This window comes from Coturnix japonica, unplaced genomic scaffold (genome assembly GCF_054131305.1).
Source record: "Coturnix japonica strain WE unplaced genomic scaffold, WE-NBRP24 Scf045, whole genome shotgun sequence".
Taxonomy (NCBI): domain Eukaryota; kingdom Metazoa; phylum Chordata; class Aves; order Galliformes; family Phasianidae; genus Coturnix; species Coturnix japonica.
Window position 1 is genome coordinate 3,335,900 of NW_028188948.1, and position 70,399 is coordinate 3,406,298.

General features: G+C 42.9%; 4 protein-coding genes across 8 annotated transcripts; all 4 read left to right on the forward strand.

The window, feature by feature from the left end:
- Nucleotides 1-19,836: 19,836 nt before the first annotated feature.
- LOC146752497 (obscurin-like) lies at nucleotides 19,837-24,271 on the forward strand. The gene is made up of 7 exons (XM_085531888.1): nucleotides 19,837-19,841; nucleotides 20,592-20,611; nucleotides 20,650-20,916; nucleotides 21,127-21,391; nucleotides 22,376-22,642; nucleotides 23,278-23,547; nucleotides 24,184-24,271. Exons 1-5 carry the CDS (start codon nucleotides 19,837-19,839, stop codon nucleotides 22,407-22,409), a joined length of 591 nt encoding a protein of 196 aa, XP_085388014.1. The 3' UTR covers nucleotides 22,410-22,642; nucleotides 23,278-23,547; nucleotides 24,184-24,271.
- A 4,628-nt stretch (nucleotides 24,272-28,899) lies between these two features.
- On the forward strand, nucleotides 28,900-32,791 carry LOC146752498 (kinesin-like protein KIF20B). Its single transcript, XM_085531867.1, has 2 exons — nucleotides 28,900-29,142; nucleotides 31,584-32,791. The coding sequence occupies exon 2, from the start codon at nucleotides 31,640-31,642 to the stop codon at nucleotides 32,789-32,791; it is 1,152 nt and encodes a 383-aa protein (XP_085387993.1). The 5' UTR covers nucleotides 28,900-29,142; nucleotides 31,584-31,639.
- Nucleotides 32,792-33,168: 377 nt separating this feature from the next.
- On the forward strand, nucleotides 33,169-43,106 carry LOC146752499 (kinesin-like protein KIF20B). 5 transcript variants are annotated; one of them, XM_085531796.1, is made up of 13 exons: nucleotides 33,169-33,366; nucleotides 33,788-33,910; nucleotides 34,305-34,365; nucleotides 34,607-34,732; nucleotides 34,996-35,135; nucleotides 36,329-36,484; nucleotides 37,413-37,603; nucleotides 38,044-38,182; nucleotides 38,912-39,034; nucleotides 39,432-39,492; nucleotides 39,732-39,857; nucleotides 40,121-40,260; nucleotides 41,459-43,106. In XM_085531796.1, exons 1-13 carry the CDS (start codon nucleotides 33,184-33,186, stop codon nucleotides 41,597-41,599), a joined length of 1,710 nt encoding a protein of 569 aa, XP_085387922.1. In that variant the 5' UTR covers nucleotides 33,169-33,183; the 3' UTR covers nucleotides 41,600-43,106. The 5 variants fall into 5 exon arrangements, with proteins under 5 accessions (XP_085387922.1, XP_085387924.1, XP_085387923.1 ...); XM_085531798.1 differs by lacking the exon at nucleotides 39,732-39,857; XM_085531797.1 differs by lacking the exon at nucleotides 34,607-34,732.
- Nucleotides 43,107-54,841: 11,735 nt separating this feature from the next.
- LOC146752500 (uncharacterized) lies at nucleotides 54,842-58,616 on the forward strand. Its single transcript, XM_085531889.1, has 6 exons — nucleotides 54,842-54,899; nucleotides 55,761-55,832; nucleotides 55,924-56,025; nucleotides 56,734-56,877; nucleotides 57,594-57,735; nucleotides 57,921-58,616. The coding sequence occupies exons 1-6, from the start codon at nucleotides 54,842-54,844 to the stop codon at nucleotides 58,015-58,017; spliced, it is 615 nt and encodes a 204-aa protein (XP_085388015.1). The 3' UTR covers nucleotides 58,018-58,616.
- The last annotated feature ends 11,783 nt before the right edge of the window (nucleotides 58,617-70,399 follow it).

Genomic DNA, 70,399 nt, shown 5'->3' on the forward strand with positions numbered 1-70,399 from the left:
TCCACCCTAGGATGGAGGATCCCAGGTCTCAGGCTCACGAGTTGACCAGTTCTCAACAATCATTCAGCTGTTCTCACAACCCTGGGTAACACTGTCCAGGTTCACTGAGTCTCTTCTCCCTCTATTAGGGAGAACAGATACACGCAAGTACTCGTATGCTATCATGAGGAATCCAGTAGGATACATTTAATTTAGAAGCATGATGCAATCAAAAGCTCACTTAAATAAAAGCATACCCTTTTCTTTCACTCAACGTAATAGCCCAGAAAAAAATAAAAACAAAACAAAACCCTCATCATAATTGTTAAATAAATTATCTACTAGATCTCAATGGAGAGTGGAGACACATGCTAGTTTTAGGAACACAGCGCTTATCTCATTATCTGAATGCATCTCAAGGCATGCTCCTTGTGAAACTGTGAGAACTTCTATCATTAACAGACGTGTACCGTGCCCTGATATATGGTTAAACCGCTTGCAGTACACTGTCAGATGTACAGGCTGGCAGCTGTATGTGCTGTGACCAAATAAACCCCACACTGAAACCTTTCAGAATTTTAGGACCTACAAGTATTGCATTCATATTTAAAGTAAAAAATTCCTAAGCTACACATGTTCTAGGCTTCCATTTGTTAGATACAACATACCTTTGGAAGTAGGTGCCTGAAAGGATATGCCTTCTACTTGCTTCTCTGTCTGGCTCTTCGAAAAGAAGGCCTTTGGAGCAGGAAATGCAAAGGGCAGCTCATTTCTTAACACTGACTCTGCATCAACATTCTCTGTGTTTGCACGCTTCTTAGATGCCACTTTTCTTGTCACTGGAGTTGACAGTGTGAATTCCATATCACCCAGTTGAGTATCATGCCTCGAATGGTGCCAGAGACGGAACAAAAGGTTTTCTGATCACAGCCGGAGAAGTTACTGTCAAAGAAATTCTAACAGCTGAGAAGGTCAGACACAATGCTTATAAAAATATCATACATTATTTGGCTATTGAACAAAACAGTTGAAAACTCTGATTCTCTCCTAGAATAAGTTCGTTTCTTATAGACTGTCAAACGCCATTTTTTGATTTGTTCATCTCAATTCTCCATTGAGGATTAACCCTCACCAGCTTATCTAAACATAAATATGAATTATCACTTGGTTTAGTTAAAAATTTGAATAATATCACAGTGGATTTTTTTGTCCAACACAGTAAGATTGAATTTCTTTCGGTACCTTTCAACCTCTGCCTACCTCCAGCCTAATTCCAGAATCTTATTAACTGTGCCTTATCGCTTCCCATTGTGTTTTAAAATCCTCACTGACTCCTTTACTTGTTCCCTTGCTTGCTGTTTCTGTGCAAACCAAACACTGGAGTTAGGGATCACGTCAAACCAACCATGGCCTACAGGTAGAAGGCAACAAAATTTATGCTTAACATACTTCTTTGCTCTATCTTTATCTTCCTTTGGTCAAGGTCCACTAAATACTTAAATATGGAGTAAGCACTAGATACAATGAGAAGCAGATTTCTAGATTAAGAGCTGTATTTTTTCTGTAAGAAACTAGCTGTACATCTTCACACACCTGCTTTGTTTTCTGAGTATTTAGATCGAGTGGAGATTCTTCAAACACTGAAGCTACATCAGAAAATTCCATGGATCCAAACGCATCTGGCACATGGCTGCAGTCTGGCACATCCTCATATGCCAGAGCCTTTCCAGACAGAAATGTTCCATCGAGATTCTTTTGCAGAATTAGAAGGAAGATTTCATCAGAAGATTTCACCACTAAAGTCTAAATAAGATTGCTTTGCAAGTTCCAAACTATGGCTAACAGCTAATGGAAGTCCACAGGCCAGCAGCAACAACTTTTATATTATGTTCTTAATATTCTAATTGTTGATATGACGTTCATATCAAGAGCAGAAGGGAAATTACTCTTAGAGCTCAAGTCATCTTTCACAGCCTGTGTCAACAAGAGCAGCACCTCATAGCCTTTGGTTTCAAGACCCGGACCACAAGCTAGCTAATGATTTTACACAGAATTCCAGAGTTCAAGTCATTGTTTATGTTAGGGCTGCAATTCTACTGAAAGCCTTCCAGTTCATCACACTTCATTATCAATGGCACCACAGATACCTCACAAAGAAGCATTATGACACCACAAAGGGGCATTATGACGTCAGAAAGGGCATTATGACATCACAAAGGGCATTAGGAATCACAAAGGAGCATTATGACATCGCAAAGGAGCATTACGACGTCTCAAAGGGTATTATGACGTCACAAAGGGCATTATGACATCACAAAGTAGCACTATGACATCACAAAGAAGCATTATGACATCACAAAGGGGAATTATGACGTCAAAAAGTGTCATTATGACGTCTGAAAGGGGCATTATGACGTGGCAAAGGGGTGTTATGACATCACAAAGGGGTATCGTGACATCACAAAAGAGCATTAAGACATCACAAAGGGGCATTAAGACGTCACAAAGGGCATTATGACGTCACAAAGAGGCATTATCACGTCACAAAGGGGCATTATGACATCACAAAGGAGCCTTATGACGTCTCAAATGGCATTATGACATCACAAAGGGCATTATGACGTCACAAAGGGGCATTAAGACATCACAATGGGTCATTATGACGTCAGAAAGGGGCATTATGACATCAGAAAGGTGCATTATGATGTCACAAAGGGGTGTTATGATGTCACAAAGGGGCATTATGATGTCACAAAGGGGCGCTGGGAAAAGATCTCTGTGTGGAGATTGCTTCTACTAGAGGTAGTTCTATAAGACTGTTATATAGAGCTGTGCAGGGGCTGTAAATCTGTCTGCAGAGGGTGATGATCAGTTCCAAGTGTCTGCAGTCAATGCTCATGGACAGAGCCCATCCAACCTGGCCTTGAATGCCTGCAGGCCTTGAATGGGGCATCCACAGCCTCCTTGGGCAACCTGTTCCAGTGCGTCACCACCCTCTGAGCAAAAAACATCTACCTAAGATCCAACCTATACCTCCCCAGTCTCAGTTTTAAACCATTCCCCCTTGTCCTATCATTATCCACCCTCATAAACAGCCATTCCCCCTCCTGTTTATACGCTTCCTTCAAGTACTCAAAGGCCACAATGAGGTCTCCCCACAGCCTTCCATTCTCCAGGCTAAACAAGCCCAGATCCCTCCACCTTTCCTCATAGGAGAGCTGCTCCAGCCCTCTGATCATCACAGTGGCCCTCCTCTGGACCCCCCCCAACAGCTCCACATCCTTCCCAGGCCTGGACACAGTGCTGCAAATATGGCCTCACAAGAGCTGAGCAGGAGGGGACAATCACCTCCCTCTCCTGCTGGCCACCCCTTTTTCAGTGCAGCCCTGAACACACATGGATCTATCTTTTCCATACGGATATTCCCATCTGTGTACATATATATACCACACCTACACCCCCACAATCTGCTACAACTCCATAGAATTTTCAAGGTTGGAAAAGACCTGGATGATCTTATGATCTTATGATCTCAGATCTTATGATCTGGATGATCTTATGATCATCCAGTCCAACCATCACCAATACTTCCCAGTTAAATCACATCCCTCAACACAACACCCAAACTTTTTGTGAACTTCCCAGGGTTGGTGACTCTACATGAGAGAAAACGGCACTCAGATAAGGGATTCTGCATTTGCTATTAGCAGAGGTGGGATGAGACCGAGCACTGCCCCAGCTCCTGGGATAATGCAGAAGGGCTGAGACCTTCCAGCTGCTTCCACCCAGGGTCACACAGCAAAGCCGACCCTGCAGGAGTCTGCATCATTCTTTGCATGGCATTGCTAAGAGGAAGATCCCCCCCCTACCCTTGGCTCTACACTCCAGCTGCTGTCTGCCATCTGTAAAGCCACCACAGCTCTCCTACTGGAGTTCCCATCTGCACAGTGACAGCTTGGTTTCTTCTTACTGTCAAAGCAGCCACAGCCTCAGTGCTTCTCAAATCTCCCCTTTTCAGCTGATTTCCTCTTTCTAGTGGCTGGGCAATTCCTCCCTCTCACAGTCATCCCTCTGCCCCACTCTGTGCCCACAGACCCACAGAGGGCACACAGAGCCAGCCCTGTCCCAGCTGCTGCTGCTTCACATCTGACAGTCTCAGGAGCTGAGATCCAGGCCGAGACAGCACTGCCCAGACATGGTTTGTAGGACGTTTGTGATAGGAAATAGGGAGGTTTGTGATTAAATCTGCCCCCTAAGGAGGAAGGCAATGCTGCCTGCAGCCCCAGCAGGCATTACAAAACATCCCCATTTACAGGAGGGTTTTAAATAGCACAATTCAGGAACTACAACTGCACAAATTCCCGCATGCCCTGGAATAAGTTTGGGAATGGACAAGGTTCTACCACCTGTGCAATGCCATAGAAAGAACAACCATCCACCTGTAAACCTCCATCCTCTCCCCTGCTGCACAAAGGGAAGCTCAACAGCAGTGCACAAATGTCCCAGCAATGTCTGAGCACTGCTCTGTGCATCCCAACCTGCTCATCCCATCCACTCCTGGCTGGGCAGCAGGATTGGGGTGGCACATTGCAATGGGCACAGAGGAACATGGAAGCCCCACACATGTGAGGAAGGGGCTGGCTGTGCTCCACACTCACGTTATCAGACGTGATTTGCCCTTCTGTGGGGAGCCTCTGCTCTTTCCCAGCTCATCCTCCAGCGTCTGGGACTCCAGGATCTCATTCAGGCTGTTGTTGGCTGCGGGGCAGCTCCATGAAGAGCCGCCCCTCCACCGACCGGCACACAACAGCCGCTCCCGCGCACTGCGGCTCAGCCAATCGGAGCCGGCGGAGCTGCCGCTGCCCGATGGGACCCCCCCCCCCACATATTGACCCCCCAGACGAGGAAGAGGAGGAGGAGAGCGACGAGGAGCTGCCGCAGGAGCTGACGTTGGGGCGGGGGGGCAACGCGGGGGGCGGTCGGCAGTGGGGGGTGGGGGAGGGGGTGGGGCAGCATTACCCCCGGACCCCGTGGACCCCCCTCCCCCCCAGCCAAAGTGCTGCTCTCCGACCCCCGCGGGCTCTTTGTGCAGCCGCTGCCCTCCAGTTAAAGACCACGCCCCAATTTGTGACCCCCCCCCCCTATATTGCGCTTTGCCCACCCCCTCCCCCAACCCCGCAACCCCCCCCCCCCACATCGCACCCCTCCCCCCCCCCGAGTGGGGTTATGGGGGGTTGGGGGGGGGTGTCGACGATGTGCCTTAAGCCGCGCCGGGGTGGTGTGCCAACCCCCCCCTCACCCCCCCATAAAGATGAATGGGGCGCTGCGGGGGGGGGGGCGCTCAGCCGTGAGGATAAAGGGGGGGGGTTAGTGGGGGGGGGGGGGGCAGCGCTGTAGGGAACGCAACTGATCTAAACCCCCCCCCCCACATTAACACCCCATTGTGTGTGTGGGGGGTGGGGGTGGGGCACCCAATAACCCCCCCCAGTGCCAAACAGCCCCAACCCCCCCCTCAAAGCCGCTGCCTTACGCTGTGCCCCCCCCGCATGAAGGGCCCCCCCCATCGATACAGCCCCCCCCATCCCATCTATAGTTGAGAGCTGTGCTTTTTATAACCCCCCCCTTTGAAAGCCCCCCCCCCCCAATGTTGTGCACGTTGTGCTGCCCCCCATGAGCCCCTGACTCCCCCCCTTAAAAGATGGGTTGTGGGGGGGTGGTCTCGGACCCCCCCTCCTTTAAACGATGGGGTGGGGGGGGGATTGTCACTGCCCCTCCCCCACCAAAATGGACACCCCCCCTTTTAAAGGATGGGGTGGGGATGGGGGGGGGGGGGTGAAGGTGGTCTCGGCCCCCCCCCCATTAAAACGGACCCCCCACCCCTTTAAAGGATGGGTGGGGGTCGGTTACGGGCCCCCCCCGGCGCTGTGTGTGTATGTGGCCCCCTCCCCGTTTTGCCCCCCCCCCGTGTTTGAGTGTGCTGGGAAAGGATCTCTGTGTGGAGATTGCTTCTACTAGAGGTAGTTCTATAAGACTGTTATATAGAGCTGTGCAGGGGCTGTAAATCTGTATGCAGAGGCTGATGATCAGTTCCAAGTGTCTGCAGTAAATGCGCATGGACAGAGCCCGTCTCTGGAATTCCCATGGAGCGTGCACCTTGGTAAGCACAAAAACCCCATGAGCAGCTGTGTTAGTTCCCTAAAGATGTTTCCTTTGACTTTAAGGATAGTAGTGCATTAACACACCAAAGGCTTTCCTTTATTCCTAGTTCTCCTATCTCCTATCAACCTCCAGCTACCACTGAAGTGATACAAGTTCTGTTTCTGTGACAGAGACATGAATATCCTTATCTTTTGATATCTCACATGTGCAAGAGGCAGAACTTTCTGTAACAGATCTTAAGCATAGAAGTGCTTCTTCCAGCACTCATGCAGAGGGAGAAGTAGAAATGTACCTATGATTTAATATTCCATTTCTAATTGAGATACCAGACTTGCATCTCAAGAGCATTAAGACATCTATGTTGTTCTTCCTCAGAAACAATCCTGGCTGTGAAATCCCCCTAAAAACTGGTGAAGCTGTACCTAACTACTCACAGCCTAATCATAAAGAACGTCACCAAGAACGATGATGGAGCAGAAGTGAAATTTGTTGCCAAAAATGTTGATGTCAGCACCAAGATGGGAGTGAGAGGTATTTGCTTTGATCCTTCTCCTTTCCTCTTACAGTCAAGGCAGAGTTGCTGTGATCTGATGATTAGAACTGGGGCTGCAGGCATTCACTGACTGTACCAAATACCTGAAATTGCATCCCATGGACTGACGTGAGTCCTGGTAATGACCTAAACATGATAGCACTGAGTGTAGGGTAAGCCAATCTACCCAGCTGCTTGGTATCTGAACCAGATTGCTCCATGCCAGCTGATGAATGTCTGCAGTTCACAGCTATTGGCCAGTGCATTCAGTCAGCAGGTTTACCACTGCATCACCATAGAGCAGTACTTTCAGCTCCAGGTTCAGACAGCCTTTCTGATTGCACTGGAATAGTTTAGAAGTAGGGGAGCAATCATTCCAATAATATCTCTATCAATCAGCTTTGCATGAGAAATAGAACAAATAAAGATTCATTATGGGAGGACCTGTTTGTCATTGGGTGGAAACCTCCGCAGAAGCATGTTTAGAGCATTCTTAATCAGTAGAAGGAGATGTTTGGTTGATTTTTACTTAGTAAATCCGGCAAGAAGACTAAATGAAATATCTTGAATTGCTCAGCATTGACCCAATTATGAGTGCAGGAACAGAAGGTGATACTTTTTCAGAGATCTTGCGGTAAATATTGACCACGTTAGCCTGATATAAATTGAAATAACGAGGCCTTTGCTCCTGACGGGTGCTGCAGTGAGATTTACCAATAAGAGCAAAGATGTAGAAAAGATCTGCGCTCGGCTGCGTGAGGAAGCCAAACTGCAGGCTGAGCTTTCAGACACAGGTGCTACTGTGGAGTGGATGAAGGATGGGAAGGAGCTCAAGGCCAGTGAAAAATATGAACTGCAAATTGTGGGGAAGAAACACACCCTGAAAATTCACAACGACTCAATGGATGATGCTGGAAGTTATCAGTGCATCTGTGAGGGGGATAAAATGCTCTATCAGCTTTCAGTGAAAGGTATGTGACAGTCTGGGCTGTCCTCTTCCTGCCCAGGGCCAGCAGACTGCATTCACCTGACTCCCCAACAGTCCAGCTGTTGTCAGACAGCATCTGGGGTGTTTTCAGTGGCTGTTTTGACTTGATCTGGCCAATCTGCTTTGTAGAGCCATTTGATTTCTGTGTTCTGTGCTGTGATTTGTCCCTAAGATATAGAGGAAATCAAGGGAAAGATAGGAAAAAGAGCATCCCAGCCTTCCTGCTCTTCTGTCAGGGTGGCCACGGGAGATGATGTCAACAGCTCTTTTTGTAGCAGTGATCCAAAATGTAGAAAACACCTGTGAAGAGTCACAGGGCCTAAATTGATGGAGAGCAGAACTTCCTGCCAAGGCTTGTCAGCTAGTCTTAATTTTGCTTTTCTTCTCTCTCTTTGTCATGTTAGCATAATATTTCATACTGGCAGGTCTGCCCACAGAATTAACTGGCACAGGCTGCCCAGGGAGGTGGTGGGATCCCTGGAGGTGTTCAGGAGCTGTCGAGATGTGGCCCTGATGGATGTTATCAGGGGGCATGGTGGGGTGGGTTGGGGTTGGAATCAAAGGAGGACCCCCATGTATTTCAGCAGGAAGCACTACTGGTAATAAGACCTTTGGAGCAAATCCTGGTAGGGCCACGCTCAGCTGGTCCAGTCCGGAGGCTGTTCCTCCTTACTGCAGTATCTGCAGTGAAAACCAGCAGCTGCTTTTGTGTGGTTGGGCTCACATCCAGCAGTGGTGACGGGACTACAATGATAAGAGACAGTTCCTGAAAAAATGAATGAAATTTGACTGTATGATAGGATGGAGTTAAATGTATTGACAGGATCTCAGTCATCCCCGTGTCCATCAGCTGGCTCTCGAGCTCCTAAATACAGGCATTCTGTAGAACGTTGTTGAATTTGTAATATACATGCGTGTTCTTGGAACTGCAGAACAAATGCATGCATAATCCAGACTTTGATTTTAGCAGCTCTGACTGCACTGTCTCAACAGACCCAACTCAGTTGTGTGCGCTGTTTTGAAATGATATGTTAACAAGACATTGGAAAACAAACTCCATTACCCGGAGTAAAATAGGACCGTGGCCTTAGGCTTAAACTTTTGGCTAAGACAGTGGTGAGATTTTGAATCTTTGAAGTCAATTATTCCACTGTGTGTTAATAGGGGCCAGTTTCATCATCTAACTTTTGCACTCCAATTAATTTCCATAAAGGAATTCTGTTTTTCTTTTCAGTCCTAAGTGATATCTCCATCTTTTAGGCTCGATTTGTTTGCCAGGGGGTTACAGTGCAGTAATAGAACACCCTCCATTGATTTCCTTCTAGTTTGCTTGTTCCAATTCTTTCCTCATTTTTTCTATTTTAGACATTTTCTTGAAGCCTTGGGCTTCTTCCTTTGGCTCTGTCCCCTGTACAGTGTATGTCCTTCAACTTGTGGAGATAAGGTAATCTGGTACGTGGTTTATAAAAGCTGCCAATTTGCCAGCTTCTGAATTAGAATCTAGCAATTAGAACTAGGATTAAACGTGCACGTTTGATCTTATGATAAATGAATGCCTCATGGTCACCAATGTCCCTGCAGTTCTTTACCATCATATGTATTTTGTGTCTTCATATTTTGTTTCAGCACTGGCAAACTTTGTAATCAAAGAGACAACTGGAGGAGTTATCAGGGCCATTGCTGGAAAACAAGCTGAATTTGTTTCTGAGACCTCTGAAGCCAATGTCATGGTGAAGTGGTACAAAAATGGCAAAGAAATCACAACCAGTAAGAAATTCACAATGGAAGGTAAAGGGAAACTGCATAAGCTTGTGGCTTCAGCTGTAACGAAAGAAGACGAGGGAACATACATCTACACAATTGGAGATGACACTCTGATTTTTGATTGGAAAGTCTCAGGTAAGTTTGTGAGGCAAACATAGGTTCACAATCCATGTAAAGCACTTCAGACTTAATTCATTTTATTTGTCCAACGCTGTGGGTTTCCAGTATTTAGGACAAAGATTGCATAGCTCTATTGAAGCAATTCTGACCTTCCTGTTGTCCCTATGCAAATCCACAGTATGAGCAAATAATGTAACTGTGTTGTGATGAATTCAAGACAGCCTTAGCTCCAGCTGGGGCTGGAGTCACGACTTGAGCCCTGACATCTGGGCTTCATTCGTCTAGTTCATGTATTGCATCAGCACTTACATCATCTTTAAACCTATGACTGAAAGGGTCCTATGTTATTAGCATGGGAATCCTGTCTCCTCTTTGGACAAATTAAACTCCACATTTGGAGAGTTGAGTGTCTCCTGCTGTACCCGAAGGACACTGTGATCTCTGAGGTGTCTCCCTGAGGTGCTGTAAGTACAGCCATTAGCTCATAGTGCAAGTAAAGCACTGTCAGGTCAAGCCTGGAGGAGTAATGCTTGTCACTGACATGTTCCTGTTCAGGGTGGAGCTGGAGGGTAAAATAACACAAGAAATTGTCATTGAAATTCAATATCTGTGAAATTCAGCTGGCTGCATTCACAGAACCTGGCGTTAAGATCTGTTTTCTGTTTTATATCTTGAGCCTATTTTCCATAACCCAGTCCTCATTTATGAACTGAAGCTCTACTGAAAGCCTTTCGCTGTGTATGCTCATGCTGCAGCGCAGCGCTTGTGACCTTTAACAGCACATTCACGTTCCTCTGATCACAGGATCTTTAAGGTTGATTAAGACCCTCTAGTCCGACTGCTCACCCATCACCACCATGATGCTCACCATCAGCTAGCTAAAAACTCAGCAGAGATGATAGATCAAGCACAACACTGGATTTGGGATGGCTAGAGATTCCTAAGATATTGAAGGATTCTTGCAGGTGGTGTTGGCTCAGGTATTCACCCTGCATCCCACCTCCTGTTCTGTTTGGTTGAGAATCATGCATTCTGCAATTTCACTTTGTAATTCAAAGACCCTGGCTTTATCTGTTGAAAAACTGATCTAAAACAAGCCAAGAAGACTCCGTTGGAACTGGTTGATGCAGAACAAAGGCATCCCCAAAGGACAAGTTGCACTGTTTGATGAACATTATTGGATGAGAGCTAAGCTAAGATTTAAAAAGTTCTGGGGCTGTCTCTGAGCATCAAATACAGAGGAAGCCTGCATGATTCCCTGAGAATGGATACCTCCTACTTTGGTGTAGGGTGAAGGGAACACTAGCAGTAACTCCTATCACAAAATGTCACATGGCTCAGACAAAATGCCATCAAGAGGGCTTAATTAGGAGCACCAAATGGTCACAAGATGGTCTTAGGGCAGGGAAGTAATCAATCTACGTGATATTGATTGGTGCTGTTAGTTCTTTAAAGCTTGACTCTAGAAGGACTGTTGTTCTTTGGTCACCTAGTTTTAAAAGAATAGATGGCTCCTGTCTATTACAATTTTTAACGAATTATTTGTTCACTGATGCCATAAATGTGCCTGTCATAGCAATTGGCCTTGGTATATTCAGTGACTGAAAGCAACAGTTGTTGCTCTAAGAAATGCAAGACTAAGCTAGGTCTGCCTGTAGCTGGCAGCCATCAGCTTGCTCCTCAGGCAGGTTCTGTGTGGATGGAATGAAGGGCATGAAATACTGATGTGCTCATCAAACGCTGCTTGTTAGCTTAGAGACAAGGTGTTGAATAGGTTTGTTCATGTATTGCAAACAGGTTACTTAGCTGCCTTCATTTTAGCTTTAGAAGAACATGTGCAGAATACAGAATTGATTAAAGGAAATAAGAACTGTCTGCATAGAACTTACTCTTTCCTTACACAGGAGAATCAAGCACACGTTTGTATGTGAGTACCTCCAGAGGTGAAGCTCGATCCCCCAGATGTAATGAGCAGAGACATTATAATCAGTTCCAACTGTATCTTCATGCTGTGCTGAATAAGCCTGAGTCAGGATGTAAACCACTTCCTCTTTTTTTCTTCAGATGAAGCCATTAATTTTGTCAGCAAGTCCAAAACGACTCCAGAAATATCAGTCAGTCCTTCTGAAGACCTGGAGCTGGTGTGTGAGGTGTCAGCTGCAAGCAGAGCTGTCGTATGGAAGAAAGATCAAACAGAGGTGAAGCAGGACCAGAGGACAACCATCATCTCCCAGGGGACGCACCGCAAGCTCATGGTCAAAAATGTGACCCTGAAAGACCAAGGGAGCTACAGCTGTGAAACAAAAGATGACAAAGCAACATTCCAAGTGAAAGTCAGAGGTGAGAAAATGCTTGGAATCCCAGAGATAAAGGAACGCTTCATTTGGTGTGTCTTGCATTTGGAGGATCAACTGACAGCCTCTCTGGTGCAAAACATTTTGGCTATAGGACTTTCTTTGTCATCTAGTGTCATAGCAACACTTTTCTACATGTGCTTTTCCATCCAGGAATGAATTACTGCAACAAACAATAGGCAAGGAGGGTAACTTGTGCAGCTCTTGTAGTCAGCTGGTGTCTGCAGGGTTACAGTGCAAGAGCACACCAGGCATGCAAGGAGTGAGAAAAGGGGAGGTGTTTGAAGAGATCTGGTTACAAAATTTTAATGACACAATTAGGTGGAAAATGCCACTAATCAGACTCATAAATGGCCTGGGTTGCAAAGCCCCACAGTGCTCATCCAGTTCCAACCCCCTTCTTCCTATGTGCAGGGTTGCCAAGCAGCAGCCCAGGCTGCCCAGAACCACATCCAGCCTGGCCTTGAATGCCTGCAGGGATGGAGCATCCACAGTCTCCTTGGGCAACCTGTTCTAGAGGGCCATTCCCTTCTGATTTACTGGAAATGTAGAGAGACATCAGAAGAAAAAAAGAGAAGGGAGGAGGTTCAGCAGTGCATGCAGGTGTTCTAAATCTCATGTCCAAATCTGCTATCAGACTGCGAAATGTTTAGATTTATGATATGATATGATATGATATGATATGATATGATATGATATGATATGATATGATATGATATGATATGATATGATATGATATGATACGCCTATCATTTCCCAAGGCAAAATAGAGGGGAATGCATTTTCCTGTCTTAATGAGGCATCACGATGCTCCCTGTGAAGGGCAAGTATAGTGAAAATGGTGAACTGGAGTAATCTCTGCAGCAGACTACAGCAAAACGGTGTGACTGTTGTGATGTCCCTGCAGAGAAAGAAGATGTGTTTACAAACAAGGACAAGGTACAAAAGGAGGTGAAGGCTGTATTGACTCAAAATGCCACGCTGAGCTGCGAGGTGGCCCAGGAGAAGACGGAGGTGAAGTGGTACAAGGAGGGGAAACTGATCACCTCGAGCAAGAAGTTCAAGGTGGAGTCAGAGGGCAAACAGCATCGGCTGGTGGTGAGCCAGGTGGAGAAGAAAGTATGCAGGGGAGTACAGCTGCGAGGCTGCCGGCCAGAAACTCACCTTCAAGATTCATGTCACAGGTGAGAGAAATGTATTCGACTGTATTGAAGCCCCCAACAAAGAAGGAAGGGAAAGTTAAGTGGTTTAACACATTCAACCCCAGCATTCAGTGATGTAGACGGTGCTTAAATTCTGTTTAATTCGTGTACTTTCTGTTTCCTTCTGAAGCTATGAACGCAAAGGACTTGGGTAGCCTCAGCTTAAGACAGGCTGGAAATAATTGGGGAATTTCCCTGGGGATCTCAAGTAGATGCAATGATAGCAAAATGAGAAGTCAATAATTACAGGGGAAATTAAAGAATATTAAAGATATCTTCAGGGCACAAGCACACCCCTGCAAATGCTTCTTCCTAAATAGTCTCAGAGACAGCATTTGGTCACAGTGCTAGAAGGCGGCATTGGTGGTTTCTATTAAATTAAAGAAACCTGCAACTAAAAAGGTTTTCCCGTATTTTCGTTTGTTTTCTTCCCTATAGCAGGTACAAAAGAAATGCTTAAAAATAGAAAGGCTTCAAGCTGGTGCTTTTCTTTCCAGAAATTGGGGGAAGACAGGCGTTCTATTTATTAGGAGAGTCTGATAAGAAAGTGGAAAAAGGCTTTTTACCAGGGTCTGTAGCAACATAACAAAGGGCAATGGTTTCAAAAGTGAAGAGGGTAGACTCAGTTTGGACATGAGAAAAGTTCTTTATGATGAGGGTGGTGATACACTGGAACAGATTGTCCAGTGAAGGTTGTGGGTGACTCATCACTGGAGTGTCCAAGGCCAGGCTGGATGGGGACCCTGGCCAGCCTCATTTAGTGAATGATGTCTCTGACCACGGCAAGAGGTTGGACTGGATGATCTTTAAAGCTTCCTTCTATACCCAAACCGTTCTATGATTCCATAGGGGAAACCATTTTATTACTGCCTCTGAAAACTCAGGAGATATTAGAACTTTTTTCAGAAATAAGTAGGTGAGAAAAATACATTTCCTCACTATGACTTAATCACAAACAGAATTTAACCTTGACCCTCACCTGGCTTTTGCTGGCAAAGCAACTTACAGCTGTCAGCTTGTTTGGACAATGTAATGCCTGTCCCCGTGTATGAAACAGACTTTTCAATGACTGCGTATGCTGGTGTGCTGCTGGACAGTGGGGAAAGGGGTGTTTTTTAATTTTTGAAGATTTTGGAACATGATACTGGTGGAAATGAAAACAAGTTTAGGGCTATCTAAGCTGTTTTGGTCTGGCAGGGAGGAAGTTCTTCACTGGCAATTGATATAGTTCAGATGTTGGCATTCAGTTCATAGCACTGTCAGGAAATGTGAGTGGGAAAGCTGTCCTCAACGGTACAGTCCAAAGACTAATTTGGGCATTTGGGGAAGGCTGTGTAGAAAAGATTCATGTCTTAAATGTGCCTGTTTGCCTTAAATTCCAGAAGCAGTGGATGCTTTTATCAACAAGGAGAAGGTGCAGAAGGAGGTGAAGGCTGCACCAACAGAAAATGCCACGCTGAGCTGCGAGGTGGCCCAGGAGAAGACGGAGGTGAAGTGGTACAAGGAGGGGAAACTGATCACCTGGAGCAAGAAGTTCAAGGCTGAGTCAGAGGGCAAACAGCGTCGGCTGGTGGTGAGCCAGGTGGAGAAGAAAGATGCAGGGGAGTACAGCTGCGAGGCTGCTGGCCAGAAACTCACCTTCAAGATTCATGTCACAAGTAAGAAAGGTGTTGTCTGAAATACAGCAGAGAACAGTAAAGTAAAATCTAGTTTCTATTATACAGTGATCCAGGTGCAGTAGTCTGTGCTGAGTTTTTTCCCTATACTTGACTGCCTGGGTTTGTAGCAAGTATTTGGATTTAGTATGGCACAAAGACCTGTTTCAGTCTGTCTGTAGAATAATAATTACTGATATATGTACAATGGAAGCAATATTCAAGATATTATTCAAATCTCTCCTGTGCCTGAGATCCCAAACTGTAATTCTTGTTCACCGAAACATTTGACTAAGATAAGTATGTGCAGTGAGGCTGGAGTGCATGTTGTACGTGCAGCCTTTCATGGCAGGAGAAGCAGGAACTTCTCCTAGTAGTACACTGCCTTTTTACTATGCCTTTATGTTGGAGGCTGCATCTGGATAGGTGAGTCTGCTACTCACAGTAAGAGACCTGGTAGAGCTGACTATTCCCAGAGCTCAAAGTAAGATAGATATCTGCAAATCACACACAAAGAACAAAGGACTGCGTTGGTGAGCATATTTCCTTTGTGCCTTTGACAGTCACAGTTGTGGCAATGGTAGAGGCCATGAGGAGTCTGTTCAGGAAGCCAGGAGTACTGTTCTGGGTCATGAAAAGGCAGCCAGTGGTTTGACTATCACATGTTTATGTGTTTTGATGTTTCACAGTGGGTCTTAAGTAAAAGGAACTCAGGTTTTGGTTGCCTGCAGGTCAGATGTTCTTTTGGGTTCAATATGTTTGCATAGTGACTTGCAACCATGGGACTGGTGTTCAAGGACTCTTGGTTACTTCAGTTCCTAGGTTCTTTCTTGCCTAGATTTGACACTTTGTTTCAACAGAAGAGCTGATATTCTCTAGTGAAGGCTATTAGTTTGGGCACAAGCGGTAACCTAAACCTGTTCCAACCTGTACATACAAACCAGCAAGTTGGTCTCATTTCAGTCCTTCTGTTTTTCTTTTCTTCCCTCAGAGCCAAAACCTGTGTTTATAAACCAGGAGAAGGTGCAGAAAGAGGTGAGTGCTGCCCTGGCAGCAAGTGCCTCCCTCAGCTGTGAAGTAGCACAGGATCCAACTGGAGTAAAATGGTTCAAGGATGGAAGACTGCTTGCCTCCTCCAGAAAGTTCAGAATGGAATCTGTGGGCAAAACACGGCGTCTGGTTGTGGAGCAGCTGGAGAAGAAAGATGCTGGAGAATACATCTGCGAGGCTGCTGGCCAGAAGATGACCTTCGAGCTGGAAACAACTGGTGAGCATTCAGAAATTCTCAGCCAGGATTTTGTAGCCTTGTTGTGAACTGGGTTTTAGGGTGAAATCTCAGTTTTCTTTGCACCTGACAGTGTGAGAATTTGCTCTGGCCCTTTGTGTACCTCCCCGGTGCTCAGCTGTTCCTTCCCTTACTTGAGGATAACGTCATTTATTCAAGGTGATGTCCAAACGGGCTTGTTAACAGTCCTCCGCAGTGCTTTAAGCTGTCATAGGTCAGCCAGAATTTATGCATGTTCTATAGCCATTCCTACATGTTGAAAACACTGCACTGTGCTTAAGCTTCAGCATATGTTCCAGTAAGTACAGTTCCATTAATTCTAGGGAATTGGGTGAATTAAGCATAGATCTGAAGGCTGCCTTTGCCCAGTGCAGAGATGGAAGGACTAATGTAGATTTGACTTGATATTTTCCCTTCTAGGATGGGAAGGAGCTCTGTCAAAGTAAAAAAGTGGACATTACTTCCCAGGGAAATAAGAGAAGTCTCATTATTCACAGGTGGTGAACTCTCATTTTCTCTCTCAGTCTGCAACCAGGCTGGGTTGCTGTTTCAGTACTGGCTGTTTTATGCAGGAACTCTGCTCCTGAGGTTAATCCAAGTTGTATCCAGGCCCTTCAGAAGGAAAGGGAAATAGCAGCACAGAAATATGGTCTGATTCTGACATAAAGAAGTGCAGACCTGGACAGTTAAAAAGGATTGTGTGATGTTCAAGGGACTTTGAAGCAAAGATGTCCCCTAGGTAAGATTTGTGGCTGACATTCCCCATACATTGTGGGTACACAAGCTAAGGAGAGACTAGTGATGAGCATGCAGAGAAGCCAATGATTCAGACAGGTTTGTAGTGACACGACATTATAGAGTTCTGTCTAGTTCTCCTTGGCATAGTTTGGAAAATGAAGATGAGGGGATTGGTGGTAACCAATATGGCTTCCTCAAATTCAAGCCATGCCTGACAAACTTGGTGGCCTTTCATGATGGAGTAACAGCATCAGTGGATAATGGGAGAGCAACTGACAACATCTACTTGGACTTGTGCAGAGCATTTGATCCCGTCCTGCATGACATCCTGGTCACCAAAGTGGAGAAAAATGGTTTTGATGGATGGACCAGTTGCAGGATAGGGAACTGTCTGGATGGTCACACTCAGAGAGCTGCAGTCAATAGCTCAGTGTCCAGGTGGAGGGTGGTGTTGGGACCAGTGTTATTTAACATTTTTGTAGGCAACATGGACAGTGGAATCAAATGCAGCCTCAGCAAGTTTGCAGATGACACCAAGCTGAGCGGTGCTGTTGATGTGCTAGAGGGAAGGGATGCTACCCAGAGGGACCTGGACAGGCTGGAGAGGTGGGCCCTTGGCAGCCTCATGAACTTGAGTGTGGCCAAGTCCAAGGCCCTGCACCTGGGTCAGGGCAATCCCAAGCACAGGCACAGGCTTAGAGGAGAATGATTTGAGAGAAGCCTTGACCCTGAGGAGGAGAGTTGGTCTGGAGGGAGGTGTCCCTGCCTATAGCAGGGGGACTGGAACTAAATGACCTTAAAGATTCAGTCAGTTCTATTGTTTTTCTACCCTTAATTTTGCTTGAAAGGTTTTAGAATAAATGAGATTCTGGTTTCCATGAAAACTGTTTGCAGGGAGCTCCACTGTAGCTAGTAAGTCTATCTTTACGTTCAAGGGCAATAATGCATTGACTGTGTTGAAGAGAGAAATGACTCAGGAATGGATGATGGTTTAGAATAAAACATAATCCTACTTATTTTCTATGCAAATATGTGTAAGGAAAAGATGCTGCACTCAGTTCTGGAAATATCCTGACAAATATATCTCTACTGTTTCACAGCTGGAGATATCAAGATTGTTAAACCACTGGAAGATGTGGAAGTGAATGAATATGGGAGTGCATCTTTTGTCTGTGAGATTTCACACGATGAGGTTCAGACCCAGTGGTACAAAGATGACAACAAGCTGAAGGCTGATGACAACATCAGAATGCGGCAAGATGGTAGGGTGTAAGAGGGGGATCTTTCTCCTGAGTGGGGGGTGGGTTGGAGATCAGGCATATAAGACATCTGAAATGAAGTGAAGAGGGTTCAGAAGGGAGTTCCCCTTTTGTTTTGGGACTGAGGTTAGGGTGGAACAAGTGACATGGTGGGATGCTTAGTGTGGGAAGTGTGATGCTATCCCACCATCCCACACTGCTGGGAGCAGGTAGGAAATGAGTGCAGTTATTTCCAACGTGGGGGTGAACACGGCAGTCAGTTCACCTCTCCAAAGAGGTTTTGTCTGACAGTGAGTGTGATCCTTCTGTATCAGGTACTTTGAAGGTGACGGCGGCCACATTTGGTCAGTCCTTGTAGAAGCCATGTTTAGATTACACTTTGGTGGGGATGTGGACATGGGGGAATGGGTGGTTTCATTGACATGAGAGAACAGGCAGTGATGCTGTGAAACCAGATGGATGATGCTCAGCCTGGCCATGTGCCTCAGAGCTCTTTGCTCAAGGAAGCCAAGTGTAGTTGTGGGTTTGCTCTCAAGAGCACAGTTTGGTAGGGATGAGCTGGCGGTTGGACTAGATGACCTTAGTGGTCTTTTCCAGCCTTAGTGACTCTGTGGTTCTTTGCTTCAGGAAAGAGCTACTCGCTGACTTACACACGTGTCCAAGTCAAGGATGCAGCAGAAATAAAATCTGTAGCAGAAAAGGCAGAATCTCGTGAATCTTGTGCCCATCTTACAGTTAAAGGTAATTATGCTTCTGATGACGATTTTGATTAAATTATCTTATGTTATAAACGAGCTAACATCCTTTGCTTTAATGTCAAGGAAGTTAAACACCACTAGGACCTTTCACAGAAATAAAAACTCCTACCTACCTACCTTTCTGCCCACAAAATATCCAGCTTCTCTTTTGGAATTTACTTTTGCTAAGTAAAACAGATTATTTTCTTAGGAGGTTGATTTTCTACGTTTAGACTTCAGATTTGTGTTTGAACATTGAGGGATAAAAAACATAGCTTGACCTTTTCTTCATTTTCTCTTGCTGTTTGAAAAGAGCACAGGGTTGTTTTTGTTTTTTTTTTAAATATATACAATGTTAGGGTATATATATGATGTTAAGTGTGATAAAGAAAAGGGAGACATTTGAGTTAGCACACTACTCAAGAGTTCAGTCCCCAGCTTTGCCACTGTTACCATTATTAGGGCAAGAACATCCTGGAAAATGAATTTCTCCTAAGTAGAGTCATTACATTTGAGCTACAGAGACCTTTACTAGGAGAAAACTTGTTGTTCAGAGCTAAGTTGCTGTATTTAACCAAAGTAGTTATCAATGTCCGTGTTTCAATGAACCTCTTTTCCATTTCGTAATGCGAGGAGTTTGATATTGGGATGGGAAGGTCATGGTTTGATTTAGATGTTGGACTGGGAATCAGAAGATCTGGGCTCTTTTCAGGTTGTCAGTCTTATTGTCTGACTTCTTAACAACATTCCTTTCTTTCTATTATTTTTTAATGATGTTTTAAGGCATTCTGAGCTGATAGGTGTAGTGTTCATGTGCAGTAATGCTGACGTGAGTAAGTAGGGTGATAATGTAAGGGTTATTTACATTCCTTCTAAATCTCTGCTTTCTCTTGTTCCATCCTTCTTAAAGAGCAATCCATTAATCTAGTAAAGGAGCTGTGTGATGAGGATGTGACTGAGCCTGAAGAAGCCAAATTTGAATGCGAGATATCCATTCCTTCTGTGAAACCTCCCAAGTGGTATTCCTACGTGGGGAAGTCTAACAGGCTGACAGAAACTTGATTATGCAGCAAGAAGGCACCATCCACCGGCTGACCATACCGAAAACCACCACTGATATGACAAGCACCATTCAGTTCTCAATTGGCAAATCAAAATCCACAGCCAATCTGCTTGTCAGAGGTAACATATCCTGGCTTGGTTTACATCATAAAGATGAAGAATTAATTAACGTACAGTCTTCCTTCACTGGGGTCTTTGAAATATTGTGTGTGTGTCTGGAGTGTCTGCTCCATTTCCAGTTCAAAGTCGTTGGACACTAAATGAGACAGCTGCATCTCAATAAAAGATCTGTTTGAATAGTTGTGATGTGCTTACTATTCAGATCTAAAGAGCTGTGGTTTTGTCCTTGGCTATACCAAAGAAGTCAGATCAGGTGAAATTAATTGTATTTCTGAACTAGACAAGTTTAAGTTTGGTAGCACCTAAATTTGATGCAGTTTGTCATTGATTTCATCTGAAAGAAACTTCCAGGCTTTTTATCTGCTGTTGTCCCCAGCGTAAGAGTCTCCATTCACATCCTATAGTACTTGTTATATTTTCAACTCACTCTTATTTGAATAAAAGCCTCAACAATTGGGAGCAATTTAATAAGCACAGAACAAGAGCTGGACCTTTCATTTGGTAGATAATATACAGTATTACTTTATAGAAATGTAGTCAATGGCATTCCCTATAGACAATCGTTTGTTTTATCTTTAGAGTGGTTCAAAGAACCATTGTGAACTTGACATTAATTGGAATGGAATACACGCAAGAGACTTTCCTCTTCTTCCAATTGTCCTCATCCTTTCTTCTCTTCCACCCCTGCTTTGCAGATTACCATATAGAAATCACCAGGAAGTTGGAGGACAAGACAGCTTTGGAACGTCATTCTGTCATCCTGTCCTGTGACTTCAGGCCTTCTCCAAAAATTGTGAAATGGTTCAAGGGTCACACACTCATCAAGCCCTCTGAGAAGTACAAGATCAAGAGGGATAAGCATTCAGCAGAGCTCAAGATTCTGAAGCTGAAGCCCGATGATGCTGGTGTGTACAAGTGCAAGGCAGGAATTGCAGAGACTGAGGCCACGCTGACAGCTGAAGGTATGAGCAGGGAGGGTGGCCTCTTCCATGTCCTATTTCACCTCAGATTTCTCTTCTTGGGGTTGATTTCTGCCATTCTCTCCTGCTAACTTTATAAACGTGTAATGTTCACTGAGAAGATTACACAAAGATCATCTAGTCCTACCATTCTACCACATCCCAGTATGATTTATAGTAACAGTGGTAACAGTTCACCTTGTTTCCCCACAGCCTGCAATGTAGAAGTAACAAAGCACCTGCAGGATGTGGAAATTGAAGAAGAGAGCTCTGCTGTCTTCTCCTGCGAGCTGTCCCATGATGACGAGGACGTGGAATGGTTCCTGAATGGCAACCTCCTTTACACCAACAATTACAATGACATCAAGAACGTTGGCAATTGCTGCACACTGACAATGAAGCAGGTTAAGCCTGAGGATGCTGGCACAGTGACAGTGAAGTCAGACAAGGTGTCAGAAAGCGCACCTGAAGGTGAGAGGTGGGTCTGATCACACCCCTCCTGGATGTAAGAGATGCTAAGGAGCTCCAGTTCTTTCTATTGTGCAGCAATCCTGCTTCTAAAGCTCACCTCTCTGGGGTGACAAGTCATCAGAGGCTTTCTTCCAGTGGAAGGTTCCATTGCAGCAGATATCAACGAAGGAGGATGGTTTTGGTGTCCTGCCAAAGCATTCCGTTGCTTTTTATCATCATTTTATTTAGCACAAGGAGAGTTACAAGAGCAATTTCTTTTACTGCTTCAGTAACATGCCGTGTCAATGCTGTTGTCTCCAAGGATTTATGACTGCAGGGAGAGATCATTCAATGTGTGTTTTGCCTCTGGGATGACTAATGACCAGGCTGTGAGCAACCTGATCTAGCTGAGAATGTCCCTTTTTATTGCAGGGGAGCTGGGCTAGATGGCCTTTAAGGGTCTCCTCCAATTCTAAGGGTACTGTGATTCTAATCTGCTCTCCCCAGCAATTAAGCTCTTTTACTCTATGCGCTCAGAGTTTGAAGGATTTCCTCTTTCTCCTTTCTTTTGCATTTGGTGGAAGTTTTTTCCCCAGTATAAACATCTGATGTGTGAAATAGAAGATAGATAAAAGGAGTCAATAAAACAGGAAAAGCAAAAGTGTTCAGCAGCTTATCCTCTTAATCCTGTGGCCTGCTGTATGAGCTCTGCTCCATGTGAGGGCAATGCCAGCTCTCCAGCTTTAGAAGAGCTGCATCCCAATTACTTCATATGATATCAGTCCCACCCACAGCAATGCAGGCTGTCCCTCCTGTTCCCTGTATTCTCCTACTGATTAGTTCAGAATTCCATAAAGTGCATTCAGTCAACAGACATGAAACCACTTTAGGTTCTATATTGATGTCATCAGTACTGGTAAAGATTTATTTATCCCTCTTTAAAATTCTGAAAGCAACTGGAAATGTCTCAACTTCTGTATCACATTGTTCTGTTTTGCCTTTTTAATGGCAGAGAAGCCTGCTGTCTTCATGAAGTCCTTGGATGATGTTTTTGGTGAGGAGCGGGGTGTGATTAAATTGGAATGCAAAGTCTCTAAAGAGAAGGTCAAACCAGTGTGGAAGAAGGACGGTGTTCTGCTCACTTCTGGCAACAAGTATGAGCTGGTACAGTCTGGGAAGACCCTATGTCCCCTTATCCATGACCTGGAGATGTCAGATGCAGGTTTCTATACCTGTGATATTGGCAATGATGTTGCCAAATCAAAGGTCGGCTTTCAGGGTAAGTACTGTGGAAAGTAAAGGAGTGCTGAAAGCACATTCAGTGTGGTCACTATGTCTTACACCTATTCCCCCACGAGCCTTACTAGTTTCTACAATAGAAGTGTATTACTGCAATTTAGCACAGTGATGTCTGGAAAATTCCCATTGCTTTTGATGTAAATGTATCTCATTTTGCCATGAAAATCACCAAACACATGAAGAATGTCCTGGAAATATTTCGTTTCTAAACATCCCTAAAATGGAGAAATGGTGTAGGGGTAGGATGGTAACAAATTAGCTAATAGAAACATTTAATTTCTTGTCATAGGCAAAACCCTTTTTCTCACGCAGCATCCTAGTGTTGTCCTCTCTGTTAGGTTGTTCCCTCTGTAGCTCATTGAATCTTCATTCTGCTCCATGGACTGAGCTGCTCTAATTGTAGTTCTTCCAGAGCAAAGACAAGAGATTTACGTCTCTTTTTTTTTTATAGCTTTCTGGTAATTCTGAGTGGAGAATGTCTTAGAGAATACATCAGTAAGGAATGCAGCCATGTTCTGCAAATCCTGAGTTAAAACACCAGTACTGCTACTCATGTCAGTCACAAATGCCTTTTCTCCATATAAACCTCATACTAACCTATCTCTTACCTTCCAGAGCTGAATAGTGGCATTACCAAACGGCTGAAAAACACTGAAATCCAGGAGGGAGAAGATTGTACTTTTGAATGCATTCTGTCCCATGAAAGCATTGATGAGTTCAACTGGACACTGACTGGAAGCAGAGTGGAAAGTGGTGGGCGATTTAAAGCTTCTAACGTGAGTCGGAAATATACTCTCCTTATCAAAAGTGTGACTCCTACTGACACTGAGGAAGTCGATTTTACTGCCCGTGGTCTAACCTCCAAAGCCTCTCTGTCTGTGAAAGGTAATGAGATGGGAGATTCTGGGGTCTGATTCCTTCCACTGTCCTCTGATAAGATTGTCGTGAGAGCTAACTCATAATATGGTTAAAGTGAATAGCAACCTTCTACTTGAACCTCGAAGCACTGAGAATTTCTCTTAAAAATAAGTAAAAGGACAAAACATTTTACACAAATGTGAGAACTACCCAAAGCACTTGGGGTAGTGTTGGAAATGGGCATCTCACTACAGCTTGTTCCATTAACAGTAAATCAGGAATGATCTGTTGAGGGAACTGTGGGAGCAAATATCCTCTAAGTATAAGCTGAAGGGATGGCCTTCACACCATCTAGCTGTACAACAAATTCCTATCTAGAGCATGTGCATCTGAGAGCATCATCCGAGGCTCCCAGTGTGATGAGTGGAGAGAAGAGAGAGGCAGTTTTCAGACATGGTTCAGCATCCTCAATTGGGTAGATTTAAGAGAGAATTAATGGTGCCTGGAATTCTATTGTCTGTACTTTGCAGATTACTGCTGGCTGTAGGATGGCGTCTGTTGCAAGTGCCTCTCTAACTTATCTCCAGCATGTAGATGCATGTATTTTGAGAAAGGCATCCTATCCTAAGTGTATGTTACTCAAAAAGCAATGTTTTCTTCCAGGAAAACCTACTGAGGTTTCAAAACAGCTGGAGGATAAGACAGCAGCAGCAGGGCAGGACATCAGCCTGAGCTGTGAGCTGTCAAAACCGGATTTGAACATCAGGTGGTACAAGGATGGCAAAGCAATCAGAAAAAGCCAGAAGTACGACTTGCAGCAGGAGGGAACTGGGGCCATTCTGATCATCCATGACTCTACTGCCAAGGACAGTGGGGAGTACCCCTGTGAGACAGAGGACTCCATAACAAAAGCCAGGGTCACTGTGCAAGGTGAGTTGAAAAGCACACTGGGGATGGCATGTAGAGAAGTCGAGGTAAATATCTGCAGCCTGTGGGTGATGTTTTTCTCTTCTGTTTCCTTGAGCAGGATCAATTCTTAGTTTTCAGAAAATATGATGGATTAAAATCTTTTCCTTAAAATAATCTGGAAACTGAATGATTCTCCAGTGTGATGTGGATCTGGGCAGCCTGATCTGGTGGTTGGTGACCCCTTGGAGGGGGTTTGAAACTAGATGTTCTTTGAGGTCCTTTTCTACTCAGGCCACTCTATGATTCTGTGATCATTCTATGATTCTATGATCTTGGGTGTTAGTGAGCCAAGAAAAGATGGCAATCTGAATTAGTCTATATTGAATATGTGTAATCCAAACTATATGCAGTTTATCAGATGAGATCCTACCAGCGCATGTATAATGGTATTGAATTTTCCAGATATCTACTGGAATTATCAAACCTATGTAAATGGGTGGACTCTGTGGTCTTCTTAGACTCTTTGCATCTCTATGTGATATTCTGAAATGAAGGCAAAGGAGATTCAGGACACCTCTGTATGCTTGGGACTTGTTGGGGTAACAAATCCCTTTGTCCTACACCCTCATCCTTTTTTTTTTTTCCTTCCAGAAAAACCTAATTACTTTATCAAGGAACTTTCAGATCTGAAAATTGAAGAAAGTGGAAGTGCACTTTTTACATGTCAGAGCGAGAAAGCCGCATCCTTCGTCATATGGAGGAAAGGCATTGCTGAGCTCAGGGCTGGCAGGAAATACAAGAGGGCACAGAAAGGACGAGACCTGCAGCTGAGCATAAAAAATCTGGAGAAAAGTGACAGTGACGTGTACACCTGTGACATTGGTGATGCCCAGTCCAGAGCCAAGCTGGTTGTACAAGGTATGTGTGAGAGCCATATGACTGCGCATCCTGTTTCTCCACTACCAAGACAGAATTTGTACATTTATGGCAGGTCTTTGGGGCTGCAGCTGTCTGGCCTGAATAGCGGTTCACAAGCCATGCACAGAGCAAGCTGCACGGAAAGGGAAAGAACTACCGACTAGAGCAGTGCCATTGAGAACTTTATGTATCATTTAAAAACCAAAAATGCTGATGTACGGTGAGGCTGGTGACCCAGAAATCAGTGTGAACTTTCTATCTCTGACCTTTCTGAGTTACAAATAGTCCTCCAGAGTTCTAGGCAAAAATTCCCTTATGCTGCATTCTGGGTAGTTGTCACGGTTTAAACAAAAATCTACCTGTGTCCGTGACAGGGGGGCCACAGGCAAGCGAGGTGTTAGAAGGAGCTGAACCTCTGTCCCAACTACTTCAGAAGCAGCCCAAACCCCCTCGTACATGGCTAAGATCTCCTTCTCAGTTGGAGTGTAGCACTCCTCAGACCCTTTATATGCTCGACTCCAAAGTCCCGGGGGTTGGCCTTGGGTTTCTCCTAAAGCTCTTTGCCACAAACTCCAAGTGGGACCTTTCTCTCCAGCAGCAGTGTAGAGGATGTTCTTTACATCCTGTCCCGTCCGTACTGGCCCCAAGGCCACGGCACGGGCTATCTCTTGTTTTCTCTGCTCAAAAGCCTGCTGCTGCTCAGGACCCCATGAGAAATTATTCTTCTTCCGTGTTACCTGATAGAGGGGGCTCACTATGTGGCTGTAGTTTGGGACATGCATTCTCCAAAAGCCCACTACTCCCAGAAAAGATTGGGTCTCTGTCTTGTTGGTGGGAGGAGACATAGCAGTGATTTTTTCAATCACATCTGCTGGGATGTGTCGATGCCCATCTTGCCATTTTACACCTAAGAACTGGATTTCCTGGGCAGACCCCTTCACCTTGCTGCGCTTAATGGCAAAACCAGCTTGCAAAAGAATTTGGATTATCTGTTTTCTTTTCTTGAAAATCTCTGCTGCTGTATGGCCCCACACGACAATATCAACAATATACTGCAAGTGTTCGGGAGCAGTAAAATTATTCATGCTTTATATGACGTTATGATGTGGAATACTGATAGCAAAATTACAAAATTATTAAACCATGACACCCTGGTATTTTTCTTTTTTTTTTCTTAAATATTTTCCTTTTTTTTTTCTTAAATATTTTCCTTTTTACTATTTAAATGTTATGGGCACATCTTATAGAAACACAAGGCTGTTTACAAAGAAGTGCATGCTGTGTTGCTGTATGATGAGCAAGATACATCTATTCTTCATCTAGCAGGAATAGTTGCTGAGCCTTAAGAACAGTTTCAGAAAGCTTTGGGAATTTGGGCGTTTTCCTTGTTTCTGTAACACAAAATGAAAATTTACGCTGTATACAAAGAAAAGGGGAGTCCGAACTTGTACGTTAAATTTGAAGGAGATCAATCTGGGGTAATATTTAAAAAAACAAAAAAAAAAAAAGAAAAAAAAAAGGGAGTGTGGTCATCAAATACTATAAAATATATTAGCTGTTACTAGAATGCCACTTATCTTCCCCCCATACGAATCACTGTCATGTTGTATGTGAATTTCTGAGGTGGGTTTTGAAGCTGAAATTAAAAACTTCTTGTATGGCTGTCTTCATAGTGGCTATCCAGACTATCTGTAGAAATAACAGCTATTATGTAGTCAGCTATTCACCAGTTTTAACTGATTATAAATTACGTTTCAGGGTGGAGAACATAGCATAGTGCCTGACACCTGTGTTGATCCTGAGGGCATTCTTGATTCTGTGCATTATGATGTCATGGATATTAAAGAGCAAACTGAGGCAGCACATAGTTCCATTGTATCCCTGGAGGACCCGAAGGAAGATATTGGCTGGTTTGAAAAGCAGCTGGAGAAAACTAACTTTGAACTGATGGAGACCAAAGAAGAGCTAACAGAGAAAAACACCAAACTACTTAAAATTGAAGAAGAGCTGATGCAGAAGAACAAAGGTGAGTTATGCGATGTGAAAGGTAAAAGACAGAAATAGTTCATGAATCTAAAAGAGAAATAACCAGTTTGAGTAGGAATTAGAGGAGATGTTCTACCTTTGGAACCATAGCCTGTAGATAAGTGATAGTTTGTTCCTTGTGTATATTCAGGTTCAGCAATTCCACGGTTTTTGGTTATTTCTTTTCTTTTTCCCCCCCTCTCCTTTAAACTGCAACTAGCAGCTTTACGCTTTCGTAAGTATGGGGTTAAATGTCTATATCTTGATTTTTACTTTTATATTGTAATCTCTACTCTTCTTTATGTCTTGTTGATGCAATGTTTTCATTCCAAGAAATATAGAAAACTTTTGAATCACTCCCAATAAGTGAAGACCACATGCAAATTAATTAATCTGTTCAAAAGCTACCTAAACGTTAGAATATCTGGAAAAATTGATTACTTAATAAACTATCTATTGGCTACTTATGTAATACAACCTTTTCTGTGTGTTACAGACTTTGAAATGCAGATGATTAAATTGGATGAGTCTGTTGAGCAACTTAAAGAAGCAACTGAGGTAACTTTATCAAGAAGATGTTGTGTAAAATTGTTTTAATACCAACTTGTGGTAGCTTAAAATGCTATGAATGCTCAGGATATCTCCACGTTCTATGCAGTCCATAAAACTTTATCCTGACTAATGTACTGCGAGCTACTGAATATGTGAAGACTAGCTTAAGTATGTGTGCATACCACTTCTGGTGGTTTTTGTTCATTTTTTTGATGTTTAGTAGCCTGAAGTAGCTCTGAAAACATTTATAGTTAATTCTGTCACTCAGATCTCTAACCTTGTAAGCTTAGCAACTTGACCCTTCTTAGTCTTTGACTGTCTGCATCACTGCAACTTAGTATTTCCATGGTATTAAAGCTGACTGTGATGAGTAGTCATGTCCTCACCTATTACTTCTTCCAAGAACAAGGCTCCAACTCTATCTGTGAGATTGTGTGGCCTGAACACTTCTGAGGCTTTTCTTTTCATAAGTTACTAAAGATGAATAATCAGTCCTTGGCAGTGCCAGCATGGCTTAACAATCGTCATCTTGTAAGTAAGGAAGCTTCACTTGTGGTCAAGGACACAATCTAAAATATGCGTGACAGAGCTGACTAAGCTTTAAGGTTGGATTATATCTGTCACGATGAAAGTGATTTTAGCAGCTTAGCAGAAGTGTGATGTGATGAACTTGTATGAGAGCTGACCATTTGCTCTTTGACCATGTTTGTAATTTTGTTGACTTCTTGGAAACAGGAAATTCTTTGATAAACTGGTAAACTCTTGATTGTGTGCAAGTCTTTTACTTTGTAACCTGCTAGGCTCTTGCTTTCCCTTGTATACTCTACCGAGTATTGCACTTGTCATTATCTGAAGGTGTACTTGTTCTGTCTGCTATTGAGATTTGTAACTGATGTCTATAGAGTCACTGGGTAAATATTTTAGCTGTATGGTTTTGTGTAAATATTTGCCTACAGAAGATTACTGAGACTTGAGTGCTCCTTTTGTTAAGCTTCAATGTAACTGATCTTATATCAATACAGGAAAAGACTACCTACCATTTAACTACCATTAAAGCAGAACCGGCAGAAGAGAACACTAATAAAGGAACTGAAAGCAGCCAATTTTCAGTGCTTTCAGTTAAAGCACTGAAACAAGAGAAAACTGAGTTGGAAGTGGGAAGAAAGCGCAGTAATGATGAAGATAAGCCTACTGTGGAAGAGCCACCTTCAAAGAAAGGTACAGTTTCTTCCATCCGTGAACAGGGTGTCTTCCAAAACAATAAATTGCTTCCTATTCCGGATAGGAAGCAAAAGGCTGTGAAGCGCGTACCTTATGGTATAAGGAGAAAAGCCACTGTGTTAAACTGTAAATAGAAGTAACTGTTATGTAAATATCCCTTTTTCAGAAGGTCCTATGCTGTTCATTTTTGAATGCTTAAGAATAAAAGTTTTTTGCACTATTTTTTTCCTTTTTGCTGCTTTTTCCTCATCTGTTGATGCACTTGCAGATTTGGTAATAGTTTTAAAGCAGTTTATTTAGGATTGTTTCAACTGCTGTTGCTGATCTTCTGAGTAGCATCAGCTGCTCAAGTGCTTTTTTTTGTTTGTTTGTTTTGTTTTTCCTGAAGCAACTATCAAAATTGTTGACGACCTGCTAATTGCTCGCTCATGGGCAATATTTGAGCAAAATGGTTTGGATAAGCTCTGATGCATTTAACTTCACTTCTGGGCACAGCTGAGCATCAGTGTTCCTAGAATTACGGAAGGCATATACAATGTAGAAGGGAAAATCTAAAACTTAGCTGTATTCCCTTCCTTTCTTGTATTCCTCTTGCAAAATATGTGCAAGGGAGAAAGTCAAGGCCTTCTTTGGATGAGATGCTGTTCTTGGATGATTTGTCCCTGCTGCCTTTATTTGGCATAAATATTGAATCCTAATGTGACCACTGAATGGCATCACATATAAGCATCTTACCAGAGACTGAGGGAGGGATGTGGACTCCTCCATACTCCAAATAGTAGTGGGTTTGTTCTAATCATATGACCAAAGCTCTCATTTAAAAATTAATGACAGCAATGCTCCACATAGGAATTAAAATGGGTAGCTGATAGTCACAATGTCAGCATGAAGTTTTCTGTTAAGAAGTACTGAGTATTCAATCATGTTAAAATTTTCTTCTATTTGTGAGTATTAATAGCGTCCAATTTCAAAAACCGCTTAATATATATTCTTTAGCTATGTTAAATATACACAGTAGAACAATGAGCACAGGTATGTTGTGCTGGTTCTTTTGTAGAATTAGTTATATAAGTAGCACGAGCAAAAGTGTTTTAGGAGATGCTAGGTTATCTCAGCTTAAAGTTCAGGGTATTTACACCATTCTCTGAGCTTTTAGGTCTTGTTTCCTATGCTCTGTAATAATGCTTTTTCCCTACTTCCTCTGTAAGGAGCTTCTAGACTGAACATTACACATCTTCTCCCTAGTCCTTTTTATCTTGCTTTAGTGCTTGCTTGTTGTTTTCAGCATAAAGTGTTTAGATTACTTATAAATCATATTCCCCTCACTAGTGTTGCTGGGTGAGCAGTCAAAACCCAAAACCTGGTTTGGGGTGGAATATGCCACTGCTGTTTCTTCAGTATGACTTTTAAATCAGTTGAGGGCTGTATATAAAACTCCTTAGATGAGTTAAGAGGCTGTTTCCATGCAGTACATGTGAATCTGTATGTAATGCAGGCTGCACGTGGGCACTATAAAATTCTGCATTGTAGTAATAAAAGGACTGTACAAGAATCTCCATTGAATATATTGTTGTGGTGACCCAATCCCTAGTAAGTCTTGACTTATATTTATTTTTTTTAATACTTAAAGTATGCATATTATGGAATGGACATAACTGGATTCTAAAGCAATGATGAAATACAGCAGAAGTTGCTTTTGATAGAAAGAAAATGCATGTGATTTTAGCTAATTGCTCACCAGTTAGAGAAAAAAACAGCCCCAAGCTAATGGAATATTTATGGAAACTTGAATCTGCAAATTTGTACAACTTTATGAGTGAACTTTATATGCAAAAGAGTAAGTGTGGACAGAAGTAGGAATCCTCATATTTTGTTTAGAGATCAACTGAATAAGAGAGACAGATATCAACACTTAAGAGATCAACTTGTCCAGGGTTTTATCTTTCTTTTGAAAGTAAGAGGACTGTGAGTTGGAATGAAATTTCTTAGAGAACTGTTTATCTACCATTTAGATGTAGATGGAGTGATTCCTGGCTGCTTTATAGGGATTGCTGAAGCACGGAAGATAGAAAGAATATAGCTGTGAATTATCTATCTCGTTCCCATGTTTCTTAAATCTAATTAGATTTTCTACTGGTGTGGAGTGGAAGGTTTGAGTAGTGCCATGGTAAAAGTGTTCTTCCAGACTGAAAACCTGTTGCTGTTAATTCTGTATAGAAATCTGAGGCACCTGATTACGTGTTCAGAGGACTTGAATTCCTTCACTAGTATCAAATACTATGTGATGTGAGGGCATGGCTTGCATATTACGACAGTTTTTCACTTAGAAGTTGCTACTTGGTGTTGTGAACTGCTATGTAATAATGATTTTAATCAATCTGAGCTACATTCCTTTTCCCTTTTTTGTTTGTTTGTTTGTTTGTTTGTTTGTTTTACAGTAGTTGTAAATGAGAGAAAGAAAAAGAACACTGTAGAGCAAAGGACAATTGAACACATGAAACAAAAGTGCTCCACATACCGAAAGGAAGTACTAGCACTGAGGGAAAGAACTGAAATCTTGGAACATCATTTAGCTCTGCTTGAAGAACAATGCAGCAGAGAAAAAAATAAAAAAGAAGACTTCAGTAAGCAGGAAACAAGCCTGCGTATTCAGCTTTCTTTTTCTGAAGAAACAGCTGATGCCCTCCGTGAACAAATTCTGCAGGGTCAAGCTGACTATCGGGGAATTGCTTCTGAACTGGATGAACAGAAATCTATAAATATGACACTTGAAAACAAAAATGCCCAACTAACTAACAACATAGAAGTTGCCAAAGAATATATAATTGATAAAGTGTCACAAGTAAAAGAAATGCGGACCAAATTAGATGAATTATACAAATGTCACTTAGAGTTTCACGCCATTGGTACTCACTTTGTGAGTGTAAAGGATTCCTCAGACTCTGAAAAAGATGAGACAGGGACATCTCAAATTAGTTCTGCATGCATTCAGTCACAGACTTCTTCCATCTCAGATCTTGTGCAGGACCTCTCCTTTAACTATAGTCTTGAAAGGATTTGGGAAGTATGCAGAAGTATTGTTGATGTTTCCTCACAAAAAAGTCAGCACATCAAAGCACTGCTTCAAGACAATGAAAACCTAAAGGCGAGACTGAATAATGCTGAAAATCATAATCGTCAACTTGTAATGAAGCTATGTGAGATTACAACTCACACTAGTCAGGAAGAAGATCTTGTGAATCAGTTACATGAGCAAATAGAAAAGAAAACTCAGGAGTTTGAAGAAAAGACTGCAGAAGATCAGAGAGTGATTGCACAATTTCAGGAGGAAGTTGCCAACTGTGAGGTAAAAATAAGAGAGCTTGAATATCGCCTGGAGGCTTACAAGACAATGGAAGACAATGTGTCAAAACTCAATGAATTACTTAAAGAAAAAGAATCTATTATTGTTAATCTGGAGACAGTTACAGCAACTCTGCAGGAGATGTCTGCAAATGCAGACAAAAAGTTTGAAGAGTTAAGTAGCAAAGAAGCAAATCTGATTCAAGAAGTTATGCAGCTGAAAAACAGCTTGGAGCAGATGAAACATTCTCTTTGGGAAAAGGAAAAGAGTGAAATGGAGAAAGTGCAACGTATAGAATCGTAAGTAACCACTGAGTTAACTTAGAGCCCTTTGAGAATGAACTAGAGTTAAAAATAGTTAATGGGAACATCCCTTCGACTTAACGCATTTGCATGCTTATCAGTGGCCAAACTACTACTTTAGGATGCTTTGGTATGCTACTTGAGTTCCAAGGGAAAACAGGAGTGTGCAAGGAAATAAAGAATAATATGGGGATTTCTGGTGGTTTTGTTGTACATCCCTCAGAATAGCATCTGAATAATTTATTGCTTCAGAATCTGATTATGAGAAGCAAGCTGAAATTCAAAAGTAATTGTTTAAATCTTGTCACTGGTCTAGATAGATTTAAGAGTCTATTTACAAATAGAAACCAACAGGCAGGGCATGGATTAAGCTGTAATTGCTGTTTCCATGAGATGTGTAACAATAATGTTCTTTGTCTCTTTATTTTTAACATAAGGCTAGAAAATATTCTTTCTGAGAGTTCTGCCCTTGTACTGAATTTGAAAAAAGATTTGCAGAGGAAAGAAGAAGAGTATGCAGATCTAAAAGACAAACATTCTGATGCCAAGAAACAAATTCAGCAAGTACAAAGCGAGGTTTGTAACTCCAAAGCCTAAAACCTAAGTCTTGTGAAAAAACGCTGATAACTGGGAAGAAGAATGCTATTTACTTGAAGAGAAATAGACTAATTTCCAGAGGCTCTTTAATATAAGCATGTATATTTTTTTTCTTCAATTTCAGCTTCAGTGATGTTAATAGTTAAAATTTAATTATTAAACAAGTAGATATCTTAAAACCCATTTTGCAGGATCTTAGTCTGAAAGTTTATTGGGTGTGCTTGGGGTGGAAAATTGAAGCTTAAAAATGAATTCATGTCTTCCTTGGTAACCTTGCACTTGCTGTCATTTTCCTACTCAGCACTTGTCTGTGAATTCCTCTTTATTTAACAAAGAAGTATTTGGCCAGGTTGGATTACAGAAGTCTTTTAATGAACCGTGAGCTGTGCTTACATTACAGGTGTCCACGATGCGTTCTGTGGAGGAATCCCTCAGGATCAAGACGTATGAACTTGAAAGGGTTATTAACTATTTTAAGGATGAGCTGGATTATAAAGACTTCTATATCCAACAACTTAAGCAGGTATTTTACTTGCTCTTATTTTTTATTAAATGAATGATGCAGGTTTTCCAAGCAACAGGAAAAAGGTCAAAAAAAAAAAAAAGGAGCAAAATGAAAGTGGCCAACTGAAATTAGTGGTAGACCATGAAAGATATTCAAGTAATTAGTCACTACAGAGCACTGGCAGATTGCTTTAAATACAATAATCTGCATAGTAAATACATATGTAATACATGCATATAACCTGATCTTGTTGAGTGACATCACGACATGTTAATTGAAATGTCTTACCATAAACTCTTTTTATCAGCTTGAGTCCTTATTTATGCTATATGAAAAGCTTATTAATTCTAGGCTGTCTTAAAGATTCTGCTTGTTTTTACTGTGTATGCTTTTCTTTCAACATGAAATATAGGAGGTGGTGGAAACTGAGAGGATGGAAGATATCTCCAAAGACTATGACCAACTATGTGACGGTTAGCCATTATTTGTGTGTGTGTGTGTGTGTGTGGAATATCCGTGTAAATGTTGTCACATTGCTAATGACTTTGAGTCTTCTGTGTTTCGATTTTAAAACATGTCTGCATATATTTGTATGTAAATATTTCAATGGAGATGCTCTATTTCTTTTAAAAGAGCTTTTGGTCATGGGAGAATCTTGATTTGAGAATAATGGGAGCTAGTAGGGAGTTCATCTGTAAATTTTCAAACCTTCAGATCTGTGTGCAAGGGATAGAACAATTGAAGTTATGCGGATGACATTAGAAGAACAAGAGGAAATGCAGCTTAAACAAGATGAAATGCGTGAAGCTCTGTTAGAGATGAACGAAAAATTAGCTTCAGGTAATCTTTCCAGGGAAAGGGAGCAGGGATGCAAAAGGGGTTTAGACGTACTGTGATAGCCACTTCCATTTTCATGTGACTGTTACTTAGGCATTAACGTTCCATAGTAAACAACAAATCTCTTGTAGTTAAAGGCTTCTGTTATTTCTTTATGTCTGTAGCAGATAAAACCGAAGCTGCTTTAGTAAAAAGTCATTGGTGTGGTATTTCAAATATATATTTGAAATGATATGCTATCTAACCTCATTTTGTGTATTGAGTAGAACTGATTGCATGGAAACAGAAATACAGTGAACTGGAATACCAGAGCAATAGTGACTGGCAGCAAAAGAACAACGAAAGTGATGAGGCAAATTTGAATGAAAACAATACAGAATTAATAAAGCTGCAAAAAGAGCTGGAGGTAACTTAACTTCAAAGTTGTAACTTGATAAAGTAAACTGTTATATTGATTACAGAAACTTCCTGTAAAAGCTGCAGTGCAACATGCAATAGGGACCAGGTGCAGCTTTTTTGTGGTACGTTAAGAATGGCATCACTGATGCCCCCATAGTATAGGAAGTGTAGCCTTCCCTACATTATGCTGCCATGAGCAGTGCTTCTTTTGCTGGCCTCTGAACAGTTAGTTGTCTTATCCCATCTGATGTTATTTTTTGTTGTTGTTGTTTGTTTGTTTTTTTAAATAAAAGTAATGGGCTGGCAGTGGGAGTTTTCTAAGTGAGTATACAATAGGTTACATCCACTCTGTTAGTGGAATGGTTCTGAACTTCTTTCCTCCTTCACCTTGAGTAAGCTTATTCATGATATATTTTTTTAATGCGCAGAGCCAATTCACTTTTTCAAGAAGAGGGGAAAGTTGAACATTCATTGCTTCATTCTATACCACGTCAATGTGCTATAAGCAGAGTATACTTATACAATTGTTGTTTGCAAGAAAGGAATACTAACTCAAAGCAAATTGTAACTTACGGTGTGTTTGTCAAAACTGTTTTCTGTTAGTTGCTTGGGCAACTAATATAAGCTATCGAAATCATCATCTAAGTTTATCACCAGGAAGCCTTTTTTGTTGGGCTGCGGGTCTACTAATTTTCCTTGGTTAAAAGACTTTTATTTTTTCCAAGCAGTTTCTCAGGTGCTCTGTCCTATATATGAGAATGTCTGCCAGTAGGTTTGATAGGAAAGGAGACTACTCCTACAGTGTAAACTGTGTTGCTTTTCTTTGTCTTTCAACCCTGAAGGAGCTGCAAGTTTTTCTACAGCTGCTGCAAGGTAGAAGTGTTAGAAGTTTTTAAGTTAAAAGAGTTTTTCTTATACTGACTTTTGGTGTAAGTTCTGTAAAGCTTGTGTGAACATTTATAAAGAAAAAGAGATGTTTTATTGAGGCTCTCCAGTCTGAATAAGAAATACTGGAAATGATTATTTTTTAATGGAAAAGAACTAATGATTATCCAATACCTGCCTTTGGGAATATTCTGTAGTAAAAACTGCTAATGTTTCTGTTATCTTGCAGAAACAAGTCTATTTAATGATGACCTGGCTTTTAAGACTTTTATTCCTTAATGACTCACTATTTCATTTTTGGTTTCTTTGAAACAGGAAAGTGAGACTAAGTATCAAACTGATAGAAAAAAGTGGCTGGAGGAGAAAGAAGAGCTCCTAAATCAGATAAAAGAAGCTGAGAATCTTCGCAACAAAGAAATGAAACAATTTGCTGAGGACCGACAACATTATGGAAAGCAACAAGCAGAAACTGTAAGTGATGAGGTCCTGGCAGAGTTGTCTGGTGCCTGTAGTTTGGAGACAACTACATACCAAGTATTAACAGTAAGGGTGCATAAGAGCAGCTTGTCCAAGTCCCCTTGCTTTCTTATGCGGCAAAGCCCATATGAGAACTGCTTGATTTGGAAAAGGAAGGAATGGGGGGGCCACAAAAAGAAAGATCTTTCATAAGTGCATAATGAAATGTCACGTATGTGGGACATCAATAAGAAAATTACAGTTGAAAAATAGATCACTATTTAATGAGGCTAAGAAAGTATTTTGTACAATAGCTTTTGTTTGTTCTCTTTTCTGCAAAGCAGAAGTTCTTTAAGCCTTTATAAGGAAGAAAAGGCAATTGAGTTTCTAAAGAAACCCCACAAACTTCTCTCCAGATACTGAATAAAAATACTTGGTCAAACGGCCACAGTTTTGCTCCTTTATCACTTTCCAAATAGTGACTGATAACAAAGTCACTTGAGTTACTTGAGCTGTTTGCTGGGCTCTTGTCATGTAACTTCTTAAACATGTGAATCTGTACATTCTGCAAAGCTTTTTTTACATCTGGAAGTAGTTAGTCCCGACTTTCTGGACCTGCAAGCAGCATAGAAGGACATGAGGAGCTTAGTATTATTATCACTTTGTGACTTTATTTTCCTAAAGCTCATTAGTAATCATTAAATGAGCAAATTGAAGTTCTTAAATAATACTAATATTTTTTCACAAGGAGAGTAATGTAGGTTGTCTAATAGAAGCATGGTTTTGCTTCTGTAGGTTTGTAGTGCAACTAGTTCTAGAGCTCCTGTGGATCTTGAAGAGATCATACATTTACTAAGACTATAAAACGGTGCTAACTACCGAAGTGTTAGAACAGTTCAGTGTGTAGTAGGTGATGTTCACTGTTAATCTGTTCTTCATTTAGGAAAGACTTGTTGCCCAGCTGGAGGAAAAGGACCGTAATCTTCAAAAGTGGCGTGAGGAGAGAGATCAGTTAGTAGAAGCTTTGGAAGAACAGCTCAAAAGTTTGGCTTTAAATGAAAGCTTGGAGCAGATGAAACATTCTCTTCGGGAAAAGGAAAAGAGTGAAATGGAGAAAGTGCAACGTATAGAATCGTAAGTAACCACTGAGTTAACTTAGAACCCTTTGAGAATGAACTAGAGTTAAAAATAGTTAATGGGAACATCCCTTCGACTTAATGCATCTGCATGCTTATCAATGGCCAAACTACTACTTTAGGGTGCTTTGGTATGCTACTTGAGTTCCAAGGGAAAACAGGAGTGTGCAAGGAAATAAAGAATAATATGGGGATTTCTGGTGGTTTTGTTGTACATCCCTCAGAATAGCATCTGAATAATTTATTGCTTCAGAATCTGATTATGAGAAGCAAGCTGAAATTCAAAAGTAATTGTTTAAATCTTGTCACTGGCCTAGATAGATTTAAGAGTCTATTTACAAATAGAAACCAACAGGCAGGGCATGGATTAAGCTGTAATTGCTGTTTCCATGAGATGTGTAACAGTAATGTTCTTTGTCTCTTTATTTTTAACATAAGGCTAGAAAATATTCTTTCTGAGAGTTCTGCCCTTGTACTGAATTTGAAAAAAGATTTGCAGAGGAAAGAAGAAGAGTATGCAGATCTAAAAGACAAACATTCTGATGCCGAGAAACAAATTCAGCAAGTACAAAGCGAGGTTTGTAGTCAACTGAGATATTTTTTTCTGTAAGATTATGCTTGGCTTTCTGCTGTTAAAACTTCTCAAACTTTAACTATGAAGCTGGAAATTTCACACTAGTGTGGCTAGCAGCAAATCTTAGGTAAAGTTGCCATTGAAGCTCTAGAGGGGACCAGAAGTTAAAACATGGTTTCACATAGATAATGAACAGAGGAAAGTAAAGTTGGTTAGTAGTCTGGAATAAGGTTTGTGAAGAGAATAGCTAATCTGCCTCTGGAGGGGACTTGTTATTATCTCTACGTTACTGGTGACTTGCCATTGGTATCCGTGGTAACTCCAAAGCCTAAAACCTAAGTCTTGTGAAAAAACGCTGATAACTGGGAAGAAGAATGCTATTTACTTGAAGAGAAATAGACTAATTTCCAGAGGCTCTTTAATATAAGCATGTATATTTTTTTTCTTCAATTTCAGCTTCAGTGATGCTAACAGTTAAAATTTAATTATTAAACAAGTAGATATCTTAAAACCCGTTTTGCAGGATCTTAGTCTGAAAGTTTATTGGGTGTGCTTGGGGTGGAAAATTGAAGCTTAAAAATGAATTCATGTCTTCCTTGGTAACCTTGCACTTGCTGTCGTTTTCCTACTCAGCACTTGTCTGTGAATTCCTCTTTATTTAACAAAGAAGTATTTGGCCAGGTTGGATTACAGAAGTCTTTTAATGAACCGTAAGCTGTGCTTACATTACAGGTGTCCACGATGCGTTCTGTGGAGGAATACCTCAGGAATAAGATGGATGAAATTGAAAGGATTAATAACCAGTTTAAGGATGAGCTGGATTATAAAGACTTCTATATCCAACAAATTAAGCAGGTATTTTACTTGCTCTTAATTTTTATTAAATGAATGATGCAGGTTTTCCAAGCAACAGGAAAAAGGTCAAAAAAAAAAAAAAATTGGAGCAAAATGAAAGTGGCCAACTGAAATTAGTGGTAGACCATGAAAGATATTCAAATAATTAGTCACTACAGAGCACTGGCAGATTGCTTTAAATACAATAATCTGCATAGTAAATACATATGTAATACATGCATGTAACCTGATCTTGTTGAGTGACATCATGATATGTTAATTGAAATGTCTTACCATAAATTCTTTTTATCAGCTTGAGTCCTTATTTACGCTATATGAAAAACTTATTAATTCTAGGCTGTCTTAAAGATTCTGCTTGTTTTTACTGTGTATGCTTTTCTTTCAACATGAAATATAGGAGCTGGTGGAAACTGAGAGGATGGAAGATATCTCCAAAGACTATGACCAACTATGTGACGGTCAGCCATTATTTGTGTGTGTGTGTGTGTGTGGAATATCCGTGTAAATGTTGTCACATTGCTAATGACTTTGAGTCTTCTGTGTTTCGATTTTAAAACATATCTGCATGTATTTGTATGTAAATATTTCAATGGAGATGCTCTATTTCTTTTAAAAGAGCTTTTGGTCATGGGAGAATCTTGATTTGAGAATAATGGGAGCTAGTAGGGAGTTCATCTGTAAATTTTCAAACCTTCAGATCTGTGTGCAAGAGATAGAACAATTGAAGTTATGCGGATGACATTAGAAGAACAAGAGGAAGTGCAGCTTGAACAAGATGAAATGCTTCAAGCTCAGTTAGAAGAGAACCAAAAATTAGCTTCAGGTAATCTTTCCAGGGAAAGGGAGCAGGGATGCAAAAGGGGTTTAGACGTACTGTGATAGCCACTTCCATTTTCATGTGACTGTTACTTAGGCATTAACGTTCCATAGTAAACAACAACTCTCTTGTAGTTAAAGGCTTCTGTTATTTCTTTATGTCTGTAGCAGATAAAACCGAAGCTGCTTTAGTAAAAAGTCATTGGTGTGGTATTTCAAATATATATTTGAAATGATATGCTATCTAACCTCATTTTGTGTATTGAGTAGAACTGATTGCATGGAAACACAAATACAGTGAACTGGAATACCAGAGCAATGGTGACTGGCAGCAAAAGAACAACGAAAGTGATGAGGCAAATTTGAATGAAAACAATACAGAATTAATAAAGCTGCAAAAAGAGCTGGAGGTAACTTAACTTCAAAGTTGTAACTTGATAAAGTAAACTGTTATATTGATTACAGAAACTTCCTGTAAAAGCTGCAGTGCAACATGCAATAGGGACCAGGTGCAGCTTTTTTTGTGGTACGTTAAGAATGGCATCACTGATGCCCCCATAGTATAGGAAGTGTAGCCTTCCCTACATTATGCTGCCATGAGCAGTGCTTCTTTTGCTGGCCTCTGAACAGTTAGTTGTCTTATCCCATCTGATGTTATTTTTTGTTGTTGTTGTTTGTTTGTTTTTTTAAATAAAAGTAATGGGCTGGCAGTGGGAGTTTTCTAAGTGAGTATACAATAGGTTACATCCACTCTGTTAGTGGAATGGTTCTGAGCTTCTTTCCTCCTTCACCTTGAGTAAGCTTATTCATGATATATTTTTTTAATGCGCAGAGCCAATTCCCTTTTTCAAGAAGAGGGGAAAGTTGAACATTCATTGCTTCATTCTATACCACGTCAATGTGCTATAAGCAGAGTATACTTATACAATTGTTGTTTGCAAGAAAGGAATACTAACTCAAAGCAAATTGTAACTTACGGTGTATTTGTCAAAACTGTTTTCTGTTAGTTGCTTGGGCAACTAATATAAGCTATCGAAATCATCATCTAACTTTATCACCAGGAAGCCTTTTTTGTTGGGCTGCGGGTCTACTAATTTTCCTTGGTTAAAAGACTTTTATTTTTTCCAAGCAGTTTCTCAGGTGCTCTGTCCTATATATGAGAATGTCTGCCAGTAGGTTTGATAGGAAAGGAGACTACTCCTACAGTGTAAACTATGTTGCTTTTCTTTGTCTTTCAACCCTGAAGGAGCTGCAAGTTTTTCTACAACTGCTGCAAGGCAGCGTAAAGTGTTAGAAGTTTTTAAGTTAAAAGAGTTATTCTTATACTGACTTTTGGTGTAAGTTCTGTAAAGCTTGTGTGAACATTTATAAAGAAAAAGAGATGTTTTATGGAGGCTCTGCAGTCTGAATAAGAAATACTGGAAATGATTATTTTTTAATGGAAAAGAACTAATGATTATCCAATACCTGCCTTTGGGAATATTCTGTAGTAAAAACTGCTAATGTTTCTGTTATCTTGCAGAAACAAGTCTATTTAATGATGACCTGGCTTTTAAGACTTTTATTCCTTAATGACTCACTATTTCATTTTTGGTTTCTTTGAAACAGGAAAGTGAGACTAAGTATCAAACTGATAGAAAAAAGTGGCTGGAGGAGAAAGAAGAGCTCCTAAATCAGATAAAAGAAGCTGAGAATCTTCGCAACAAAGAAATGAAACAATTTGCTGAGGACCGACAACATATATCATAGATCATACATTTACTAAGACTGTAAAACGGTGCTAACTACCGAAGTGTTAGAACAGTTCAGTGTGTAGTAGGTGATGTTCACTGTTCATCTGTTCTTCTTTTAGGAAAGACTTGTTGCCCAGCTGGAGGAAAAGGACCGTAATCTTCAAAAGTGGCGTGAGGAGAGAGATCAGTTAGTAGAAGCTTTGGAAGAACAGCTCAAAACTTTGGCTTCTAATGTCATACAAAAAGAGACAGAAATAGCAGAACTGAGACAATCTGCCTTAAAGGATTCAAGCAAGGTCAGCTCTCCTTTCCTCCTTCCTGATTAGCTACCCATAAATTCTGTAAGACTCCTGTACCTGATCTTTGTATTCTGGGTGTGGTTCTGTTCTTGAACACTGTCGTATTGACATCATGTGCAACTAACCAAAAAAAGCACCAGCTTTTATTTTTGTTCTTCAGAAACAGAATTTCTGTTAATTACTAAAATTTCAATTTTTTCAGTAGTTCAGATAAGCAGATGTCAGTTTGATGCTTATGATCCTACAATCAGACTGGACATCTGTAGCTTTTTCTGATAATTCACAGCATTTCCGGATCCCAAGCTAGGCTCAATACTCAGACAGTAGTTCTGTCTCAGGTTTCTTACTTTCTTTGCTTTCTCTGAGGTAGTATCTACAATGGCTTGAAAAGACAGAAGGGGACGTGGAGAGAGATTAAGGGAAGCATCAAAAAGCAGAGGGGGGATGATCTCTGGAAGTTGCATTTCTTATTTCAACATCCAGCTTTAAATCAGGATAGCCAATCTAAGCCGTAGCATAGAATTTCAGAAGCTAAACAGAAGACTAAATGAGTTGTGCTCTTTTGAGAATGTTTGGATTCACTTTCTCTGAGAAGAAAGATGTTCTCATAGCAAAACTTCCCCTACAACTGCCGACTTTCTCACAGTACCGAGGATTTGGGAACAAATAAAAGCTCGGGTTATTATATCTTAAGGGAGATGAAGGCTGAAGCACATAAGTAAAATAGAAGAATCAAAATATATTGTATTACAACTTACTACATATTCAGTGATGAGTACTTGTTGGTTCTTTTTGTCTTCCACTCAAACATGAGCTCTCATCTTCTCAAAAATATTTTATTTACTAGAACACCATCTCTCTGTGTACATTATGGAACTTTTCCATGCAGATTTCCATGTATTCGTATGTGGATGCTGAAGATTAGGCAGAGGTTTAGCCTTTGGTGTTCTAACATAGCAGCTGTGAGCGTGCAGAGTATGGGGGGAATGGATGACAAAACAACCAGCGTTACAGATTTTGTCCCTAAATAATGTCTCGCTTTCTCTATTTTGGAGGCAGAATACTGCCTGAGACTGTTAGTGAGACCCAGTAGGGTGTATCTGAAGATCACACAATGAATAGATGTTACTACCTTCCCACACTTGTGCTGTGTTTCAGCTTACGTGTTCATGTGGCGTCTGAGCTTGAGGTTTTACACTGTAACTTTAGAAAACTCGAGATACTTTGGAGGTCTAATGCATAGCCTAATCTTTACTCCTTTTAAATATTTACAGCCTAGGAAACAACAAAGCAAAACTAAAACTGGAGAAAGTATTCCATTAAGATGCAAAGCTGAAGACAATTATTTGTCACGTCGATGTACTAGGAGCCTCACTTCATTAAATGAATCTGAGGTTAGTATGAAACTTCAGATCTGAAAATGTTGTGATTGTATTGCTTTTGATAAGGAATGAGTAGGAAAAGATCTCATGTTCTCTAAACAATTCCCAAGTTTTAATTTATTTATCCCTTTCAAGGTGATCAGATCACCTGTTTTTATAGCCTTTGATAGGAATAAAAGCTGTTGAAACAATTGTGTGATGAATTTTTGTCAGGTGCTGTTGAAAACTCTCCTCATGTTAATGCTTATGAAGTGGCTCATGATTAGATAAGTTACTTGGAAAAAATTCATGGAGCCACTGAAACGGGCACAGCAAATTGAACTTATTTTCTTCCTCTGCAGGATTTCTGGAGATTGTTTTGTTAGCAGATGATGTTAATCATTCCTATATAAGTTTTTAATTGCTAACTTTCATAAAATAGCAGTTACATATATTTTAAAAACAAAGTATTTATTAACCAACTTAATTCTTGGAAATACAGTGGGTGGTGATACTCCATTCAGATTCTTAGCAGAGCCTGATAAAGTGGCTCTGACTACTTTTTGTCTTTCTACAATTAAAAAAAGCATTAAAAACAAGCATTAAAAATGCTATTTCTACCTCAGTAAAGTAGTTGAAGAATTTAATTAATGAACTGCTTTAATGAACAAAACTAATAGCCAAGCTCAGTGATAATGGTTTAAGAGAAGGGAATTTCTCTTAACTTCATTGTGTATTTTCTTTGAAACCTGTAGACATAAATCAGCTTTTTAGACATCAGGAGATGTCTAATACTGATATCTTAATGTCCTGTTTTTATAATTGAATGCTTATGTATTATTTGATTTACAGTGGAATAGTTACCACTAGCAAATACTTCCCTACTATTAGCAAAAGTGTTTAAAGTGTTCACTTTTGTGACATCAATTGTTCTTTCCAAAAGAATCATGGCTGAAACTTGTCTTATTTTCCCAGGATTTTGTGAAAAGTGAGAACACGAAAAATACAAAATCTGTCATGGCTTTTAATTCACCCTCTGCAAGTGATGAGAAAATGGTTGGTTTTTGTTCTAGTTTTGAAGCTAGCTTGGGACTTCCTGTAATTGTGTGGTCACACGAAAGAAGCAGTGTCTTATCCTTATGTGTATACCTGAATGGGAATCTTACATGCTTATGAGCTCTTCCTATTAAATTCCATAAGCTAACAAAAGGGCAAGTCAGTCTGTCCCCAGAGCGTGTAATGGCTGTACTGTGTAATGATTTGGAGGGAAGGATATTGCACACTGAATAGTTGGGAAGAGAAGCTTTAGTGTATTATCGTGTGCTTTTGTAAGTGAAGCCCTTGTATTAAACTAAGGTTCATATCATTAATATGCATGGCAGTTATTAAAAACAGATGTTCACATGTGATAGCAGTATCCTTGGCATGGTCAGAGTATGAGTAGTAGATTTTTCCCATCTGTTGTCTTCTGTTTTGTATGTTTGTTTATTTTATGTAATTAGAACAGCTTATGTAAGAAACAACTCCACAGCTTGGGAGCTACTTTTAAAGAAACTACTGCCTTATTAAGAAACTTTAAGAAACGTATGCCTTGAAATAGCTGAGATTTTGACAACTCCCTAAAGGGTAGAAAATTGTCTACATTACTTGCCGTTGTGGTATCATCAGCATAATGAACAGAGGTGTCAGTAGTAAAGCTCAAAATGTCAACTTAAAATAACGTTGAACTAGAATGAAGTCTAAACAATACTCTTGTTTCACATGTTCACATCTCTGTTGAACAGAAATCCGGAAAAGACTACTTCCTGAGAAAGCGAGTACATGCTTCAAGACTGACTAAAAAGAAGGATGAAACACTGCAAAAAGTTGGAGATTTTATTCAAAGCTCTCCTTCTATTATACACTCTAAAGGTTGGTGTAGAATAAGTTTTATTCCATGTTTTCTAGACATTGTAGAATGGCTTGTTTCTGCTGTAGACTATTAATGTATGTGTTCTTAGACTTGTCTGCCATGTTAAGTTGTCCTTTGATTTATGAAGTAAATGCATTCATTCGTCTCTTCAGAGATTCATTATTACATTTGTGAAAACCTACAAGTATACAGAGAAAGTTGGTTCTGTCTTGTGCTTCTGTCAGCACGAAAGTTAGGCCTGTTGTTTAACTCCTGCTGAAGTTTCTGACTTCCAGCGACTTCTGAGCCATGATTGTCTTTCATACTCCATTTTAATGCGTGCTTTAAGCTGCCGTACCTGAACCTATAAACAGTTTCAGCTATAGAAGCAATAAAGAACCTCGATGAACAAATACAATTTCTGAGTATTTTCACTTAAATTTTACGTGTCATTTATAAACCAAGTTTGTTATGAAGCTTTTTTTGCATTCAGTGATTTAAAGACTCACAAAACCAGTAAGTTGATTGGTTTACGTATCAAAACAAATTTCTTCTAGCCAAGAAGCTGATGTCAGCAGTAAGTTCTCCTAAATCAAACGAACCTGAAAGTCTCGAAGAAGGAGAGACCAAGCCAAAACGATCCAAAAGGAAGCTGTATTCCACTGTCGTTTCTGGCCCTCTAGATATACCTGCTTCTTCGGTAAGCGATTATACTGTAGTCTTGGCTTAAAATAAACTACTAAGGAGTCCAAACAGACTGGAGGTTTCATCTATTTGCAAGAGGAGGTTGAAAGTACTGAGGTATTTCTTTATTCTACCAATTCATTCTTGTTGGTCTTCCTGCTGTTCTGTTTTAGTTTGTCCTCAAAGATCTCTGTGTTTGGCTGGCTTACAGTTTACTAAGTAGGTGATGTAGCAATCACGGAGATGTCTTCTAATTTGGAATCATAGATAATTTCAGTGTGTTGGAGTAGGATTATTCTACTACACGCTTTTCTAGAGCACAACTTAGACAGCTTTTTAGGTATGCTTAAACTATGATCTCCTGTCTAAGACAACTTGCAGAGGATCTGATGTGCCAGTTTCATGACTCTGTCGGCAGCTATTGTGCTAAGAACATTCTTGCTCTGTTGGAACTGCATCTTTTAATTATATTAGAGTCCTTTTTCTGTTCAGCATAGTGATCATTTGCCCATACTGTAACATCCCTCTGAATTTTTTGATGATTTGACGAATGATAGGAGCAGAAACCAAAATGTTATATTTTTTTTGTTAGAGGATGAAGAAGATGAGACAATTTCTTCTCTCACTGTAGTTCTGAGAACATGGAACTGAACCGAGAACTGAAATTCTGGGCAAGTCATAGCTACAGGGATTGAGGCTAAAAATGTTTTCTGAACGCTTCATGTTTCACAAAACAAGTATTATAATACTCTTTTGAAAACAAGTATTTCAAAATGAAAGCTGCCTTCAGGCTTTCCTCAGATGTGTGTGCTTTTTTAAGATAAACAGGATTTTGTACATTCTCCATATTTGTTCCTTGTGATTAAGCTGCATTAAAATGATCTCGGTATCCCATAGTTTTCTGAATAAAATATAATAAGCAAATGCCATTCTGAAATCCATTTAGGGGAAGAAATATGTTTGCGTGGGTCAAGAAGAGCTTGTCAGTCTTGTGCGAAAACATGAGTAACTTTTGAAATGTTTTCTTCAGGAATCTGAGGAACAAAAGAAGGAAAGTGATCATCTGATCATCAAGCGACGGCTGAGATCCAGAACAGCTAAAAAACCTTGAAGAAGCATGTTTGTTCCCCTTTCTGAGGACATACTTTTATCGTATTATTAAAACTGGTTGTTAATAAACAGTAACAGTTACTCCGTTGTGTTCTTAAATTTGTATATAGGTGTACAGTGTCTCTCTGACAGTTTCAAACTGACTCCATTGAGGCTGAAATAAATACAAGCTTTCTTAAACTGTGTTTGGATTTTATTGTGGTTAAGGGTTTATTTATTTTTGTCTTGCCTCCCCTGTATAGGAACAGTATCTCTAGGACTGATTGCTATTTACCCATTGTGCAGTAATAACTGTACTTGTTCAGGATGGCCTGGCTTGCTTTTTTCACGTGACTGGTGTACTTAGCAGAACTCTGGCAGAGAGAAGAGCATGAATACACATTAATATTTATGTATACTTAATTTTTGGGCATTTTAAAAGAATTTTCTTTGGAGAGAAGATGGTGCCAGTTCCTCAGTGTGGAAGAAAGTTGCTTTCCCTCACTTGTGCAAATTCAGCTTTAAATTAATAAACCTAGAAAAATAAACCCAATACATTTGGGGGGAATTCTAATATCCCAAATACTGTTCTCCCCCTCAGTGAGCTTCGAACCATTAGATGCTGTTGGATGAATTAGCTGAAAGGTTCTCAGCTGGCAGTATGTCCTTTTGTTGTCTCCAAGTCCAATAGTTCCTATAGATTCAATTGCTCAGGAGGTAAAAACATGGATGAAAGCCGACTTGGGTGAATATTTGAGAGTTTGATGGGAGTGAATTGCCTTAAAAGCAGCTGGTGATAGAACAATATACTGATTGTATTTAAAAAAACCCACAATCGTACTATTTGTTGCTGTGCCGAAAAGCTTTCTCCTTGCTTGTAGGCTTGTGAGATCCAGGTTTGCAGAAAACAATCTGTGAAAAATCATGGGAATCATGTGGTTTTATGCTCAGCAATCTCATTAAAAACTTGAACTGACTTTTAGAAGCTTTTCTCCATGGTGTTAGCTGGACAAATCTGCATGTGGATGTCAACATGGAGGCTTTTATTGACCTGGAGTAGAAAACAGCATTCGTACCTACCAGGTGAGATGGGCAGCTACTGCACAGGTACACAGAAGAAACTGATGGAAGCATAAGTACTTGAAATCACCCTCCCTCCTATTTATTGACCTATGTATGTGAATGCCGTGCATGAATGCCTCATAGCCAGATGTCAAAATGGAACAATGCTGCCTGAAGTGGTTGGTGACAATATGGAAGACGGTTCTGATTAGCTGCAGTTTGCAAATTACTTGCAAATATTTCATATCCAGAAGACTGCAATTTATCAGCCATGCTATATTGGAGGCAAAGTCATTGCAGGGGATGGGAGTGATCTACTTGTTCCAGAAGCTGTTAATAGAGCTCTCGTTGCTACTGGGTACATCATGATATACACTTAATTACACTACTTTTCAAATGGTATTTTTATTATGAGAACAGCCTCATTGCTGCCTGCTGCTGCATGGGAAAAGTAGTTGCACACTTGGTATAATTATATGTGGTTCTCTGCTGCAAAACTGACCTTTTACAAAACGTCACATGTGGTGTTTGGTGAGTCTCAGGCTTGCCTAATTTCTGTGCATTTTCGTAAGGCACAGCAAGTGCAGAAAACAGGTTGCTTTGTTTAGGGAAAAGAAAAACCAACCACAAATGTTTAGCTGACTTGCGGAATCAAACTCTATAATCCAGAGATGGGTTGTAAAGCAGGTATGTTTATTCCAGCGTTGCGCAGCGCCGGGTGCAAGGGGGAGAGCTCCTCCAAACCTGCACACCGACTTGTAAAGCCGTGATACAGAAAGCAGGCAGAAGAAACATCCTTCAAATCCAGAAGGTAAACTCCACCTATTCATTACTTAACTGGGTTAATAAAGTGCATGGATTTGCCACCACTGAGTGTATGCATTCAACAATTCTATTACTTGCCTTCAAGTGTTGTACCAAACTACAGCACTTGCTATCAAAAATTTTTGCAAAATTGGAGTCCAAACTCCAGAAAGTCTTCTATCCTTCTACAGTTATGTATCCTTATAGGGTACCACTTTACCCTGACTGGGCAATCTCTTGCTTTTAACTTCTATTCAGGGCTTCATGTTTGGCCCTGATGCCCACACCCCTAAGTGCATCATGTTTGATATTGCTGTGACTCCTGGGGTACAACATTGTTTTTCCCCATTTGTGCTAAAGTCAGACTTACAGTTTTTAAACAGTCAATATTGTTGGACCCTTAGCTCCAGTTTTATTAAATTTCTTGCCAGAGCAACCTGGCAGGTACAAGAATTTCTGTATTCCTACTTAGTTTATATTTAATTAATCCAAAAAAAAACGTAAACCTTTTCTTGTTGGGCAGTAGCTTCTATTACTGTTACAAAGCCATCTATGAGTAGTAAGAAGCACCCATATCCGCCAGAAAATAAATCTCTTTATCCTGCTTCCCTAGATGCAATTTCCCGTTGCAGTTTGCACACTGCTTTCCTTTCAGTGGGGCGGAGCCCTCCCTGGGCACTTCAAGCCCCCACTCCCCTCACCTCTCCCTGAGGGGATCTCTGGGTCCTACGGCCCTATTCTGGCACCACAACAGTAACAGCTGTTATTATCACCAATTCCCTTACTATCTGTGTGTCAATCAGTTTTGTTTTGTTTTCATATCGTTCACCTCTTTTCAGTCCTGACATCCCTGTTATACCTTGCCAGTCCTTAGTCCTCCAACCTGTGTCTGTCCCAAACTCTCTCACTTTCCAAACTCTCATCATTACAAAAACTACTAACATCCTATTTCAGTTTCACCTCCTTCTCTCCAGGTGTCCAGTGCTAACACTGGGATTTCAGGTTTCCTACATCTCTGCACATGAAGGCTATTCTCACTTCCATTGCCCCCTCCTCCCCACCTCCCCCCTTTGCTGCTTACAGCAACAGTCTCTGTACCCGGCTCTCTCTCACTCCAAGAGTTCTTGCAAGGGGGGGGAAACAATACAGGGGGTTGCTCTCATACCAGCACACATAAACTCACTTTCTCTTTAACCCTTTTTCCTTTGTACACAATTTCACTATTTGTACCTTCAGTTACACTTTGACACACCCTCAATTATACTTTCTGTATACCAATAGCAATTACACTTTCTTATACCATCAAAGCAGTTTGTCCCATTCCCTTCAAAACCCACGTATCAAACAGTACAATTTTTCAGTTTCCACAAACACCCTTAATACCATATAACTTTCCCTTAGCAATCCATATCATTCAGTTCCTTGGGCTGTTCCACCCTTATCTTTATGGCCTTATTTCATGTTTTTCTTGATTCCCAATTTCATCTTTATCCCCTAGTTTTAATACAGTATTCTCAAAAAGTGGTACTGTCATCCCGGTTCTCTCTACCCCTGTTATCTTTAAGGCCTCATTTGTTAATTTGAGTCCTGACACCTTACGGGCCAGTGATGAACGAGCTGTCCCAGTATCAACTAAAACCACAACTTCTTCCCCCTCAGGTCCCACTTTTATATTTACCAGGGGGTCCTGATGGGACCAAAGTTTTGAAAGCCCCAGAAATTGATCTAATTGTTCTGCTACTCTTATAGAATCTTCAATTAAAGATTTCATTTCCTTCTTAAAATTTCTAATTTCTCCACTAGTGAGTGGGGAGTTTACATAGCATATTTGTCCTTGTCCCAATGGGACCTCCTATAAGGGGTACACTGAGGTGCTGGTACAGCTAGTGTCTGGGAAAAGAGAAATTTTTATGTCCCTTTTACATTGTTTTAATTCTCTCCTGAGCCCAGCATGCCCCTCTTTTCTGTGAAATGTCCCTGTGTGCTTTACCATTTCCTCTTACTGGGGCAGTGCCTGTCTCCCTTTGTGCTACATTGGGGTTATATGGGGGGGAGATTCTCAGGAGGGTCCCATTGATTAGTTCCTTTTTCTAATTCCTCTCCTTCCTGGTCCGGGCCTTTTTCTTTTTACTAATAACAGGCTGATTTCTTGTATCCAACAGGCAGCATATTCTGATTCCTCCTTTGAAAAGGGGTTTTGTTCTTTACATATAAATTCGAGATCTGACAAACCCAACCTTCATCAGATCCATATTTTGGCCAAATACTGATTTTCCCTGTAGTGGCTCTCTAGGCCATATCTAACACAATATTTAAACATCTTTTCCCTATCCTTTTTCCTGGTTTTGGGATCATTTTAACCCGTCCTCCAACTTATATACTAACCACCAATGATTACATTATTTGATGAGGGTGTTCTTGCTTAGAGTCCCTCCCGGTTCCCCAGCAATATCCCTCCGATATGCCAATATACATCCTAAGAGATTTTCTTAGGTATCTCTTTCCCTTATGTTCCAACACAAACGAGGAGGGGGAGCAATGGTTCAAAAACAAATTTCGTAAAGTTAACATGTTAAAGCGGAGGTAACACAACCCTATTGTTTCTCTAATCTGGATCATTATCACATTTAAACCGCGGTATTTTCTACAACAAAAGCAACAGGGTCTCGATACTAATTGTGGTTTGCCTTTTGTGGGCTTTTACCACGCAGGATCATCTGCTTCTGTCTTTAGTGAAAGGACTCTCCCTCAGCAATAGCAATCCCAGACCCTGGAGGTTGATGAGAGAGTCCGGGGAATGGGAGATTTCCCTTTAGTCGGGGAAGAGGAGGTCTGTGAGTGCCTAGGAAACATTAAGGTCCATAAATCCATGGGACCTGATGGGGTGCATCCGCGAGTGCTGAGAGAGCTGGCGGAGGTTGTTGCTGAGCCGCTCTCTGTAATCTATCAGAGGTCTTGGAGAACTGGGGAGGTGCCTGAAGACTGGCGGACGGCCAGTGTCAGTCCAGTCTTCAAAAAGGGCAAGAAGGAAGACCCGGGTAACTATAGGCCAGTCAGCCTCACCTCTGTCCCAGGGAATGTGATGGAACAGCTTGTGCTGGATGCCATCTCCAGACAACTGGGTGATAAGGAGGTTATCAGCAGTCCTCAGCATGGGTTCACCAAGGGGAGGTCATGCTCGACCAACCTGGTGGCCTTTTATGAAGATGTCACTAGCTGGGTGGACGGGGGGAGGGTGGTAGATGTAGTCTACCTTGATTTCAGTAAGGCTTTTGATACTGTCCCCCATGACATCCTTATAACAAAGCTGAGGAAGTATGGGATAGATGAGTGGACGGTGAAGTGGGTCGAGAATTGGCTGACTGGCAGAGTGCAGAGGGTTGTCGTTGGCGGTGCGGTGTCTGGCTTGAGGCCTGTAACTAGCGGCGTCCCCCAGGGGTCTGTACTGGGTCCGGTCTTGTTCAACATCTTCATCAACGACCTCGATGAGGGGATAGTGACCACCCTCAGCAAGTTTGCTGATGCCACGAAGTTGGGAGGATTGGCTGATACACCTGAAGGCTGTGCTGCCATTCAGTGAGACCTGGACAAGCTGGAGAGCTGGGCAGTAAGAAACCAGATGAGGTTTAACAAAAGCAAGTGTAGAGTCTGGGTAGAAATAATTGCATGCACCAGTACAGGCTGGGGGATGAGCTGCTGGAGAGGAGCTCTGCAGAGAGGGACCTGGGCGTCCTGGTGGACGACAGATTGACCATGAGCCAGCAGTGTGCCCTTGTAGCCAAAAAGGCCAATGGCATACTGGGGTGTATTAAAAAGAGCGTGTCCAGCAGGTCGAAGGTGGTGATCCTCCCCCTCTGCTCTGCCCTGGTGAGGCCTCATCTGGAATATTGTGTCCAGTTCTGGGCTCCCCAGTACAAAAAAGACAGGGATCTCTTGGAAAGAGTCCAGCGGAGGGCCACAAAGATGGTGAAGGGCCTGGAGCATCTCCCCTATGAGGAGAGACTTAGGGAACTGGGTCTGTTTAGCCTTGAGAAAAGAAGGCTGAGAGGGGATTTGATCCAGGTTTATAAGTACCTGAGGTGTGGGAGCCATAGTGGTGAGGCTGGTCTCTTTTCAGTAGTGCGTGGGGACAGGACTAGGGGTAATGGGATGAAAGTACAGCATAGGAAGTTCCACACGAATGTGTGCAATAACTTCTTTACAGTGAGGGTGACGGAGCACTGGAACAGGCTGCCCAGGGTGGTTGTGGAATCTCCTTCTCTGGAGCTATTCAAGACCCGCCTGGACGCCGAGCTGTGCAACATGGTGTAGGAAGCCTGCTTTGGCAGGGGGGTTGGACTCGATGATCTCTAGAGGTCCCTTCCAACCCCTACAATTCTGTGATTCTGTGATTCTGTGAAGTCACCTCACCACCCAGGCAGGACCGCTGAAATCAGTGGGGTGCACCTCTCCTGTCCAGGAACCCGAAAGAGGTGATAATAATCCCAGGCCAGCAATTGTAGTATTGATATGATGATTTTATTCAAAGTCTTTGTTAAACAAAGAGGGAAGGAAGGGAGGGGTGCGCTGGGGGGGGAATGGGAGGGGTGGAGGAGGGTTGATGTCAGACTGTGAAATCAATTTTTTTAATCTTAATTCTGCTCCAGAAACAACATCTGATTCCCATGCTCTCTGCTTGGTATTTTGTCTTTTGATGCAAACACGTAAGCCCCATTGGTGCCTGGTTCAGCAGTTCAGCTTCCTTTGCGCCCCTTGCCTGGTTGTAGGGAAGGTGGCAGGCTCTGATTCAATGATGGTGTTGTATGGACACAGTATTTATCGCCATGTATCCAAAGGTGCAACAGTTTCTGGAAACCCAGGTGGGATCCTATAGGTGATGGTTCTCTCGCCACCAAGCATCCAGTTGCCAGCAGTGGGTGAGTTCACTGGGACTTTGGGGATGGGAGGTGCCAACTAGCAAGCCTTCAATATCTGCTACTAAAATCAGGCTTGGAAGCACGTTACACGTGGGAAATACACTTGGTGCAGGAAAGGGGATTTCCTTAGCCATCAAAAAAAGATGAAACTGCAGATCTATCAACAAAAATGTAAGCACGTGACACTTGACTTGGCGGGTCTGTGGGAAGGTCAGCTTCTCCGTGTTTGTATTTCAGCCATCATCCTCCACACTGGAGAGGATTTATCCGCTTGGCTTGCTTAATTGCAGCACGTTTCACACGCGTGGATAACCTGTGCATATTGCGTCACTACCCCTGTGGCCTGAGGTGTTGCACCAGGCTGGAAATAATGCCTTCTTGGGGTTGTTGAAGCTCTGCAAAAGTTTGCCAAGCAAAGTTGTGGATGCTCCATCCCTGGAGGTGTTCAAGGCCAGGCTGGATGGAGCTCTGGGCAGCAAGACTCTGTGGGTGGCATCTCTGCCCGAGGCAGTGGGGCTGGGGTTCTGAGTTCTTCACTGTCCCTTGCAAGCCCAGCCATTCTATGATTCTGCATTTCTATGATGTAAGCACCAGCCCCACACAGCCCTGGTGCAGTGCATCACAAGAGCAGCAGCCTGCGGGGTGCCACCACCCGGAATCACAGAAATGTGAGGTCACAATGCCCCATCCTATGACTGTGCTGAGCTGCGTCTTGAGCTCACAAGGCCTGGCTGCAGGCTTGGCTCAGTGCGACACTCACTGTGGCTGCAGCGGTGGTGTTGGAAGCGTGGTGCAAGTGTGGGGGCGGCCATGGACCCTGCCCGCCTTGTCCTCTTCCTCCTATTGGTGGCCATGAGTTTTCAGGAGAGCTGTGCTGCTCCGTGGCGAGCACGGGGAGCAGGTGAGTGGGTAGAGATGGGACCCAAACTGAGCAGCGCTGGGAGCAAGAAATCAGGCTGTGTCCCCACGGCCCTGTAGTACACTTGCCTGGGGCCTGCCTTCCATGGGGGTATTGCTGGGTAGGGGGTGATGGGCAGCACTGCAGGAGCCGGGCAAGAGCCTGTGGCTGCGTTGCTCCCCAGGGCTGGCTCCAGCCATGCCAGGCTGTGGCTCTGCTAATTGCTGGCTGCAGCACAGCCTTCGTCCTGGGAGATGCCCGGGGAGAGTTCAGAGGAGGCATGCTGGGCGTGCATGAGCATTTCTGCTTCAGGCTCATGGCACTCCCCAGTTTCCAAGCCAGAGCCCCAGTCCACAGCCCAGGGGAAGAGACAGGTGTGCTTTCCTCCAGTGCCTCAGTGTGACCTTGCTGTCCATCAGAGGCCTCCCAGTAAGAAAGCCCTGGGGGGCTGCATCTTCTTCCACGTAATCTGTGAGAGATGTGGCACGTGGCCCGGAGAGAGCACTGCATACGCTGCCAGGTGCCAGCCTACGGGTCATCCCGTCCACCCTGCAACTTTGGAAATCATGACCTGAGTTATTCTCCCATGCCCCACATCCAGTTACTGAGGGAGAAGGAGATCACACCATATAGTGCATATAAGTGGGAACTTATCTCATCTGTTCTTGATTCTAGATGATGAGCTTCGTGCTCCCTTTCCGGATGCTCCTTTGGATCCGGACTTCATGCCTGTGCCTGGGGGACAACCCAGGGGTAAGTTGTGAGTGTCTGTTTCCTTGGAGGCTGAAACGTTCATGCTCTCATGGTTTACCTGGGTGCAATTTTACTGGAGATCCTCTCCAGGTCTTCCAAGCCTGTTTGTGCCTGGAAGGGTTTGCACAGATGAGCCATGAGTATTTTTTCTCTGAGAGCTGCCACGTTTCAGTGGGAAGGTTACCGCTGCCCCTCTGCAGCTGAGGGAGCCCAGACCTTTGTATTCGGGCTGTGGCATTCCCCAACCACCGCCAGACCCTACAGGTCACTCAGGGAAAAGGAGGCCCCCACATGTGCCGGAAGCTCTCCTCACCTGTGTCTGATCACACTTGTGTCTGCAGGCCCTGTCCCCTGTATGCTCTGCTACTCAGTTGATGCTATAGTGTGTGACTAAAACTTTTCATGGGTCTTTGGTTGCAGAAGTGCCCCCAGTGTGGGCCTTGCCCGGTCATCGGTTTCCTCCTGTGCTGGAGCCCAGCTGGAATCCCAGCAGTGAGTACTCTGTCTTCACTGACTTGGCTGACTCGCCGCTGATCTTCAGATCTTCATGCACACGATATTTAACTTCATACATTCTGTTAAGGTCCAGAAAGAGAAGAGGATGAATCCACACGAGGAAAATACTCTCAGGGCTCATCCCGTCTCCTGAAGCGACTGCTGAAGGAAATGGAGAAGGCAGAGCGTGGTGGGTATACTTCAGTCTATTCACTGTGGGACCTGGGAAGCTGAGGTGTGATATACAGGTGTGGGCAGGCTGTAGCCTGCACAGCAGGAAGGGATGGGTCAGAGCCGTGCTGCAGCCGTGTTCCGTGTATCACCTTGCAGGTGCTGTCAAGCACCAGAGCTGGTCTGCTGCCAGATGGTCTGCATCCAGACAAGACCCAGAGGCAGCTGCTCCCCCAGCACAACCATTACTTGTCAGAGCTGCTTTGTGCAGTCATTGGCACCCAGATGGCAGCAAGTGGCAAAGTGGCAAGCGCTGTGCTTCTGTTCATCCAAAGCCCTCCGTGCAGCTGAGCAAGTTCAAGGCAGGAGGAGCATCCCGAGCAGGGTTGGCTGCCTTTGCTAATGCTGGAAATGAGGTGGAGATGCTAATTCTGAAGGCTTGGACTGTGTGTTAGAGCTTGGATTTCAGCCTGCAGCTACCTGGCTGTGACGGGCTGGTGACAGCACAGTATGTGAGGGCCTTGCACAGGAGCTGATTCCTCAAGAGGTGTGAGGGAGTCAGCATTGTCCAATAGCTGGGAGGGCCCAAATGCCCTTGGGTAACAGAGGGGCTCACAGTGTACTTGGGGGGGGGGCTGGACTTTACCTGAGTTCGGGATTGGAGAAGCTCAGTTTTTGATGAGGGCACGTGACATCCCAATCCTACTGCCCTGCTTTCTTTCTAAAGGAACGGACCAACAAAGTGAGAGGGATGCACTCCAGGAAGGCGGATATCCTACACTGCCGGTCCCGGATGTGCTGCAGGAAGGCGGATATCCCACACTGCCCGTCCCAGACAGAGGAATGCAGGCAGCACCAACCGGCATGCCAGGTAATTTCTGTCCTATGATCATACGGTGTCACGAACCAGAGTCACTGCGTGCCTGCAGGCTCTTGCTGCCAGCTCTTGCACACCAGGTCAGCAGCCAGACCTGAGCGTGTGAGCATAGAGCACATGTAAAAGAAGCCAGGGGTGGCTCTCTGAAAATGGCTGGCCTTCGTGGGGTGTGGAGAGTTGTTCCAGCAATGTGCCAGGGAAGGTACTTGCAGACCTCTGTGACCCTGCTCAGCTCCCACCGCTCCCAGATCGCAGAGTTTGCCCTTTTGGAACGAAGCCACCTGAGGGTGATGAGCAGGGTCTTGCGTGGTAGGAGCCTGCAGGAGTGTTTCTCCCCTGGGATGGCTCTGGCTGTGCCCTGTGCTGGCTGAAGCCTGACCTTCAGCCTGGGGGGCGTCCCACAGGGGGAGCTCAGGACACGCATGCCGGGAAAAGCGTGAGGGATTCTGCTCTGTAGCTCTCCCCACGGACCAAGCCCAGACCCCAGAGTACAGCCACAGCTCTCGGCCCAGAGGAGGACACGGGTAGTGCCTGTGCAGCCTCTCCGTACCCAATGAGAGGTGGAAGCAATCCTTCTTGTCCTCCGGTGCTTCGGCACCAGAGACGGAGGCACCCACTGACAAAATGACCTCTTGGGTCCATGAAGCACACTGAGAGATTATCTGTAGCGCAGCTGAAGGTAACGTGGGACATTGTCTCATTTCTTCCAGGGATGAACACAGGCAAAAGCACAGAGGATGCTGCTCACAGATCTGTGCGGAAGCGCCGCATTCCGATGACGGTCTCAGTGATGCTGCTGCCTGCGCTGGTGCTGGCCGTTGGTACTGTGATATGGGTTCTCAAAAACTACCTGTGAGTTGGCCTTTCCCCAGAACACCTTATTGCTGCATTTGGCAATGAAGCATTTGTGGTGCCAGGATCCTGGACGGCCAAATCAGCCGCTGGCAGTACACTGCCAGGACTTAGGTTGCAAAGTCTTTCAAGTTTCCCCTTATTTCCTGTCAGTGAGTAGTGCTTTCTGAAACTCATTCTCACAGAGCACGCAAGAGGGAAAAGAGAGCAGCAGAAGCAGCAGATGGAGCTGGGGAAGGCAACGAGACAGACTCTGACCCAGTCAAACAAGAGTCTCCGTAATAGCTCCAGTCCGTTCCATTCTGCCATTGAAGAGGCCCGAAGTCTTCAAGGTCATCTGGAAGACTCGGAGCTTGAACTCAAAGTCATGAAAGAGATCCTTGGGAACAGTCCTGAGTGCTGCCTTCTGTCAGAGGATGGCCCTGAATGTGAGAGCAGAGCTTTTGTCCTTCATCCTGCATACTCCAGGACAGATATCACCAGCAGTTTGAAGATTCTTAGCTCGACACAGCTACATTCCTGTTGAGGGTCCTCATGAGGACCCAGAAAACGAGCATCCTCTGACTGCCGGACAAAACGTAATGTCTTTGGAGATGTGGGTGAGAATGGCTGGTTTCAGGGAGAGCTGACAGATGGCACAAGAGGACTGGTCCCTTCCAATTTGGTTGCGGAGCTTTCAGTTGATGAACTGGATACACCTGGAGATCCTGTCAGAATTCCTGCATTGCTCCATCTGCAAGACTACCACTGCTCCACTCAATGGAACAACTCGATGTTGAGCAGAATGTGGTTGAGCTCCTTCGGGAACTCTCTGAGGCGACTGACAGCGGAACTGCAGAGCTTTATTGTATATTAAAAATAACCAAACAACTGTCCCCTCCCTCTCCCTTCCCCTTGCACCCCTCCACCCCCCCCCCCCCCCCCCCCCAAAAAAAAAAAAGACAAAAAAAACAAAAAATAAACCCTAAAAAACCAACAAAAAACAACCCACCCCCAATAAAACAAAAAACCAAAACCAATTAAAATCTCAACGCTGTTCTTTTTCTGGGATACACTGAGGTGACGCTTCTTCTAGCTTAGACTTTGCAATGAGTTTGTGTCACGGAGTTCTCTCTAGAGCTCACTCGGTGACAGTGGGAACAAACCCAGGGAGAGAAGGAACAAAGAACCTCCCCTCTCTAACAGCGCGGTGCGGCGCGGCCGAGAGGGGAAGGGAAGGGAGATTGTGAATGGGTCTAGGAGGGAAAAAATGAAAAAAAACCAACGATCTGAGAATGAACAGCAGTTTAACGAACCCAGTGACACTAAACAACAACGATGTTGCAGAACGGCGGGAGAAAAGCAGACGACCACACCTGTCATTGACATGATCAGCGAATCTCGTTTATTCCTTGGCTGTGTGTACCTTTATAATACGGATAATTAGCTCATACATATTGCAAAAGTGGAGCTCATCATTGGTTCCCAATTACATACCATCCCCGAGTATGTTAACACCTTGTTGTTATCATCCTGAAAGCTACTCCCTTGCTGAGTTCCCAGAACCATGGCTAGTTTCTCACCACCACAGGGCATCCTGATGTTCTCACTATCCTTGCAGGTGTTATGGCTGCTTGATTAACCGCACCGTGTTTACGACCCTTCTCAGCTAACTAGCTGTAAAAAACACTCTCTACAGGACCCCACAGATTACCTTCAGAATTCAACAGTTAGTTCTGTTTCCTTTCTGAGTGCATAACAACCTGAGCAAATGAATTGAATGACGTGGCTTGTTAGTCTGGTACAAACTCTGCTGTACACTGAAACTTGGTCCATTTGTAAGCAGGACTTTGTCCATCTCTGCAGGACAGCAGAAAACCCTTTGTGCTAATCATGATGCCAAGAAGCAGAATGCAGCAAATGGCAGATGATCCAACTGCTTCAGGTGTTCATTTCCTTAAAACTGCGAATAATTTTGGACTGAGAGTTTGTAAGCAGAACTGAGCTCTTAAAGCTGTCAGAGATTATTCCTGCACTGTTCAATTCTATCTGCATAACATACACAGGATCTCAGAACTGCGTTGCTTGAACTGGTGGAACTTGTTGAAGTGAACTGGGATGAGCAAGTTTTAGAACTTAGTCAGAATGCAGTAAAAAATGGATAATCTCATGGGTATTAAGGTACAGGCTTGCTATTTCTGCACTGAATTTGTTTTTATTTTACATGGCTGTGATCTGAAAGTTGCTTGAAACGCAGGCACCTAGGCACTGTTGTGTAACTGAATTTCACACATGATAGGTCCTGAAATATCCTGGAATCTAAAACTCTGACTTGTTTTAAGTCTGCTGCTTGAGTATAATCAGGGTCATAGTGTCTGTCTGCAGTGTTTCTTTCCCTGTAATGCTCCACATCATTTCATTTTGGGAATATTGAAGGAAATGGACTATGTGCCATAACTGCTGTTAGAACAAAGTATGCCTGGTGTGATCTTATGCATAGGTTCTGTAACTGCTCTTCACAGCTCAGGTGTTTGACCTTCCTTTTGGTGAAGTGATGAAATACTGCTGGTTTCTATTTGTGCTTCTAGGCACCTTGAAGCTCTTAGGAATAGAACAATTGTCTCCAGTTCTTTTCAGTGATATCAGTAACAGCTTGAGAGTTGCTGCCCACTAGGTAGACCCAAAGAAGTGGATTACAGTGAAACAACACACGAGCTGGACCTGCACAAGGATCACTTTCAAGACAGTGGCTCTGTTGCTTGAAGCCTATTTGCTTCTTCCTGCCGCCACTCTATTACCCAATATCAACAACCTTTCATGATTCAACTTGCAAATGTTTGACACTAACCCTTGTGTTTCTATGCCTTCCTAGGTGATTCGAGCCCTTGTCAACCCCAAAGATCCAATCCAAGTAGTGATGTGCAGTGTGTTTCCATCAATGGAGAGTTCTTATTATACACGAATCGCTGCAATTCGGATGACAGCCTTCCACATGGTAACAGTGATGGACACAAGGGGCTCATCCACGTTCATGCTCTCATATCTCCTGGCTCTGCTGAAGATGCTGACCTGAGCCTGCCAGACACAGCAGTCACCTGCCTGGATTGTGACCCAGCGCCTTTGCAGTGCTGCCCATCCCAAGTACAGCCCGAGTGTCCCAGCAGCAGCACCACCATGCAGGAGCAGGGCAGCATCAGTGAGGTGAAGCTGAGCATCTTAGATGGGGACTTAGAGTCAGGCTGCCAGTCCCAGGCACCAGGCAGCAGCACCAGCTCTGAGCCACTCTCATCTTGACAAGAGGAGTCCCATCTTCACCCTTGACCTCTCAAGCCCTCCTGTCTTTTATTGAATAAAGTCACTCTCATGCTCAGTCATCGCCTTGACTGCATTCTGAGTCTTCATTCACAGGGATTAGGATGAATGCAACAAACAGCAAGGCAGCTCAGCTTGCAACACTCTGGCTGTGGGGTTCGTGCAGGCAGAGCTCTGGGTTCCCATTTTGCCTGGCTTTGGGATGTCTGCAGCAAGATCTCTACCATTTTGTATGGGAGTAAATAATCTCTAGCATCCAGGTTGCTGCTCATGATAATCCCAGTCTTCCTGGCTGTCACTTTGTGATACTTTTCAAAGCCTTTTGATACTCTTTGATGCCTTGGCTGCTCCCTAACACCTCTGTCCTCCTGCCATGTTGACTCACGTCTCCCACTTTTAAGCTGGCTTTGCAGATCATCTCCAGCCCTGTCATCATCACGCTGCAGCAGGAGGTGCTCACCTGGCCCAATGTCTGGCAGTACTGCTTGTTCTGCAGATGAGCAGCTGCCTCCTCATCTCTTCAGCTACAGTAGTATTTCTCAGGGAAGTTAGATGCAGTCATGCTCCTCTGGATTTGGTGTGTTAAATCCATGCTGCATGGCAGCAGTCAGTGCAATACAAAGGTGTTCTGTGTGCCACAGCATTTCTCCAGGGGCTGCCAAAGGTAGAAGCACAACACAGCACCATCCTTCTGACAGTAATGTCTGTGAGTGTTAGACATGTGAGCACTGCATCATCCCCAGCGTGTCAGTGCTTTTCCACACCAACCTGACTCTCACACTCTGCACTGAATGTAACTCTGCTCTTGTGGAGACAAATGCTTTCTGTCACATCCTCCATCCCTGCAACCATTTGCCGGTAGGCAGCTCTTGCAGAAGAATCAAGCAGCAGAACCTTTTGCTCACCCTACAGCACGCAAATGCTATGAAAGCAGAAATAACCTGGCATGCTCTGGGTCTGCAAGGCTGCACAGATGGGAGAGGTAGATTGTGTTTTTGCAGTGGAAGTTTCCAGTATTTTCAGTCCATAGTGTAGGCCCTAACTGAATGTATAACCCTCTTGTAAAACAGCTGTATAAGTAGTTTTTCCACCAAGAAAGTTGCTGAACAGAGTTAAGTTCAGACTGGGGGCATTCTGACATGGGGAGAATTGAGACAAGGACAAGATAAATACAGGGTGGGTAGAGCCCAGCACAGGACAGAATGAATGTACTGACTTTTGGAAACATTGCCCTTCTCTGTCCGCAGAAAAGTACAAGGCAGACCTAAAAACAAGAGGTTGGTAATTGACCTTATATGGAAATGAATCCTAGCAACAGTCTCGAGGAGTCTGTGAGCCTGTGATGCTCAACCAATGAGAGCCATGAGAGCATCACCTGCAGTGGGTTTAGGGCACAGAACAGAATTGATTTCACTGACTGGTGTGCAGTTTCTCCCTTGCCAACAGGGGATGTGCGCGCAGTATTGCAATAATGAATAAGCACTGCTGCTATCGCTGCCATCTTTGCCTAACTAGAAATCTTTGACTTTGAGAGTTTCTCACACAAGGGGAGAGGGTAAGAAAGTAAAGAGGCACAGAAAACTAAGGGAAACAGCTCTTCTGTATCTTATCTATAAAAATTGATACGATGCTGTTGTGCATTTTTTAATTTATTTTTAATTTTTTGCCAATGTCAGTTAGATTATTTTAAAATATCCACACACCAAAATCTGACTACCAAGCAAATGTAATGAAAATGAAATGAAGGTGAGTTAGTGGAAAGCACAAGGCCATATTATATTGGGCTCCAGCAAATTTACAGGCAGTCATTGCACGAAGAGGTAGATCTGAGTTGCACATTATATGATTCCCACAAAGATTAAGGAAATCTGAAGCTTTCAATATATTTTTTTAATTCTTTTTTCATTTCATTTTTAAACACCTGACCCAGACCCCAACCCTCACAGGAGCTGTAAAGATAACAGCATTAACCTGCAATGTAACTCTAATCCTAACCCTTACCCTGATTCTAAAATCGTCTCTAACTCCAAATGTAACAACAAAAATGATGCTAGAAGTTTGTAGCAAAAGGAACCTTAACCCTGATCATAATCCAAAAACAATCATCAAGGTAACAATAATCTTTACCTTAAAAGTAATATTAATCAGAGCCCAGATGATGCCTGCATCCAATCAGAAGCATGCTTTGCATTATTTAAGAGTTGTATTTTTTCCAATGAACTCTCTCTATTATCACGTTTATAAAGTAACAGAGTCTGTTCTTTTTCTCCTGACACTGTGCCTTACTCCTGACATCCCCTGGAAATGACCCAGATAGGGCACCATCAAAGTAATGCTAATAGTAATGTCAATCCTAAGGGTATCTCTAGCCTCAGTGTTAATGGGACGCTAACAACAATCCCAACAGCCTTAAACATTCTGGTGGTGTGACAGAGGTGCTGCCTTGCACATGCTGGGCAGTCCCATTGCCTGTTAAATGCAGGCGGCAGCGTAGAAACATGATGCCCGTGGTCAGAATGCCCTGTGGCAGATCCTGGCACCGGAGAACTGACCGGAGAACCATGAGAGAACTGACAACAAATCACTCGACATCAGAACCGACCCAGTGGTTATTTACAAGCCTTGGGTGACCCAGACAGGATCTCAGAGTGGTGAATGTAGGTACAGAAGTTGTTACTACTCTGTTTTCTTCTAAAAGCTGCTCAGCTGCTTTGCGTTTCAGACCATCCCTGGCTTCACTGTGTGCATTTGTCCAATTGATACCAGGTGTTTCTTCATCTCGGAAGTTGAGGGGGGCGGGGGAGAGTGGAAACAGAAATCAATTCAATTACTCATTTATTTATTGACAGACATTCACGTTTGCTACGTTTGGAGAAGTTTTTATTTGTTTGCTGTGGTTTCTTTTTTTCTTTTTTTCTTTTTTTTTTTCCCCCTTCCCTCCTCTTCCATCTTTGTGTTCTTCCCCTATAATCAAAAGAGAACGGATCCCCAGGGTCTGTCCCGCAGAGGTTCTTTCCGTGGTCTCTGCTGCCACCTGCTGGCCAATACACGGAACTGCCACTGTTGGGCGTTTGGTGCCGCAGGAAGCACAACGCAGATCTGAGTTCTGACCGGTCTACGCAGCAAATCCGCCAATCTTTATTGTGATAAGCCCTCCACATGGCATTGCGCATGCACTCGAACACGCAACAGGCATAGATTTCTCCTAACTCCTTGAGGAGCAGGCAAGCAGAACAACTGAGCGCACCACTGCTTGTGATTGGGCCACCCCCATCATAGAGATGTGTGTTAGATCTTTTACCCACCCCTGGACTGGCCTTGTTGTTTAATGATAACCTCTGAAATCTGAGTTACTGGTTCTACCACCTGTAGTGTAGAATAGGTAGCCAATAAATGCTTTTCAACTGTGATGTATCTTTATTCTGCTCCATGCCAAACCTGTGACCAAAACCTCATAGGGGTTCACAAAGAACTCTGGCTCTGCCAGAGCCCCCATCCAGACCCTTCTTGAGTTACATTCACATCTAGTTTGGCTGAAAAGGTTGGACTATAAATACTCAGTGCTTGGGCCTGTTTAACAGATATTTTTTCCTGATTATGCTGTCCATCGATCTTTTTAAACTGAACTCCTGCTCTAATCTGGTCTTTAAACATTGGTTGTCTCAAGACCCTAATGGGTCCAGACTGGATTACCTTAGGGGCTGGACGCCTAAGTCATGGCAGCAGATGGTTCTCTGACCTTTCCACCACCATTCAGAGACTGCATCTGGCTGCAGGCACTCTTGTCTCCCCATCAATTGGGCAGCCTGTTGTATTACAGCACCTGAGGGCCACTGGGGGGTTCAGTATGGATAACATAGACTCATCCTGATGTAAAGGTGATGGCTGTAGGATGAGATCCCTCGTTCCTGATGAAAAATTTATTGACTGGGCTCTCAAAATCATCTTCATAGATTGACTCTTTCATGCCTAATTCTCTAATATAATTTTGTTAGTCCTCCATAGAGGACCACAGGCTGATATTTAATGGTATGTCATTCTTATTTGGCCATGTTATATGACACACAGCCATAAATCATTCACTGATCAAATGGCTATCCTCATTATGTTGGACAGAACATACAGTCTTTGCCTGAGGGCAGGGTGAGTAGTAATGGATGTCAGTTTTGAAATTTCCAGTCCATTCACCACAGCGCTTTCTGCCTCCATGTCCCATAACCAGAGCAGCTATGCTGGCATGCTCTCTTGGTTTCTGTCTAAACCACTGTACTATATTCAACAGTTCAGCTGCTGTATTATGGGCAGCAGGGTTTGGGGGGTTGGACACTGGTCAGGGCACTCCCACCAGCCTATCCTGCATTTTTTTTTTTCATTTTAGGGTTACAATCAGTCAGATCTCAAATAGATCTAGTCCAAATGGAACCTCAAAATCTGACCTTTTAGTGCCTTCATTTACAGAGTCCATTTTATACAGATTCCCTTGTACAGGTTCCCCATGGTCTTCCAGAAAGATGTTCCTGATCTTCCATAGGAGAATGATTGAATTAGGTTTTTTCCCCATCAAAACTGCCACCTGTCTTTCCAGTTTTTCAACACTGTCATTCAATAGCTGATTTGCATCAGCCTGAGCCTCTTCAGTTATGTTCAGACAGTTCAAGGCCATCAGCAGTGGCCATGCCACCATGAACGCAGCTAACTGTCATTCTCAAGTTGTAAGTATGTCTTTGCTAAGACCATGGAAATACTCAGTCAGGTGGGCCAGGGACTCATGGACCCTCCCTCCAATCCACACAGGGCCCCATTTTTCAGTGACAGAAGCAATGCTGCATTTTGAGGATCCTAGGAATCCCAGGACATGCCCTGACAAAAGGTCATTCAAAGGGGTCGTCTTTCCTCATCCAAACCACCCCATGATATTCACAGAATCACAGAATTGTAGGGGTTGGAAGGGACCTCCAGAGACCATTGAGTCCAACCCCCCTGCCAAAGCAGGTTCCCTACACCACGTCGCACAGCTCGGCATCCAGGCAGGTCTTGAATATCTCCAGAGAAGGAGATTCCACAACCACCCTGGGCAGCCTGTTCCAGTGCTCTGTCACTCTCACCATAAAGAAGTTATTGCACACATTAGTGCAGAATTTCCTATGGTCCAGTTTCTGTCTGTTTCCCCTTGTCACTCCTCCACACACTGCTGACAAGAGTCTGGCCTCACCACTTTGCCCCTCACACCTCAAATATTTATAGACCTGGATCAGGTCCCCTCTCAGCCTTCTTTTCTCAAGGCTAAACAGACCCAGTTCCCTCATTCTCTCCTCATTGGGGAGATGCTCCAGGCCCTTCACCATCTTTGTGGCCCTCCGCTGGACTCTTTCCAAGAGATCCCTGTCTTTTTTGTACTGGGGAGCCCAGAACTGGACACAATATTCCAGATGAGGCCTCACCAGGGCAGAGTAGAGGGGGAGGATCACCTCCTTCGACCTGCTGGACACGCTCTTTTTAATACACCCCAGTATGCCATTGGCTTTTTTGGCTACAAGGGCACACTGCTGGCTCATGGTCAATATGTCGTCCACCAGGACGCCCAGGTCCCTCTCAGCAGAGCTCCTCTCCAGCAGCTCTTCCCCCAGCCTGTACCAGTGTATGCAATTATTTCTACCCAGGTGCAAGACTCTACACTTGCTTTTGTTAAACCTCATCCGGTTTCTTACTGCCCAGCTCTCCAGCCTGTCCAGGTCTCACTGAATGGCAGCACAGCCTTCAGGTGTGTCAGCCAATCCTCCCAACTTCGTGTCATCAGCAAACTTGCTGAGGGTGGTCATTGATGAAGATGTTGAACAAGACCGGACCCAGCACAGACCCCTGGGGGACGCCGCTAGTTACAGGCCTCCAGCCAGACACTGCACCGCCAACGACAACCCTCTGCACTCTGCCAGTCAGCCAGTTCTCGACCCACTTCACTGTCCAATCACCTATCCCATACTTCCTCAGCTTTGTTATAAGGATGTCATGGGAGACTGTATCAGTTATAGAGGTTATAGAGTTCAATTCCTGTAGTCAATTTGGCGGCCCAGGTGGGACCAGCTCTGTTCGCTGCAGGACCAGCTGAGAGGGAGACACTTTTGGCGCACCCTGAGATTTCTCTGAAGGACTCCCTTCCTCACCTGATCACTGCAGGGACAGACAAGGACCACCCATAGGTGGACCAGGTATGTGTATGGTAAGTGGAGCCCATATGTCTTGAGGAGACATCCTACACAGTTTACAGCCATACGTGCTGCTCCCAGGGAGGTGAGCTCATGGCTTTGGTTGCCAGCTGGGGTAGGAAGACTCCTTGGGTGAGTTCCTATGAAAGGGAACTGTATGTCATATGAATGGAAACAAGAACAAATACTCTCTCCCAGGTAGTTGACAATAGGAGGGGCCTAGGTTGGTCTCTCCTACGGGTATGGGATATAGTGGATAGCCTGTCAAATGGTAGCCTGGGTTCTCCAAGTTGTAATCACGGGGCTTATAGGTTGTATGTTCAATATTATCATCTGCTTTAAGTGTTTGGTACCGTGTGTCAAGCCGACTCTGGGAAAAACATTAACGTTTGCAACTGGTCGACCAGAGTATGAGTGTTATTAAGATTCCAGCTAGAAAACGTTGTCAGCATTGTGTAGTATGAATAAACCGTGGTTTTTGATCTAAATGTCAGAGTGAGTGTGGTGTGAGTGAGACACAGAACAGCTGCAGGGTGAGTGCCGAGTCCCGATCCATGTTTCCTTCCTCCTGTGAGGGAAATGGCCAGACACGGACAAAGTGAAAGACTGTGTTTTCTGTCCACTCATAAGTACTTTCTGCTTGTATGTAAGAAGACAGGAGTTTGTACTCTGTAGATTAGTAAGATTGTCCTGAGGAGAGGTGTACATTCCACCTGACCAATGAATGTCAACCCATTTATGTAATACTATGTACTTCTTGTGAGGAAGTGTGTGAGGGAGGTGGTTCAATCAGTGCTGGTTCTGTGGCACAGTGTTTATAACTGAAGAATACAGACTGTATTAAGGGAGTTTATGTGAACTGAAGAACTGTACTGTTTGACAAACTGTTTTGATGGTATAAGAAAGTGTAATTGTTAATGATGTTTGCCTTTTGGTACCATGGCAATCACCTAACAGACTATAACTAGTGATTGAAGGGAAAATGAAGGAAAAAGGGTTGATGGATAGGATGGCAGAAAGTCCTTAAATACACTGTCGGTCAGGTTGCACCTTCAGGAAATAAAAATGCAGAGAGGCTTTTATTGTAAAAGTGAGGCTGTAGGGATAATATAACAGAAACTATCAGTGCCTTGATTTGTTTCCTTTGTACTTGCTGTGCTGGAGTCATTTCTGAAAAAAAAAAATGATGTCTTTTATTTTTATAGCATTCCCTTCCCTTGTAGCCTGGTGTAAAAGGTGCAGCCAACACCAAGGTCATCCCTTCCCCTTCTTGACCAGCAGGAGACAGGGTAGACTGTAACAAGATTAGTGTCTCAGCTGCTCTGTCATTTTGTAGTGTTGCAGGTCACCCCATCGGAGCTGGGGAATTTGTATTGCGGCAGAGTAGGAGTGTGTTTGGTAGAGCAGGCGTTGAAGGCCGTTCTTGAAACGCAGTCCTGTAAATCCTGGCCTCTGGCAGCCCAAGCTGTTTAGTTATGTTTTATGAATCAGGTCATATCGTGTCTGTCACAGCTTCCAGATGCCGAACTCCTTCTGTGACAGCTTTGTCAAGTGTTTTGAAAGGGCAAAAAAAAAAAAAACAGCTCGAGGGTCACCGTGGAGGGTAATGCAACGTGCAGGAATTGTTTTTCACAAAGAGCGACTGGCCAGGGGCAAAAGAAGAGTGAGAAATATGAAGAAAGAGGGGGCCTCGGTGGCTGTGGTGCCCTCACTATCCATCATCTCCCGTGTTTAGCACTAACAGACTGTGAATGAGCAATCCACGTAGTGACGTGGAGTCTCTGTACTAACATAGGTGGCGGGCCTGCAAGCAATGCAGAATGTGGATAGACTTGAAACAGCATCCCTGCTCTTAAGTGGTGACTTGCTGCTTAATTTCCTTTACATCTTCCCCTTGCAATCAGAACGCTCTCTGGGCCCACCTTCAAGCTTGTCAAGTGTCTTTCCCACCAGTTGGGATATTACTTGCAATGCAGATACTGTGACCTTATTTGTTAGCTTGTCAAGATATAACTTGAAATTGGGCTCAGCTAAGATACAATAATTGCTGTTTGCACAGGGGGTGATGCTGGCGAGATGCTCCCCATGAGGCCATCTGCTAACCTGTCTCAAATGTAATTTAATAGAAGTCAAATAAAATAAATCAAATTAAAGCATGCAGCTAATGCATGCAAGCTCTGAAATGAATTTGGATTACAAGCAGGCAGTGAGACTAAATAGTTGGTTTCTTCATCCATGAAGAAGGCATGCTGGATAAGACAGTAAACAGAAATAATTGAAGGAGACTCTCAGATTTTGAGGTTGATGGGATATTAGATGACAGGGAGAGATTACTGATATAAGAAGGTTTTTGTTACTAGTATATTCTTGTAGTTAGAAATCGTGAGTTAGAAGTCTTTACAAACAATGTGTTGATGTGCGAAGCTTTGTTAGATGTAGCAGGAAGATAAATCATCTTTGCAGTGCTTGCTGTTAGCTTGTCACGACTGTGATTTACAGGGATTTTCTTTTATTTAAATAAGTGTTTCCTTTAAAAGCATTCCGATAGTTTACAGAGCGGAAGATGAAGTGGCAGCGAATGCTCTGAAATAGAACTGTTTCATTGCAAGTGCTTCATTTCAAGTAAGGATTTGTTCAGACTGTGAAGAATGGCTGAGCTGCAGTGGAAGGATTCCTTGGCAACATAAATTGGAAGAGTTCTGCTAGGAAAATGTTGGGTTGAATATACAAGGAGGCACCAGAATTGGAGAAACATATCAGGCAGTATCAGCTTCACAAACATATAGTGTAAGTCTGCATTGTTTGTAGTAGGCATCAGAAATTCAAACTGATCAGCAGCCATCATTCATGCTGTTAAATTATTTGACAAAAAAAGAACCTTCTGGAGATTGTATTCAAAACAGAATATCACTTATGAAGATAGGAATTAAAGAACAAACTGATCTCTTGTGTGAAAACTCCCACTTTAATGATACATAGCGTGTTATTAAGGAAAAGCAATTGGGTGCTGGACATTGTGTTCACTTCTGTTAGTTTTCCTTCTGGAGCTGATAAGACTGTTTCACAACCTGACTCCTTTATTCAGGTATACCTTTATTCCATGCTTTGTAGCAACTTCTGGGGCAAAAAATTATATATATATATATATATATTTCATTTGTCCAACCTTC

Bases quoted from the DNA above. Each gene is read 5' to 3' on its own strand.
- LOC146752497 (XM_085531888.1), top strand. The intron at 20,917-21,126 runs GTATGAGCAGGG...GTTTCCCCACAG, and splicing joins GGCCACGCTGACAGCTGAAG to CCTGCAATGTAGAAGTAACA. The intron at 21,392-22,375 runs GTGGGTCTGATC...TTTTAATGGCAG, and splicing joins AGCGCACCTGAAGGTGAGAG to AGAAGCCTGCTGTCTTCATG.
- LOC146752498 (XM_085531867.1), top strand. From the start codon at position 31,640: ATGAAACAAAAGTGCTCCACATACCGAAAGGAAGTACTAGCACTGAGG.
- LOC146752499 (XM_085531796.1), top strand. From the start codon at position 33,184: ATGTGTAACAATAATGTTCTTTGTCTCTTTATTTTTAACATAAGGCTA. The intron at 37,604-38,043 runs GTAAGTAACCAC...TTTTAACATAAG, and splicing joins AAAGTGCAACGTATAGAATC to GCTAGAAAATATTCTTTCTG. The intron at 39,035-39,431 runs GTATTTTACTTG...CATGAAATATAG, and splicing joins ATATCCAACAAATTAAGCAG to GAGCTGGTGGAAACTGAGAG.
- LOC146752500 (XM_085531889.1), top strand. From the start codon at position 54,842: ATGCCCGGGGAGAGTTCAGAGGAGGCATGCTGGGCGTGCATGAGCATT. The intron at 54,900-55,760 runs GCTCATGGCACT...CTTTGGTTGCAG, and splicing joins CATGAGCATTTCTGCTTCAG to AAGTGCCCCCAGTGTGGGCC. The intron at 55,833-55,923 runs GTGAGTACTCTG...CATTCTGTTAAG, and splicing joins GCCCAGCTGGAATCCCAGCA to GTCCAGAAAGAGAAGAGGAT.